Source organism: Pelobates fuscus, chromosome 7 (genome assembly GCF_036172605.1).
Source record: "Pelobates fuscus isolate aPelFus1 chromosome 7, aPelFus1.pri, whole genome shotgun sequence".
In the NCBI taxonomy this organism is placed as follows: Eukaryota; Metazoa; Chordata; class Amphibia; order Anura; family Pelobatidae; genus Pelobates; species Pelobates fuscus.
In genome coordinates, this window is record NC_086323.1 from 28,114,681 (window position 1) to 28,166,412 (window position 51,732).

Sequence of the window (51,732 nt, forward strand, 5' to 3'; positions counted from 1 at the left end):
TGATGTTCTCTCACGCCTGCAAGCATCCATCACCTTTACCCCAGATGGGCAGGTAGAAATGTTTACACCTCTGTCTGTATCAGACACTTCAGCCCTATGCTCTTTGCCTCTGATGCTGCATATAGAAAAGCCCCGTGAGGAGGCAGCAGAATTAAGGTCCAATTTCCCAGAGGAATTAAAAACACAGGTGCCCGCTAAGTTATGGTCCTCAGGCCCAGAGGACATAGGTCACCTAAATGTTCCCCCTGTGGTGGTAAAGCTTATTCCAGGAGCTAAGTTACCAAGAAAACCACAATATCCATTAAAACCAGCACAGTCTGCTGCAATTTCTGTCCACATCAAGGCACTCTTGGAGAAGGGTGCCCTTGTCAAATGTAAATCTGAATGCAACACCCCGTTATTCCCCGTGAAAAAGAAAACTCCAAAGGGTGAGCCAGAGAAGTACAGGATGGTTCAGGATCTCCGTGCTGTTAATGAAGCTACCGTCCTAGACACCCCTCTTGTACCAAATCCTCATACTCTGCTCTCCGGAGTCCCACCATCTGCAAAATTCTTCACAGTTATTGACCTGGCCAATGCCTTTTTCAGTGTCCCACTGGACCCATCCTGTCAATACCTGTTTGCTTTCACTCATGAAATGCAACAGTATACCTGGACTGTCATGCCCCAAGGGGCACAAAATTCTCCAAGTCAATTTGCTAAGGCCATGGGCACCATCCTTGACCCATGGCAAGCTGAGCACCCAGAAGTTGTCCTACTTCAGTATGTGGATGATCTACTGCTGTGTGGAGATGATATTCCCGCTACTGAAAGGTGTTCAATCAGTCTTCTTTCCTATCTGGCAGAACAGGGATGCAAAGCCTCACTCATCAAGCTACAATTCTGTCAATCTTCAGTGATCTTCCTTGGACATTGCCTATCTCAAGGTACCAGACATCTTACTCGGGACCGGGTAAGAGCTGTTCTGGACATTCCACCTCCAAGGACTTCAAAGTCTCTTCATGCCTTCCTAGGCCTCATTTCCTACTGCAGAGCATGGATCCCTGAAGCCTCTCTGCTTATGCAACCTCTCTATGATGCTCTTAAGTCTGACCCGTTCTGTCTCACCAATGAAGCCCTGGCCAATTTCGATGCTTTAAAACGGGCCATTGCCTCTGCTCCTGCCTTGGGCCTACCTGACTACTCCAAACCCTTCAAATTGTTTGTCTCTGAAAGACAAGGCCACGCAACAGGAGTGCTCACCCAAACTAATGACTTAAGAGGCCGCCAGAGGCCTATTGGATATTTCTCATGTCAACTGGACATTGTGGCCAGAGGGACTCCTTCCTGTCTCAGGGCTGTTTTTGCTGCGAGAGAACTCATAGAGAGGACCTCAGACCTAGTCCTTGGCCACCCTCTGGTTGTTTTGGCCCCTCATGACATCTCTGCCATCGTCAACCAAGTCCAGCTCAAGCACGTGTCTCCAGCCAGACACCTGCGCCTACAGTGTCATCTTCTTTTGCCTGACAACATTTCCATCCAAAGATGTCAAGTGCTTAATCCGTCCACTCTTCTTCCACTCCCTGAGGGGGGTATCTATTATGGATTTATCACGGATGAAACCTACATTCACCTGCTCTGTGGATGTATTAAGAAAGTCATGCATCCACATTTGACATTTTATGAAGGCGAAAAACCTCTCTGTGAAGGCCCAGATCACGCCTTCTGCACCATGTGGTACAAACCGAACATTACTCCTGAACCTTGCTATGAAGATGAGCTTTACCACCGGACCGATGTAAAGCTCACTGCACAAGACTTTTATTGCGACTCTGAAGGTAATAGCATGGTCTTGGTCCAACTACCTCAACAACTTAACTACCTCTACCGCCATTGGGATACCGCTATCCCACATATTCCTGTTACCAAGTTAAAGACAAAGTCATGGAATGACCTTGGGCCCATGGCAAAACTATGGGCCACCATGAATGAAGAACAGCTACAGGAAAACGGTATTGCCAAATACCCAACAACTGACCTTCTAGAAGCATGGCCACGCCATTTCCTGGAAAAGGAATTTCAAGACCTGGTCATAAAGAATGATTATGACCCAGAAACACCTCATGACTGTTTTGAACAGATGAAAATGGAAACAGTGCACTTACCAACTGTGCATGAGAACCCATTACCAGATCCGGATTTTACCCTGTTTGTGGACGGATCGAGATATGCCGATGAAGGAGGAACATATCACACAGGATATGCCGTAACCACAACAGATGAAGTCATTAAATCATCATCCTTACCGCCAGCAATGTCTGCGCAAGAAGCTGAATTACAGGCCCTGACTTCAGCATGCAAAATTTCCGAAGGAAAACGTGCCAACATCTATACAGATTCAAGATATGCTCTGGGTGTGGCACATGACTTCGGCCTAATTTGGAAGACTAGAGGATTTCTTACCACCGCCGGTACACCAGTCAAACACAGCACTGCAATCAAGGAGCTAATGGATGCCCTCCTACTTCCCGAAGAGGTGGCCGTTTTGAAAGTCAAGGCCCATGGGAAATTGGATACAGATGAAGCAAAGGGCAACCATTTGGCTGATCAAGCTGCTAAGTTAGCGGCCAGGGACTTGCAGGAAGTGGATGAAGAAGTGTCCGGACAAGAAGAAGAAGAAGAAGAAGTCCCTATTTTTGCTTTGCAAACTCTTCCTACTGATTTGCGAATCTTACAAGAACAACAAGCTGCAGTCACTCCTGAGGAAATCCAGAAGTGGAAAAAGAAAGGAGCTGTCCAAAAGGACGGAATATATTACAACAACTTCAAATTTTGTCTTCCCAGAAATTTATACCCAGCAGTGGTCCAATGGGCACATGGGCCTGCGCACCTGTCAAAAGAATTGATGGCCGCCCTCATACAGAAGTATTATGAAGCACCTGGAATCACAACATTGATCAATAGCTTTTGCAAGGCCTGTGTCATCTGTGCAAAATGCAATCCAGGAAGACCAATTAAGGTGCCCGCGAAACACCTGGCAAAGCCTATGTACCCCTTCCAGCGAATTCAAATTGACCACATCCAAATGCCCAAGAGTGGGCCCCATGAATATGCACTAGTAATAGTGGACATGTTCTCAGGCTGGCCAGAAGCCTACCCAGTGGCCAATATCACTGCAAAGACAACCGCAAAGCGCCTAATTACAGATATTGTATGCAGATTCGGACTCCCAGAAGTCATTGAGAGTGATCAAGGCCCAGCCTTTACAGCAACTGTGACTAAAGAAATTTGGACTGCTCTAGGGGTGACTCTGGCCTTCCATACCCCTTACCACCCACAAAGTAGTGGTAAAGTGGAGCGCATGAATGGCACTCTAAAAACCAGAATGTTAAAAATGTCACAAGAAACAAAGATGCCCTGGCCAGAAAGCCTACCAATAGCTCTATTCAGTGTTAGGCACACACCTAGAGGGAAGCATTCACTGTCCCCATATGAGGTTCTATTTGGGACAGCACCCAGACTAGGTTGTTATTATCCGCAGCAGTTACAGCTCCAATCAGATGTTTTAGTAGATTATGTAACTGAACTTGCAAGTGTTTTAAACAAAATACATGCCCAAGTTTTCTCTTCAATTCCAGATCCCGAATTGGATACAGGTTCCCATAACCTACTCCCCGGAGATTGGGTCCTGGTTAAGAAGTTTGTGCGGAAAAATACCCTAGAACCGAGATTTGACGGTCCATTCCAAGTTCTCCTGATTACCGCAACCTCCGTCAAATTGGCCGGTAGGCCAAATTGGGTCCACGCTTCCCACTGCAAGAAATCTCCTGCCCCAGAGGAAGCGAATATCGCACAAACATGTATCTCTGGTACATCTTCTCCTTAATTAGCCTTATGAAGGCCCAGCAAGTAGCCATTACCAAAGACATTAGTGGGTACACCTTCTGGTATAATTCATCATGCACCCAGGTGGCTACTTATACCTTTGACTATTGTGATATTGTAGAATGCCCATTTCCCACACCACAAATCCAGAGCATCTATAGAGATATCCCTCATTCGAAAGACCCATATGTTTGTGTAGTTGACAAGCAATGGGGGCACAATTGTGACCATTGGGGGGCGGCGGGGTGGAATGCCGGGCCTGCCTGGGGTTACAAACCAAAAAGTGCCGTATCTAAAGTAGATGATCATGGTAGATCCCTCCTCCAGAGAATGACTTTGAGAAAGCCTGGGGGGAGTACACCAATGAAATTAATCCTTAACATTGAGCGCCCAAGCCCAACAGATGCAGACCAGTATGTGATGGGAATGTATTGGAAAAAGGGTTCCTACCAAAAATTAGGGCATTTCTACCTTAAAGATATGTGCAACTCTTCTGAGTGGCAAGGGGCCACCCATATGGTCCCTAACCCATTAAAACCTCATATCCAGACCTTTCAAGACATGATGGCCATTGCTAACCCCACCTTTGAAGATACCATGGCCGCTGAAACAGGTTTTAATGATGTAAATTTATGGTTAGAATGGATGAAATATAATGCTAATAAGCATAATAGAACTGCATGTTACGTGTGTGGAGGTGCCCGGCCTCACCTGGGTACCGTACCTTTAATCCTACCTGTAGATATAGAAGAATGTATTTTAAGCCTTTTTGCCTATCACTATAATTTTAACAGGTCCATATGTATTGCATGGACAAAGGAGTATCCTCTCCTAGCCAACGATGTCAAACCCCCTGATGGTATTACCGTATATAAAGGTAATTACACTTGCTATGCCATGTACGATGGTATTGGTAAATTTGTAGGTAACTTTTCCAAAGGCTATTGTGCTACATACAGAACTGTCCCTGTACGTTTGCTGCAACATCACACTAGGTCACTAGGGGACATTTATTGGTTGTGTGGGGATTTACAGCTAAGATCCAGAATGGACACAGAATGGTGGGGAGAGTGTACTCTGACTAAGGCCATTATGCCTATACATATTATTTCTGATACACACCTCAACACCCATGAGTTCAGCCACACTAAGGTTAAACGTGACACCCCAGTGAAAGGAAGTTTTGATCCTCATGTATATATTGATGCCATTGGAGTGCCCAGGGGGGTGCCCAACGAGTTTAAAGCTAGGGATGAAGTTGCTGCAGGATTTGAATCAATTTTTACCATAGTTACCGCAAACAAGAATCTAAATTGGATAAATTACATTTATTATAATCAACAGCGTTTTGTCAATTACACCAGAGACGCCCTCCAGGGGTTGGCCGAACAGTTGCAGGCCACATCCCAAATGACTTTCCAGAATAGAATGGCCCTAGATATGATCTTAGCCGAAAAAGGAGGGGTTTGTAAGATTTTGCCCGACACTATGACATGTTGTACCTACATCCCAGAAAACACAGGCCCTAATGGTAAAGTCACACTAGCTATAGAAAAATTAAATGACCTGTCAGAAGAGTTAAAAAGGAATTCTGGGATAAAAGATCCCTGGGAAAGATGGTTTGGTTGGATGACAGGATGGCAAAAGGCTTTAATGCAGATTGGTATGGCTATACTAATTTTTCTTTTTATCTTTGCTCTTCTCTTTTGTTGTGTCCTCCCATGTCTGAGAAAATCCCTCATGAAGACTGTTGACCAAGCGGCACCCACTTTGACCCATCTCGAAGTTGATGACCAAGAATTCCAAGACATCAACTCACCCTGTCTGCCGCTGCAAACATTCCCTTTTGTTGATAAAGTGCAGGAATTCTAGGAAGGGACTAGCTCAGGGACAGCATCTGTCAGTGAATGGTAAAGGCCCCATGTGGAGAAGTGGTGGGTTAGCTGCCATGGGATACCCTTGGGTGTGAAGCGTTCGAGAGCCATACTGACGGATGGTTAGCCTATTAGGGTCAGATCTAGGGACAGCCTTGCACTTTGCATTAACATCTAGCTAGCAGCCACGGGGTTTCTGTGCCTTTGGGTTAACACGTCTTCTGATACTAACATAATAAAGTTTTATCTCTTAGAATCTAACATTTCATAGGGGGGACTGATGTGGAATTATTAAAAATCTTTATTGTACTTGTATTGAATTATTGTACTAACTCCATTTTAACTTTATACTGTGACTTCGTCCTCCATTTTGTCTTCCTAACCTGACTTCTTCAATCCTCCATTTTGTCCTCATGACTTAACTTGTTCATTTTAAAACTACATTACGTGACTGAACTTCTCAACCCAATTAATACAGTAGACAAAGACCGTGTTTCCTTCAAGGACAAGTACCAGGAGGTGCTGGCTACTCCTTAAGACTTGCCGGCTACTCCTTAAGAGCTTGTAAGATAGTACAGTTTGAAGGCCACAGAACACAGTAGTAATGAAATGTTCTATTCATAAGAGACCTTGCACCTGGACATAAAGCCTGATATCACTGACCGTGTAAAATGACGCTTAGGACCCCCTTGTCCCCCACCCGTGTCCAGAATAATCCCACCTCTGATGGGTGGGCACGGGACTAACCTCTTAATTTTACTAACCAATAGGTAAGACACTAACTCCGTCACTTAACAATTAATCCAATTGATGATGTTTATTTGCTGATATTCTAATAATCAATGATGACGCAAAATGCCTCTTAAAAGGGCCTGCGCGCCCGCTTTTTCTTCACTTGCCAATAAACTTTCTCGAAGTTATTTTAACCTGAACCTCGTGTGTCAGACTTAATTACTTCAGCGTATATACGCAATTTAACTTTATTGATTTGGACAGGAACAGATAGACTTTGAACATTTTGGTTTACTTTCAAAAAGTACCATAACATATGGAGCTATATGTTTGATACAGACTGTATATGGAGCTATATGTTTGATACAGACTGTATATGGAGCTATATGTTTGATACAGACTGTATATGGAGCTATATGTTTGATACAGACTGTATATGGAGCTATATGTTTGATACAGACCGTATATGGAGCTATATGTTTGATACAGACCGTATATGGAGCTATATGTTTGATACAGACTGTATATGGAGCTATATGTTTGATATAGACAGTATATGGAACATTATGTTTGATACAGACAGTATATGGAACAATATGTTTGATACAGACAGTATATGGAACATTATGTTTGATACAGACAGTATATGGAACATTATGTTTGATACAGACAGTATATGGAACATTATGTTTGATATAGACAGTATATGGAACATTATGTTTGATACAGACAGTATATGGAGAGATTCAGAGGGCATGCCATGGGAGGGAGCTGGTAGTCCCTCTTGCTGTAATCCCCTCTCCTGGCTGCTTATTGCGCTCTCTCCGTCCCCGGGTATTAGGACCGGAGCAGGACTCGCTCCCCTCGGAGACGTTCCCTAGCAACGCGTTCATTTTCCGCCCTCCTCCCTCCTCTGGTCGGACTGGGCTGGAGGCCGCACTCCCTCGGCGGGACTCGTACAGGCTGGAGCCCGAGGTCTGGCTTCCCACCCCGGCCTGGGGAGCAACACTCTGAACCGGGAGCTCGACTCCAGCTCCAGTCCGCGGCTCCATACTGCGGCTAGGCCTCGAGTGGCAGGGCCATAGCCAGTCCTCGTCACTGCTCACTGTGACCCTGGCTGAGGGTGATAGGAACCGGATCACAGACACTGCTAGCTGCCCATAGTTACCATGGTGAGTATAGTGATCAGAGAGCCCTGGCTGAGGGTGATAGGAACCGGGTCACAGACACTGCTAGCTGCCCATAGTTACCATGGTGAGTATAGTGATCAGAGAGCCCTGGCTGAGGGTGATAGGAACCGGGTCACAGACGCTGCTAGCTGCCCATAGTTACCATGGTGAGTATAGGGATCAGAGAGCCCTGGCTGAGGGTGATAGGAACCGGGTCACAGACACTGCTAGCTGCCCATAGTTACCATGGTGAGTATAGTGATCAGAGAGCCCTGGCTGAGGGTGATAGGAACCGGGTCACATACACTGCTAGCTGCCCATAGTTACCATGGTGAGTATAGTGATCAGAGAGCCCTGGCTGAGGGTGATAGGAACCGGGTCACATACACTGCTAGCTGCCCATAGTTACCATGGTGAGTATAGGGATCAGAGAGCCCTGGCTGAGGGTGATAGGAACCGGGTCACAGACACTGCTAGCTGCCCATAGTTACCATGGTGAGTATAGTGATCAGAGAGCCCTGGCTGAGGGTGATGGGAACCCGTACACTGACACACTGCTAGCTGCCCATAGTTATCATGGTGAGTATAGGGATCATCCTGGCCGAGGGTGACAGGAACCCGGACACTGATACGCTGCTTGCTGTCTATATTTAACATGGTGAGTACATGGATCAGAGAGCCCTGGCTGAGGATGACAGGAACCGAGGCACAAACACTGTTAGCTATGTATAGTTAACATGGTGAGTATAAGGATCAGAGAGAGCATATGCTTTGGTTGACAGGAGCCTGGTCACTGCTAGCTGCCTATAGGTAACATGGTGAGTATAGGGATCAGAGAGCCTGGCTGTCAGTAATAGGAACCTGGACACTGCTAGCTTCCCATAGTTAACATGGTGAGTATCGGGATCGGAGAGCCATGGCTGTGAGTGATAGGAACCTGGACACTAATACACTGCTAGCTGCCAATAGTTAACATCGTGAGTATAGGGATCAGAGAGAGCTATGGGTGACAAGAGCATGATCACTGCTGGCTGCCCATAGTTAAAGGGACACTATAATCACCAAAACAACTTTAGCTTAAAGGGACACTATAGGCACCCAGACCATTTCAGCTCATTGAAGTAGTCTGGGTGCACCGTCCCAGGTCCCTTAACCATGCAAATGTAATTATTGCAGTTTTTAATAAACTGCAATTATTACTTTTGAGGGTTAACTCCACCTCCAGTGGCTGTCTACTAAACAGACACTAGAGGTACTTCCAGATCGTTAGACCACTTTTGGTCGCCTAACTGACGCTGGACGTCCTCATGCTATGCATAAGGACATCCAGCTTTACCAAAAACCCCATGGGAAAGCATTATACAATGCTTTCGTATGAGCATATGCATTCGGTCTTTCCTGCCGGCTGGTGTCGGTGAGGGAGGAGAGGAGGCGGAGCCTTAACCAGTGCTGAGGAACATCAGTGCTGGAATAAGGGAAGTGACAGAAGCGTAATTTAAAGGATCATTATAGTGTCAGGAAAACAAACCCGTTTTCCGCTGGGCTGAAGGGGTTAAAACCGCTTCAGTTACTTACTTTATTCCAGCGCCTGGCTTCTCTGCGCTGGTGACATCTACTCCCCCGCCGACGTCAGCTCCCCGCACGCATTCAAACAGTCCATAGGAAAGCATTTCTCAATGCTTTCCTATGGACGTTCTGCACGCTGGATGCAGATTTGCGTCTAGCGTTGCAGAAGCGCCTCTAGCAGCTGTCAGGAAGACAGCCACTAAAGGTTGGATTAACCCCTAATGTAAACATAGCAGTTTCTCTGAAACTGTAATATTTACATCTGAAGAGTTAAAACCTGGGGGGAACTGGCACCCAGACCACTTCATGAAGCTGAAGTGGTCTGGGTGACTGTAGTGTCCCTTTAACCCCTTCTGCACCACAGGGGGGCTGGGAGTGCGACAGAGGGAGGAATTATAGGAAGCTATTTTATTTTCCTTGGGATCAAGTTTCCCTTTAATTAAGCCATTTTTCTGTATGGATCATGCCTCTGAAGCTCCTCTGCTCAATTCACTGGCATTTAGAAGTTATCACTTTTGTTTCTGTTTATGCAGTCCTAGCCACACTTCCCCTGGCTGTGACTGACATAACCTGCATGAAAAAACAGATAAAACCTAATTTAAAGGTTTTTACCTCCTGCTCTGTAAATTGAGCTTTAATTACACACAGGAGACTCCTGCACGGTCTAACAAGCTAATAGCAGTCAGGAGATAAGAAATTCTAAATTAAACAGAATTTGCAATAAAGGAAGTGTAAATATTAGATAAGTCTTTACAGGTATTACTGAATTTTACAGGCTTTAGTGAATTGAAAAAAATTGAGTCGTGAGACTGCAGGGGCATGATCTTAACAGCAAAACTGCTTCATTAAGCTAACAATGTTTGGGTGACTACAGTGTCCTTTTTATATGGTGAGTATGGGTGTCAGACAGAGCCCTGGTTCTGGGTGACATGGGGCCTTGTCGGCTCTGGCTGATATGAGCATGATTACTGCTAGCTGTCCATAGCCAACATGATGAGTATACGTATTAGAGTGCGCACTGGTTCTGGGTGACTGGAGGCCTGGTCATTGCTAGCTGCCCATAATTAACATGGTGGGTATAGGGACCAGAGAGAACCCTTGCTCTTGGTGACAGGAGTCTGGTCATTGCTAGCTGCCCATAATTAACATGGTGGGTATAGGGACCAGAGAGAACCCTTGCTCTTGGTGACAGGAGTCTGGTCATTGCTAGCTAATGCGGTGGTCAGCCAGTGATAGGAGGCAGTGGAAATGTTGAGCCATAAATATATTCAAGAGCATACAATCCAAGCCCCCAGAATGCCCTGTTAATGCATGTGTGTGTATGCCACCTTGCTGGGGTGTGGAAGTTTTAAATAATCTGTTTGTGTAAGGGGCTAACGCCATAGTTCAATCTGCTTGTCCTTCATGACGATCTACTTGTCCTCACAAAAAAGAAATTTCAATAGAAATTGTACAGTGCTGTGGAATTTGTTGGCACTTCATAAATAATAATAATTACAAAGTTTGAAGCCACTGACAAGAGCCCTGGACATTGAGAAGGCTATTTTCTAAAGTAAATGTTCTAAAATTAAATATACCGTAAATGGAAAAACTGAGGTAATAATAGCTGGTCAGGAAACATTCTCTAACTCTGCTATAGTCTCAACATAACATTCCCTCCAATATTGGGCTCGGTGTGAAAAATCATGTCTGTGCATGGTATTACAGAGACATATTCCCATCTAAATGGGGCAGTAAGGCAATACCTGTTAATGTAACTTCAAAATAAGGAATCCCTCAGGGCTCTAGTCACAGACACATTCGGGCTCCCATGAGCCCTTTTACTCAGTGATTAAACAAAAGTTAAAAAAACTGCCATGTATATAGATGCGGATTTTTTTTTACTCTGTTTACTCACTGAATGTTAATTTCACGCTGTGCCTGGATTTTATTACCAAATAATGTAATTCACTAAGAAGGCAGTCTTCCCTGTTGCTGCTCCGGTTTTTGCATTCAATGAGTTAGAGTGCATGCTGGGAATCTTGGTGGCGGTGCTCTGACTCACAAAAGAGGTCTGCCCTTGGCGGAGGTTCCCCACTGTGCCAGGCTCTCACCAATTCCCCCCCCCCCCCCCCCAAGGTTGTCCAATTATTTGTCTGCAGCAGGGCTAAAAAAAATCTTCCTGCCTAGGACTGCTAAATATTGTTACTGGGTTTTACTCCATTGTTGCTGCGTAAGCGCCTCTAGTGGCTGTCAGTGTAAACATACAAAACTCTGTTCTTTTACATTGAAGGACTTAACCCCTTAAGGACCAAACTTCTGGAATAAAAGGGAATCATGACATGTCACACATGTCATGTGTCCTTAAGGGGTTAAAGGGACACTATAGTCACCTGAACAACTTTTGCTTAATGAAGCAGTTTTAGTGTATGGAACATGCCCCTGCAGCCTCACTGCTCAATCCTCTGCCATTTAGGAGTTAAATCCCTTTGTTTATGAACCCTAGTCACACCTCCCTGCATGTGACTTGCACAGCCTTCCATAAACAATTCCTGTAAAGAGAGACATATTTAGGCTTTCTTTATTGCAAGTTCTGTTTAATTAAGATTTTCTTATCCCCTGCTATGTTAATAGCTTGCTAGACCCTGCAAGAGCCTCCTGTATGTGATTAAAGTTCAGTTTAGAGATTGAGATACAATTATTTAAGGTAAATTACATCTCTTTAACCCCTTAAGACCGCAGCCAAATGTACAAGTTGTGATCCAAAAAAACGTAAACAAAACCTGGCATTTGCGCTATATGTCTGTCCAACCATAATTCACCTCTTTCATATTAAATGCACCCCCCATTATTATATATCATTTTATTCAGGGGAAACGGGGCTTTCGTTTAACATCAAATATTTAGGTATGGAACATAATTTAATATGAAAAAAATATTTAAAAATGGGAGAAAATAAGAATTTTTTTAAATTTTTTTAGTTCTACGTGACATTCTAACTGTGAATGTCATAATACTGTTTGCTTTTACTGCAATACAATACACACATTTGTATTCAGCGATGTCTCGCGTGTAAAACAGTACCCCCTATGTTCAGGTTTTATGGTGTTTTGGGAAGTTACAGGGTCAAATATAGCGTGTTACATATTTCAGTTTTTTTACATTGAAATTCGCCAGATTGGTTACGTTGCCTTTGAGACCATATGGTAGCCCAGAAATAAGAATTACCCCCATGATGGCATACCATTTGCAAAAGTAGACAACCTAAGGTATTGCAAATTGAGTATGTCCAGTCTTTTTTAGCAGCCACTTGGTCACAAACACTGGCCAAAGTTAGTGTTAATATTTGAAAATGCAAAAAACTAATTTGAACGCAAATTTTGGCCAGTGTTTGTGACTAAGTGGCTACTAAAAAAACTGAACATACCCTATTTGCAATACCCTGGGTTGTCTACTATTGCAAATGGTATGCCATCATGGGGATAATTTTCATTCCTGGGCTACCATACGGTCTCAAAGGCAACCTGGCGAATTTTAATGTGAAAAAACTGAAACGCAAACCTTATATTTGACTCTGTAACTTTTGAAAACACCATAAAACCTGTACATGAGGGGTACTGTTATACTCAGGAGACTTCGCTGAACACAAATATTAGTGTTTCAAAACAGTAAAACGTATCACAACAATTATATCGTCAGTGTAAGTGCCATTTGTGTGTGAAAAATGCAAAAAATGTCACTGTCACTGACGATATCGTCGTTGTAATATATTTTACTGTTTTGAAACACTAATATTTGTGTTCAGCGAAGTCTTCCGAGTAAAACAGTACCCCCCATGTACAGGTTTCATGGTGTCTTGGAAAGTTACAGAGTTAAATATAGTGCTAGACAATGTAATTCCCTGAACTTTTGGCCTGGGTTGGCAGGCAGGTCCTGCAAATTGTAATTAATAAAATGACCTAATTATGTAAAATTATTACATAAATATATGCGTAGAATTATTATATATATATGTGTGTGTGTATATATATATGTGTGTATATATATGTATATAATTTTTTTTAATTATTTTTATTTATATATAGGTATATACATAGTGATATATACGTATATACTTATGTATATAGATATATATATTATTTCGTTCTACATGTATTTTGATATCAATATATATATATTAATTTTAAAATACAGTTAGAACGAAATTACGCATGTTTATATATTTTTTATCTATTTTTTTTTTATTATTTTTTTATTATTTTTTTATTTATTTTTTTAACGTATTTATATATTTATTTATTTTTTATTATATATAAATATATATATAATGAAAATTATATATATATTTAATCAATATCATTGTACGTGTATTTTGATATTAATATATATATATAATTATGTATATATTAATATTAAAATACACGTAGACAGTGTATGCATATTTATGTGTATGTGTGTATATGTGTGTATATATATAGTTAGATCATATATATAATAAATATATATATGATCTGAGTATATATAATTTATTTTTACACTGTTTTAACATTTTTAATTATTTTTTCAGGCAGCAGGGGGAGTACCTGTCATTACAGGCACTCCCCCTGCTGGCAATGCCTTGGACGGCTATGCCGTCCATGTGATCGCGGGGTCCTCGCAAGGACCTCGCGATCACATGGCCCTGCGCGGCTGAAGAGGACGCAGGGGGACTCCCTGGGCTCCCAGGTAAGTCCCCCATACCGCGATCGCCGGCGTGGGATCGCCGGCGACCGGGTAAGTACATAAGATCGCAGGACGTACTATGACGTCCTGCGGCTTTTAGAGCCACCAAAATAAGGACGTCATAGTACGTCCTGCGGTCTTAAGGGGTTAAGAGTGAAACCAGTTTTTTGTTTTCATGCAGGTGCTGTCAATCATAGCCAGGGGAGGTGTGGCTAGGGCTGCATAAACAGAAACAAAGTGATTTAACTCCTAAATGACCGTGAATTGAGCAGTGAAATTGCATGGGAATGATCTATACACTAAAACTGCTTTATTTAGCTAAAGTAATTTAGGTGACTATAGTGTTTCTTTAACCCCTTAAGGACCAAACTTCTGGAATAAAAGGGAATCATGACATGTCACACATGTCATGTGTCCTTAAGGGGTTAAAGGTTAAAACTACACCCAGACTACTTCATTGAGAAGACATAGTCAGGGTGACTTAAAGGACCACTATAGGCACCCACACCACTTCAGCTCAATAAAGTGGTCTGGGTGCCAGGTCCATCTAGTGTTCAGATAAACTACCCTGTTTACAATAGGGTTAATCCAGCCTCTAGTGGCTGTCTCATTGACAGCCGCTAGAGGTGCTTCCACGCTTCTCACTGTGAAAATCACAGTGAGAAGACGGAGACGTCCATAGGAAAGCATTGAAAAATGCTTTCCTATGGACTGATTGAATGCGCGCACGCCTCTTACCGCGCATGCGCATTGAGCGCTGATGTCGGAAAAGGGAGGAGATTTCCCCAGAGCCGAGGGAGCCAGGCGCTGGAGAAAGGTAAATGATTAACCCCTTCCTCCCCCTTCAGCCCGGTGGGAGTGGGACCCTGAGGGTGGGGGACACCTAAAATAAACCCTATAGTACCGGGAAAACGAGTTTGTTTTCCTGGCACTATAGTGGTACTTTAATTGTCCTGTTTGTATGGTTGGTGTTTTATACCTACTGAACTCCTCACCCCAGCTACTGCTTTAATAATGTTTCCCAGGGAAAATGTCACTATCACAGACATAACAGTTTCGCTTCAATTATTCAAGATCAGAAAATCCCAATATTCTGGAAATGGAGATAATGAAGGTGCATTGCAGAGTTTTATTTATTATATAAATAAAGCTAATTTTAAAACTAAAGAATGGTTTGCCAAGCAATCTATGCCATGTACATAATTTGGTTATCTGGTTATGTAAAACATTTTCCAGAAAGATTTCCTTTCGAACCCATTTAATTGTGATACATTGTATATTTCATAGATGACGTTTTCTTCACAGGAGGAATCTTCTCCTAATTCTTTACTGGACATTACCCTGCATTACCTGATCTCCCATCTTGAGAAGTTCTGCTGGGAGAGACAAGATGGCACTTACCGCTTGCAGGATGCTGCAGTGTTCCCCCAGGAAGTGGCAGATCGACTACTCCAGACCATGGCAACACAAAGTAAACATTAATTTGGAAGGTTTAATTATGGAATATAAATATACCCTGTAGATCACTTTAATAGATGTATGCGGCTGTTGTGTATAGCTGCTCTTGACATAAGATCTTGTCCAAAGAGAGAGACCACTTTTGATATATTTTATCTTTGTGACATAATGAAGAGACACAGACAATATATTTATTATACACAAAGGAACAGGCTTGTATCTAATACAAGGCAAATGATTGCCGGTACAAACAGGATCCATGACAAACCTTCACACACATTTGTTGACTACATTTCTGTGTTTCTCAGTTGGCCATTAGATTTCCTGGGGATGTAGATCAAAAATGTCCACACTACCAAAGTCAAAGAGTACTGGATTTGACTCCTATCATTTGTGTTCTTCAACAGAGCACAGGTAGAAATATCTTAGTTGGACAAGACCTACAATATATTCATATGCAAACTTGCAATTTGTTGTGTGTACGGAGGAGCCAGATTAAGTTCTTTTATACTTCACCAGACCCCTGTTGGGATTTAGCTATTTTTATTTATTTTTTACCCTCCTTAAACCCTCAGGTTTTAGGGTCACAAGGTTTCCATCTAATTTACACCATTTACTATAAAAACCCTGCATTTGTTTTTTTTGTTTGTTTGGAGGAAAGTTTTTTTTAAAGTACTTTATTTGCACTTTTTTCTCTTTACGTAAGACTTGCACTTTCTCCTCTCCAGGGCAGCTAAATGAGGTGACGGTAGGAATTTTCCGTGGTAACCAGCTACGCTTGAAACGGGCGTGTATCCGCAAGGCCAAGATCTCTGCTGCAGCTTTCCGACGGGCTTTCTGCCACCATAAGCTTGTTGAGCTGGATGCTACTGGGGTCAATGCGGACATCACCATTACTGATATCATAAGTGGCCTCAGTAGCAGTAAATGGATCAAGGAGAATCTCCAGTGCCTGATCCTAAATTCCCTTACTTTGTCTCTGGAGGACCCTTATGAGAGGTGCTTCAGTACTTTGTCTGGCCTCCGTGCTCTGAGCATCACCAATGTTTTGTTTTATAATGAGGATCTTGCCGATGTTGCTACCCTTCCAAGGTTGGAAAGCCTTGATATCTCGAACACCTCCGTGACCGACATTACAGCCCTTCTAGGCCTAAAGGATAGACTGAAATCGCTTACTATGCACCACCTGAAATGTCTAAAGATGACAACGACACAAGTCTTAGATGTCCTTAAAGAACTGGAGCACCTTAATCACCTTGATATATCTGATGACAAACAGTTCACTTCAGACATAGCGTGCCGTTTATTGGATCAGAAAGATACTCTGCTCAGAGTGGTTTCATTGGATGTCTCTGGAAGAAAGCATGTAACTGATAAAGCAGTGGAGGCATTCCTCAGGCACCGACCTCATGTACAGTTTGTCGGCTTATTGGCCACAGAAGCTGGCTATTCAGAGCTTCTCTCTGGAGAAGGAAGTGTTAAGGTGTGCCTTGCTGTTTTATTTCCAGACATTTTCTTTTACTAGTAATTTTAAAGTGGTTTGGAGCTGTGCATTATTCCATCAGCCAACAAGTAACCAGTTTATTCTAGTTATTGCATGTGTTATCTAAAATAAGTCATTTAACATAGATTTGTTAAAGTGAGCCTATTATCTATAAATGCATGGTTGACAAAATCTGTTTTATGTCGGGAACAGAATTTCATCTGTACATTGTTATCTGAAGCTGTCCTTGTATGTATGTATGTAAGATAATGTATTGTGGGAGCAGACTTGTGCATGTGGTTGAAACTTGCTTAAAGCATGATAGATTACAACTGTGTGATGATCAAACACAAATATTGACTGAAAGCTTATGCTAGAGATTTGTTAACGGGGCTAAAAGCATATATTACGTTGTATTCTTTCAAGTATACCCACACTGTGCAGCACTGACCAAGGAAGCACCTCCAGTGTCTGTCTCTATGACTGCCAATGGAGGTGTTCCTAGGCAGAAATGTAAACACTGCCTTTTCTCTGAAAAGACAGTGCTTACATTAAAAAGCCTGCAGGGACAGGCAGTAGACACCAGTACAGCTACATCTGCTTGACTGCACCTAGAGGTGTTAACAGGCAGCAATGTAACGCTGCCTTTTTTTGCTCAGCCTGCAGGGACTAATGACACCACAACCACTACATTAAGCTGTACTGGTTCTGGTGACTAGAGGGTCCCTTTAAATGTATTTTAACGATTCATCAAGTGACATGACAATCCAGTTTAGTCCAGGCACAGCCATGGCGAACATTACATTGGATATGGAGAAACAGAAAAATTGCGTTGGTTTCTCCTCTGTCTTTCTAACTATTTTAACTGATAGTTTTAGAGGGCAGATACTTTAACAATGACAGACAGACCGGGCGCCAAGATGGAGACGCTCAGTTTCAGCATGGTGGTTCATACAGTGGTTGTTATTGTGAGTTTATACAGTGGTTGTTATTGTGAGTTTATACAGTGGTTGTTATTGTGAGTTTATACAGTGGTTGTTATTGTGAGTTTATACAGTGGTTGTTATTGTGAGTTTATACAGTGGTTGTTACTGTGAGTTTATACAGTGGTTGTTATTGTGAGTTTATAAGAACAGTCGCTGATGTTGTGTGTTTAAAACAATGATAGTTAAGAAGGAAAGAATCCCCACTCATCTAATATACATTTAAAACAATGATAGACACAGAACTAAGATGGAGGAGCTTACTTTCCAGATAGAGGTACATACAGTGTTGTGTATTTGTATAGTTAATATAATTTTGCAGATCTCAAATACAAATACATATTTGTTAAATATTGGCATAAATAAAGACAATGTTAAAATCCTGAGAAGTGAGCACTCCCATATTTGCATCCCCATTATGTGACATCAGTCTCAAGCTCCAGTTTTTATAATATGTTGTTGTTCATTTAGGTATCGGGGGAAGCCAATCAGACACAGATTGCAGAGGCGCTGCGTCGATACAGCGAACGCTCCTTCTTTGTTCGAGAAGCTCTTTTCCATCTCTTTAGTCTGACGCATGTCATGGAAAAAGCCAACCCAGAGATGCTGAAGGTATTATAAACTTTAGGACAGTAACACATAATCTTGTGAGGTGTGCTTATTTCCCATAATGCTTTGCCAGCTAAACAACTGCATCTTGGGAAATCTTACTATGTCATTGAATAACCTTCATTGCCTCATGGCCATTATTATATTTGTTTATATATGTTTAATAGCAAGCAGTATCTGATATGTGTTATGTTTACTTACTATTACAGTTGGTGGTGACTGGAATGCGAAACCACCCCACCAATTTGCCAGTACAGCTTGCTGCCAGTGCCTGCGTGTTTAATCTGACTAAACAGGACCTAGCAGCCGGGATGCCTGTGAAACTCTTGGCCGATGTCACTCATTTACTGTTAGAAGCAATGAAACATTTTCCCAACCATCAACAGGTATGTCTCTTAACAACAGATAATCCATCCTTTTATAGTCTCAAACCCAAAATCCCAGGAGCAGTCTGTTGGTGGAATTGTTGTTTTTATATAACAGGGATGAACACTATTATAGTTTTATTAAAACGGCACAATCTCCTTTTTCTAAATAGTGTTCCTGATGGAATGTAGAATGAAAATGGCAGATGGAATCAGGAATAAAATTGGAGATGTAATGAGGGAAGAGAGTTCTGTCCTGAAAAGGGAGATTGAATGGGGAAGGTGGAATAATAAAGAGATGTGGTGAGGAGGGGAAATAAAAGAAGAATGAAAATGATAGCAGGAAGGGGGAATTAAAATGGGGAGAATGTATAAAGGGTTGGGTGTATAAAGAATGAATTGGCAGGACAGAGAAAGTGAAAAGGGTAATTAAAGTAATGAATATTGGGGAAGAGGGCATAGGGATATAGGAGAGAGAGAAATGGAAGTGGTTTGGAAATAAAAAATGAGACTTGGAAATAAATAAAGTGAGGCTGGAATAAGTAGAAAGGGTGGAGTGAGAGCCGAGTGAGGTGGAATAGTGGAACGTAATGCAATAAAGGTAACAATATGTAGTGATCAGTGGTGTATATGATTCACTAGGCATGTGTGTCCATGTAATCAGAGTAAATTTGTGATGTCAAAGCAAAGGTGTCTGTCATAGCAAAGGTGTCTGTCCAGGTCTGTTATCTTTGCAATGGCAACATAATGTACAGCTGTGCCACCAGTGTCGATTAGTGAATTTGTTTTGTTTGCGTGGAAGGTTCACTTGCGGTTTCTGATTGTGTAGTAGAATGAGGCAAGTGTATTTTCTGAAAGTGGCTCTGCCACCTCTAACTTTCCTTTATCCTATTGTGTCCTCTTCTGTTCCTCTTTCAGAAACTTTTCTTAATTTCTGAGCTATTCCAATCAGCATCTTCTCATAGAATTACATTGAATCAATGCATATCTCTGGGGAAAGTTCAGTGTCTCCATGCAGAGGGTGGAGACACTGAACCTCAGTGCTGCACATTGTGTAGCACTGACCCAGGAAGCACCTCTAATAGCCATCTGAGTGACTGCCATTGGAGGTGCCCTAGGGAGCAATGTAAGCACTGCCTTATCCTTGAAAATATGTTTACAGCAAAAAAAACTGCATGGGCAGGCTATACTCACCAGAACAACTACATTAAGCTGTAGCTCTCTGGTGACTATAGTGTCCCTTTAAGGCAATTGTCAAGATTGTCAAGCGTATGAAAAATAAAGCAACAGCACCACTTTAACGGTTCACATTTCTTAGTTAAAACAAAAAAACAACCTTTTTTTAATTTGTCACGTGACTGACCGACTAGACGTTTATTAAGTATTGTCAGAGTCCCACTAAGGTGGATTTACATAATCACTGTTGCAAATGGCGACCATGTGACCAGCATAGTTGGTCTTCTGTACAATTATTTACGTCTATGCCTATCTGAACCTAATTTTCAAAGATTTTGTTCCGTATCTGATAAGTGTGCTTAAAGTTGTTCCATTAGTAGGCCACTGCCCACTATTCAGGTGTATACTTTTGAAAACTTTTTAAAACTGGGGCTATGTCTTTTGTTTTATAGTTATATCCCTCTCAGGTTAACTGTTGGACATTGCTTTATACCTTTGATGGTTTGCTCTTTTTTAGAGCTTTTGATTCATCATCTGATTTGGCGTAATTCCATTAGCTGTCTATTCTTAGTAAATATGTTTACTATTGCCTGCACTGAGACTTTAAAGCAGGGGTAAAAATATGGATCTTGGCCTTCTTTATGTTTGTTTTTTTTAATGTGTTTAATTTTTTCTTTTGTGACTATGAATTTACATTTTTATGTGGGAGATTTTAACAGTTTGATATAATAAAGATGATTAATTATTACTTCTTGTTGTGCTAGCGTGTGTGCTATAACTAGCCTGCTTCTGTCCTTGTCTTGAGTTCTGTACCACCTATGCAAAGCATTAAGCAAATAGAGAATAGGTAAGAGGGGCAGGTTTTAAACTGTAAAATATTACTTTTTAAAAATAATAAAAAAAAATGTTTATCTTAGTTGCAGAAAAATTGTCTACTTTCCCTGTGCAGTGACCGAATCCTACAGGACGTTCCATTTAACAGGTGGGTAATAAAATCTGCTACATACATTTTAAACTACATTAATCCATTTCATTCCTCGGTTGTAATAATTTGTGAGGTTTTAGACGTGCAAGAATATGTAGAGGATGACGGCACACAAAAAGAAACACTTGCATCAACAACACCCTATGGATTTTATTATTATATCACACCCCCTACCTGATTGCAAACCATGTCTGCAAGGCTAGACATTTCTGATGAAAGTGTCAATAACAACATTACATACAAACATATATTGTCCTTGTCATTAATTTGACCTATACCCGTGTTACTACTGTACCTGTTGGAATGTATAGAAATCAGTGATCTCTCATCCCCTGAAAAATGCTCAGTGTTTGATTCTCATCAATTGGTGTCTGGTCTACCACCATTCCTTGAAGATCTTGGCACCGATCAGAAACTGGTCTTTCAGACATTTCACAGAATGCAAGCATGTACTTCACATGGTTGTGATGACTATGATTTGTTATTGTTATTCGTACTTTCATTCTCTAGTTAGAGCACTTCACACGGGGATCATTTTCTCTTCTTATAAGAATAAATTTATTTTACTCCCTTCTACCTTTTACTTTGGTGTTTCCCTCTTGTGCCTTTTTACATTTTCTTTCTATTGATTTCATTTTCTTTCTATTAATGTTACCCATTTTCTGTACTCTGTAGTTATAAACACCCCATGTTGTTGAGACATCTGATGTGTATAAGAGCATAGCTTTTGTTTGTGTTCTTTTCAGGTTTGATGCTGCAAAGCTAGTCATGCAGTGGTTATGTAATCATGAAGATCAGAACATGCAGCGGATGGCTGTGGCAATTATTTCAATCCTGGCTGCAAAGGTCTGAGTTCATCTTTTTTTCTTTTAATCTGACTTCGTGAGTTTAACTCTCATTACCCAAAGGGGATCATTGCTACAAGCATTACATTGGAATTGTCACTTAAGATGGAAGAGACTAGTTATTAAAGTGTGAGAAAGTATGAAACATCCCTCCGCCGCATTTCTAGTTGTGGGTGCATTCATCACCCCTGTGGTACTCTGGGTACTGGTTTGCACTCAGTCACGTTTTTGGAGTGTGCCAAACCAGCACAAGTGCAAGACATATAGTATCTTTACTATGACTGGGCCAGCACAGCCGGGCATAAGATGTGAGCAAAAACAATAACAAAAATAATAAAACAACTCATAACTAACTTTTAGTTAACTATTTTTGTGGTTCCCAACTCAGTCTTCAAGTTACACCAGTGGTTACTATTTTGTCAGTATTCCCATTGGAACATAATTTCGAAATAACTCATTTATGGGCTGTTATTGTGCCTTAAAGACTGGGTTGGGCACTTTTCCATTACAAAGTTAATATGGAAAGGTCATGTCCAAAGAGATGTGATTTGTTTTTCCCCATAAAAGACACTTTTTTATTTGGAATGCTTACCATTGACATCTAAGTTGTGACCTGTGATGCACACTAGCTCAGTCATACTTGAAGTGTTTTTCTTGTTTTTGTTTTTTTGTGTGTGTGATGAGAACTACATGTTTGTGTTTGCCACCAAGACCAAGCTGATTTATGCACGGTAATGCATTGTATAATGCACTCCTTGGACTGGAGATGGAAGACTTAAAAAGTAATACAATTGAAGAGAATAATTATAGTGGTAATACATTGGCTGCTGCACATAGAAAAGGCCTAGAATCAACCAATACCCTCACACAAGCTTTCGATGTACACAGGAGATATTAGTAGCTCAACATGATAGCGCCCCGTGGCCTCACTTCTCCAATTCCAGGCTGTAAAGAGGTCAGACACTCGATGTTCAAAGACCTTTACAATCACTTTGCAATCCCAGTGATCAGGTCACTGTCCCAAGAGAGTCCAAGATAACAGAGATTCCTCCCCCCCCCCCCCCCCCCCCAAGGTTGTGAACAGTGCTCAGGGTCTACACCTATTTGGCCCAGAGGGAGAACAATGAGCCGCAACACCACCCGTGGTCTGCATGACCTCAGGTGAAGTGAACTGGGAGCGTTGCTGTATACGTTGCCAAAATTGATCACAAATGATTGCAAATTGAATGTTGCTTCCCACCTTCATAAGTTACCTTCTGTTGTTACAATAAAATTGTAATTACAATTATTCAACCTCAATTGAAAATCAGGTTCATTGTTGAAATTTACAGACTTATAGACTCATGAACAAAGCAAACAAAAGCAGATGAAATAGCTTAACACAATGAATACTTAAAGTGGTTTTCCCAAATTCAACTAAAAATGCAACTTATAGTGACTTCTACAGTCTCAAAATTATTCAAGTCCTTCATATTAAGCATCTTTAGTACTTAGTAGTGCACCCTTTTGCTGTTATGACCTGCTGCAAATGAGATTCATAGCCAGACATCAGCTTCTGGCAGAGTTCATTAGTACGCGCTTTGCTGTGCTCACTTAAATCTCTGTGCCTGTTGCCACCAAATCTTGGTGCAGTTTTTTTGCAGTCACTTGAGGGTTTTTCACAACCTACCTTCTCAGAAATCTGGTAGCAGCCATTGATAGCTTCCTTTTTTAGCCCCATCCAGGTAGTGTAACCACTGTTCCTTCAACTTCCAACGGTGTCGCTAAGAACATTCAGTGTCTTTTTTTTTTTTTTGTATCCTGTTCCTTGTTTGTGAAGGGCGATCTTAATTTTGTGGACCATTCTTTTGACTTAGCCGTATTTCTAACATGCAGTCAAACATGACACTCAACAAACCCCTAGCCACTTCCGGTATTTCAAGTGTTCTTGCTTAAGCACACCTGGTGAAACTAATGAAGCCCTTGATCAGTTGCATCAGGTGTGCTTGAGACAACACATGTTTTGCATATTTGTGCTGTTGTGAGGGATTTTATTCAGGGGGTTTAATAATTGTGAGACTGGAGAAGTCATTATAAGTTGCATTTTCAGTTTAATTTGGGGAAACCACCTGAAGCATTCATTGTGTTGAGCTATTTCAATTGCTTTTTAGTGGGGGTTGAATAATTTTGATTACAACTGTATATGGAGCTGAGGCCATCTTAGAATACAGTGTTCTCAAGTTGAGATGATGTTTCACGAATCAGAGCATTCCTGGTGGGGACAGGGATAACCCCCACCATCCCAGGGGGGTGGGGCGTAGAGCATGGTGAATCACTAGCTGGGATCCACAACTCAGCCAATCTCCTGCTTCTCCTCCCCACTTGTTACATCAGTTGGACTAGGCTGCAGTCGCACAGGTTTATATCTTCTCACAAATAATTGTGATTCCGGGCAGATCTGCTTATCAAGAGGCACCAGACGCTGTTACAGGGTGGACACTTCAAGCTAATTTTGGCAAGAGATTAGCAATATAACCGAGGAGCTACTGTGAGGTGCATCCACCCAGTTCGGCAGTCAGGCCCTGTCCCTTGAAGTGTGTGTTTTTACAAGACAGACTGTTTAAAGGGACACTATAGTCACCAAAACAACTTTAGCTTAATTAAGCAATTTTGGTGTATAGATAATGCCCTTTCAGTCTCACTGCTCAATCCTCTGACATTTAGGAGTCAAATCACTTTGTTTATACATCCCTATTCACACCACCTTGCATGTGACTTACACAGGCTTCCTAAACACTTCCTGTAAAGAGTCGTCTAATGTTTACACTTCCTTCACTTCCTTTACTGCAAATTCAGTTTAATTAATAATTTCTTATCTCCTGCTCTGTTAATAACTTGCTAAACCTTGCAGGAGACGCTTGTATGTAATTAAAGTTCAATTTACAGAGCAGTATTAAAAACCTTTAAAGTAAGGTATGTCTGAATGTATTATTTTTTTCATGCAGGCTGTCGCGGTCACAGCCAGGGGAGGTTTTGGCTAGGGCTGCATAAACAGAAGCAAAAGTGATTTAAAGGAACACTATAGGGACAGGAACACAAACATGTATTCCTGACCCTAGTGTGTGAAAACCGCCATCTGGCCCCCCTACCTAAATATAGTAAAATCTTACTTGTATTCAAGTCTGTAGCTGCTGCCTCTGCCCCTGAACTGCCTCTGTCTGCTGACAACACCAGAAGTGGTGGTCTGAGCCAATCACAATGCTTCCACATAGGATTGGCTGACAATGTCAAGGAGGTAGATCAGGGGCAGAGCCAGCACAAATCAAACACAGCCCTGGCCAATCAGCATCTCCTCATAGAGATGAATTAAATCAATGCATCTCTATGAGGAAAGTTTAGTGTATGTATGCAGAGGGCGGAGACACTGAATGGCAGTGCTGCACACTAGGAAGGACTGCTCCATAAAGCACCTCTTGCAGCCATCTAAGGAGTGGCCAGTGAAGTTATCACTAGGCTGTAATATAAACACTGCATTTTCTCTGAAAAGACAGTGTTTACAGCAAAAAGCCTGAAAGGAATGATTCTTCCCATCAGAACAAATTCAATAAGCTGTAGTTGTTCTAGTGACTATAGTGTCCCTTTAACTCCTAAATGGCAGTGAATTGAGCAGTGAGACTGCAGGGGCCTGATCTATACACCAAAACTGCTTCGTTAAATTAAAGTTGTTTTGGTGATTATAGTGCTCATTTAAAACTTTTAATGTAACACTTCATAGCTAATGTTACAATTAGGGAAGTAATAGTATCTGCTTGTGCATGCCTGTTATGACTAACAAATTGAAAAAAGAAAAAGCAGAAACAATACAACCAAAGACGTTGTTCCTCTTTCTTTCTTTTTTTCTGCTTTTTTCCCAACATTATGCTGACTAACAGCATATAAAACCTGAGACCTGGAAATTCTCACTGCAAACACTATGTTATCTAGACTTGAATCAAAACCACAAACCAAGCAACAAAAAGTCCATAGTGAATTAGAAAGTCACAGGCCAGCGGACATGGAGCTTAAGTGTTTTTTAATCATTCATACAATGCCTTTTAGAAACTGGGAAGTGTATGTGTTTTATCTTATTTGTAGCATATGTAAATATTGTGGATGCTCCCTGAGGTTCAAGCGTTGTCTGTGCTAGTCTAAAACAACCATATTCACAAGTGAGCATAATCTGTCTTTTCTCGCATGGCATTCTCTCTGCTTTTACACCCAGGACACCGAGATATGGCATAATATCTCATGTCAAAAGGGTGAGGCAGGATTCCTCTTAAAGGGACACTATTGTCACCAAAACAACTTTAGCCTAATTGAGCAGTTTTGGTATAGATCATGCCCCTGCAGTCTCACTGCTCAATTCTCTGCCATTTAGTTTCTGCCAAATTTGTTTCTGTTTATGCAGTCCTAAGCACACCTACCCTGACTGTTACTGACACAGCCTGCATGAAAACATAATGGATTTATTTTCAATCAGATGTATCTTACTTTAAACGTTTGTATCTCTTGCTCTGTTACCTGAACTTTAATTACAGACAGGAGAATCCTGCAGGATCTAGCAAGCTATTAACAGAGCTGAATATAAGAAACTCTAAATTAAACAGAAGGTGACTCTCTACAGGAAGTGTTTTGGAAGTCTGTATAAAGTCACATGAAGGGTGGTGTGGCTATGGCTGCATCGACAACGTGATTTATCTCCTAAATAGCAGATAATTGAACAGGAAGACTGTGGGGGCATGATCTATACACCAAACAGCTCCACAAGCTAAAGTTGTTTTGGTGACTATAGTGCCACAAGTGCAAACCTACCTTATATTGTCGTGATCCCTTTAACCCCTTAATGACCAAACTTCTGGAATAAAAGGGAATCATGACGTGTCACACACGTCATGTGTCCTTAAGGGGTTAAATTCCATTATTGCATTTCAATTTGTAACTTTAAGTTTTGGGAAAAATCTTTTTGACATCTGAAAATAATGTAGCTTGTGTTTCATTTTGGTTCTACACTACTACATTATGAGCGAAGCATTGATATAATGTTCTTACAGTAATTCACATGTGTTTTTTTTTTTTTTTACAGCTTTCTACTGAACAGACTGCTCAGCTAGGGACTGAACTTTTCATTGTTCGGGTATGAATCTCCTTGATCATTTTATTTTACAGTGGAAGATATGTTTTAACAATAATTGGTTTAAAGGGTTGATAAATCCTTAATGTAAATAGTAGCAAAAGGAGGCATGGTGCATGCACATCAACTTCTGCACTGCTCGGACAATATTCTTTATAGAAAAGCTGGGACACAAATCAACCTGACAGCTGTAAGGGCGAAACTTTAAAAAAAGGGCGCCTTTAAAAAAAATGTGCCAGTTTCTGTTGAAATCTCTTTTTTAAAGTGTGAAAGAGGAGACAGTTTGTTAACCTACTTTACTTTAGCTTTATAGATTTGGAATGTTTCTTTAAGTCTATTTTAAAAAAAACTCGAATAGTCCAGCACAGCCATTAATCAGTATTATTATTTTTTTTATTTGGTGTTCACATCAGGTAACATTTGAACCTGATGCGCCTGATGTGGGCGCAAATAAAGATACACCATTGATTACAAAACACGATGGAATGTTCGTCTTTTCTACAATTCTTCTGTGTATCGGCGGAACCATCCATGACCCCTTTTATAGAATGAATGCGCTCCTTTTTTACACTGTCTCTAGCTTAGGTTTAGCGAGGATTACAAAGGGCATGAAACTGTAACATTAAATGCAGGTTTTGATAGTTGGTTGGGTTTTCTTTTAGAGGTGGGGGTTGTGATTGCCCGTCTTCAATATTATTAAATAAAGCTGTAATTTCAGTTTTTAAAAATGTGCCCAGTAAAACATCTAAAAGAAAACTGCAGGTTTAGGGTACCCCACCTTTTTGAATGCTGTGACACGTGAACTTATATTCCAGACACCTCACTAATTTCCTTTAAATGTTTATAATAACAATGATATTAATTATTTCCCAGCAACTGCTACAGATTGTGAGACAGAAAACCAACCAGAGCTTGGTGGACACGACCCTGAAGTTCACGCTGAGTGCCTTGTGGAACCTTACAGACGAATCGCCAACCACCTGCAGACACTTTATAGAGAATCAAGGCCTGGAACTCTTCATGAAAGTTCTTGAGGTGAAGCCCGATCTGTCCTATAACATAAATAAATTCATAGTTTCTGTTTCCATTTGTACAACCCAATGCAGCCCATGTTACCATCCCTGCTGTGCAGCTGGAACGGAACCTGCTGGGCGACTGATCTAGACACATGTTTAGAATTCTGTAGTACCAAAGCGTACAGTAAAATTATATTATTCAGAAGGTGTATAAACACCACATGTTAATGGAATATTTACTACTACAAAGAGAAATACAATGCTTCCCATTGGGATTCCTGCCAAATCCTATCTTTCCCAAATCTATCCATAAAGAGAAAGAGAGACGCATGGGAATACAGCACCTGAAAATAAACAAAATAAGTGCAATAGAGTATTGATAAATAATTGGATGCAATGCTATTGTACTACTTATTGCAGGAAATCTGAAAGGGACATGTAATGGCTAGAGTAATCACTCATCACATTTCCTTGCGTACTTCCCGTTTGAGAATCAACATTTAATTAAAGCCCATCAAACTTTTAAAATATCCTTCAATATCTGCTTCAAAGAAATTCCAATACGGGTGTTTGATAACATTTCTATCTTTATGAAAAACTGGTGATGGTGCTGATTTAACTTAAAATGCAGTCACCATTGTCTTGTATGTTATTTCTAATGTACAGCCCTGACATTTACGTTTGCCGACTGTCTTTCTGGTGCAGTTCTCCAAATCACCATCAATTACTATAAAAATATAATATTCTCCTTATACTATTTTCTTGCTTTAAAATGAACTCGTAAGGGGGCGTGGCCTGACTGGGAAGCAGTGCAGTCGCATGAAACGAGAGCTCCCAGGCCTCAGGCAAATTACTTGCTAAAATCGGGGGCAAACTCGACAAACCTGACCCCCCACTCACCACTTCTTACTCTGCGAACAATGGCGAACAAGGGGATACCACACATGCCCGGAAAAAACGCAGGAATGACCGAGCTGAGACCTGGGGCCTATACTAAGCAGGGCAACGGAGAGGCGGCCGCTCTCCAAACCCATAACCGCAAGCAACACCCGCAGCAAACGACTACCCCCCCCCCCCCCTTTGGACCGGTGGGGGTTATCCCGGTCCCAAACGCCTCGACTGGCAAGACCCAGAGGACACTACCAGCACCAAACTTGCAAGCAGTCCCCGATACCAAAATGGCGGACAAGCAACCTCGTGGACAAACTGGGCCTCCATTACGGAGCCCCAACACACTCGACTCCCTTAATACCCGCCTAGACAAGCTGTTTGAGGCCTTCTGGGCTAAGATTGCGGCCCGACATAAAGCAAAGCGACTCCAGCTATTAGTGAGCGGGGGTGCGGGGGGCCAACATGGCGACTCGGACCGGAGTGGGACCAGGCTGCCCTCGGGCGAAGCCGTGCAACCACAGCCCAAGACACTCCACACCAGCCCATCTGGGCCCAGGGCCACCAGGGGATCAACCCTAGTGCATCGGCCACTCAGGCGGAGACCCATCCGCCGTAGGCGGCACACCACCAACCCCAGGATCTCCAGACCTACCCCGAAAGGGAAGGACTCGGCCTTCAATAGCCCCCGAGTCCGCGGCCACAAGGTGCCGGCCCTGCAACGGGCCCGGAGCGGGAGGGCACCACTGATTAGCTCCCTTCCGACCGCCAAACTCTACGCTACCCCACGCAAGCTCCAGAGGGCACGGCAACACGCATCTGTGGCAAAAGCTCTACCAGCGCGCAAGACACTGAGCCCAGCGAAGCCATCGGCAACACAGAGGGGAAAACTGCCAAGATACAGACCCCAGCCCTACATCGAACTCTACATGCCATGGAGAGCCGGATCCCTGACTACAGACCAGCACAACCTCCTACCTGGGACTTACACTGGTAACAACCTACCCTCCCTAATCTACGACTGGACGCACCAGGGCAGGAGAGCAGAGCAGAGCAACGGGAACCAGGCAAAAGACCGCTGAGCAGCATTGGTTGACTGTGACTGGCATTACCACACATTCTGTAAAGCAGAGCCTGTGTCTCCTTTCTTTTCTCCTTTTTATTTTTATCATTTGCTTTTTAATTACTTCTCCACCTCTGCTGATTTCACTGCATATACGCAGGGACCCCTATACACCCAAGATAGCAAGCATACAGTAAGGTACAATGGGGACCCATGCTGGCATGCTCCACGTTCATGACTGCACCCAGCAGCTCTCTAGCTCTGCTGTTATTTTAATTTTAATTTTATATGTGTTAGTTCAAGGGCCCATCCAACATGAGACCTAACCGGACTTAAGCTAGCTAGCAACACATAATGATAAATATAGTCAGCACCAGGCTAACTCAGCGTGTTCTAGTTTCTTTTGTTCTAATGTTATATGCTCATTCAATTTAGACCTGCCTAAACTACCTGTCATGACCGACATTTACTTAACTTGCAAACTAATGTAACAATAGTATATCATTTTCTTCTGGGTCTTCACCCTCAGTCCGTAACCTGCGAGTAAAACTTGTTAATCTTTTTTTTTTTTTAGACAATCTTTATTTTCGTTTTATATTTGACATACATCAAGAGGGTGATACAAGTGTACATTTATCAATAGTCATTGAAAACAGGTTAATTGGATGAAAAAGTTAACATCGGTTTAGTAACATCAGAGTCTACTATTCATTCGTTATATATGCACAGTAACATCAAAAGAAGGTAAAACTTGTAACAGGGATTGCTTCCTACCAAATATGGGTGACAGCAATTGTACAGGGAAACGGGAACTCGGGGCGTCTCTACCAGAGGGGGCGCTTTAGGGGCTATCCCCCGCTAGCGGGTAGGACGTTCCGAGGGCGAGATGAGGAGGTCAGTACCGCAGGAGGGTTGCACGGTTATCAAGTTGCTTATACCCTGTGAGATGGATTTTTCAGTCAGTTGGTAAGTGAGAACCGTCTTGTTTGTCAAGTTATTGCTATCATCCTGTCTGAGGTTGGTACGTGTGGGTATACTATGTCGGTAGTTCCGGTCTCTTAGGTCCGTTTTTCGGGTATCTGGTCATGTCTGGGAGCAAGACGCACGTCTGGATTTGTGCGGGCGGCACTCAGGCATTGGACCTGTGCATTGTAGGCATTGACGTTGTCAGTGTCCGGTCATCTCAAGGCCTTACAAGTATGTAGCGGTAGGTATGGGGTACGGTGGAGGTTGGAACATATGAACACAGGGGGCGTCCATTGAGGGAGGGCGTTTATGAGGTAGGGTTAGTCCTTACTCAGTCGACTGGTTAATTGTCCATTGTTCGGTCAGGGGGGGCATGACAGGGAAGGAGGGGGAGGGAGGAGAGGGGGGGGGAGGGGGTGGAGGCCTCCGGCTTCCCGCTCCATCCATCATAAGGTACCACAACCATGGCGCCCAGGTACGATCACATTTCTCTAGCCTCCCATAAAGCGCTGCCGTGAGTGATTCCATATGGTGTATTTCTCCCACCTTGTCCAGCCACTGCCAGAGGGTAGGCGCATCCTTCTGTTTCCACCTAGTTGGGATTATTGCCGCTGCCGCGGACAACAGGTGTTTGAGTAGTGATTTTTTGTATGCGGAGATGGACATGTCTGTGTGGTGAAGGAGCATAGCGAGGGGTTGGAGAGGAACGGTAATATCCGTTATGAGACGGATGGTCTCCCTGATCTCTGACCAGAAGGGAGTGATATCAGGGCAACTCCACCAGATATGTATAAAAGAGCCATCGGGGGCCCCGCACCTCCAGCATTCGTTTGGTATACTCGGGTCTATACGGTGTATGATGTCCGGGGTTCTATACCAGTGTGTGAGGATTTTAAAGCTAGTCTCCTGAAGCTTAGAGCTGATGGAGCATTTGTGAGTCAGTATTAGGATCTTGTCCCATTCCTGCTCTGTGAGCGTGGACCCTGTCTCTGATTCCCATCTCGCGATGTACCTCGGATGGGGCTGATGTTCGCCGTTGAGCAGGGTCGCATATAGCTGCGAGACCCCCCTTTCGGGATGGGTTTGTGCTATACAAAGGGATTCGAACTGCGTAGGCGGTCTGGTCAGGCAATGTTTATTAGGGAAGGTCGTGTAGTAAGCTCGGATTTGGGCGTAGTGAAAGTGATCAACTCCAGTTGGTGTCTTGTCCCCCAGTATATCGGTGAGAGGTCTGAGGTGGGTACCCCGCAGCAACTGCCGAAAGCTGAGCCAGCCAGTGTCTGTGAAAGCGCGTAAGTCTGAAGGCGTGAGTCCCCCTCCCACCCGTGGGTTATGTGTGATGGGTGTAAGGGGGCCGTCGGTGGTGGTGAGTTGGTGCGGGAACCGTAACTTACACCAGACTCGCAGTGTGGCGTCGGTCAGGGGATTACCTGTTCGTAGCGCTGTTAGAGTGAGTGAACTGAGCCACAGGCGGGAGGGGAGTGTTCCTCCCGTCTGCGTCCGCTCCATGGGGACCCACAGTTTGGCCGTGGGACATGCGTGCCAGTCAACAACCCTGAGTAAGTGTGCCGCATGATAGTATCCCCGTAGAGATGGGAGTCCCGCGCCTCCTTTACTTTTAGGGCGCTCTAGGAGCTTCCTGCTTATTCTGCTTGCCTTACCGTTCCAGACAAACTGCCGTATCGCTGTGTCTAGTGTTTGGAAGAATGACCTGGGTATCGTAATGGGGATGGCTTGAAACAGGTACAGGAGGCGCGGGAGTACATTCATCTTCACGGCATTAATTCGGCCAAACCAAGAGACGTAGAGGCCTTTCCAGCGATGAAGATCCGCCTGAAGGACTGAGAGGATGGAAAGAAAGTTTAACCGGAACAGGAGTGTTAGGTCACTGGGCAACCAGACGCCGAGATACTTGAGTTTCGTATCACACCAGGAAAAGCGAAACTGCGACTTTAAGTGCGCGACTCTCTCGGCGGCGAGTGAGATCGGCAAGGCTTCCGATTTGCTGAGATTTAGCTTGAGATTAGAGATCTCACCGAAGATTCGGAAGGCCCGGAGGAGATTAGGGAAGGAGACCGTGGGGTTATCTAGAAAAAACAGCATATCGTCGGCGTAGGCGGCAACTTTATGTTCTGAGTGGTGGTGCCTATACCCGGTGATACCCCCGTCCCGTCTGACCGCCTCTAGGAAGGGTTCTAGAGTGAGGGCAAACAGGAGGGGGGACAGGGGGCAGCCCTGCCTGGTACCGTTCCGAATGGCGAAGGGGGCTGAGAGACCGCCGTTGATCCGAATGCGGGCCGTCGGGTTTGTGTACAGGGCGAGGATCCACGAGCGTATGTGGGGGCCAAACCTCATGTGGCTGAGGGTGGCTTCGAGGTACTGCCAGTCGACCCGGTCAAAGGCCTTCTCCGCGTCTGTGGAGACCAGGATTAGGCTACTATTTGTCGATCTAGCAGAGTGGACCATGTGTAGGGCTCGGATGGTGTTGTCTCGAGCCTCCCGTCCCTGAATGAACCCCACCTGGTCGGGGTGGACCAGAGTGGGGAGGACGCGGGCGAGTCTCACGGCTATGGTTTTTGCGAAGAGCTTAAGATCGGCATTGAGGAGCGAGATCGGTCTATAGCTCCCACATTCAGTGGGGTCTTTCCCCTCTTTAGGTATGACCGTGACCGTGGCGCGGAGGGTGTCCGTCGGGAACCGCCCACCGTCCAGCAAGGAGTTGAGACCCTGTAACAGATGTGGTAACAGTATGTCTTTGAACTTTCGCAGGTATGAGACCGTCAAACCGTCGGGGCCCGGTGCTTTATTCGACTTAGAGCTTTTTAGTGCGGCGGCGAGTTCCTCCCCCGTCAGAGGCTGTTCTAGCTCCCCGGCTAGTTCCTCCGGGAGCGTTCGGCCTATGTGTTCTGTGAGGAAGGCATTTATTTTGTGCAGGTGCTGGGGTTTATCTGAGCGTCGTGTTGTGGTATCTAGATTATATAGCTCCTCATAGAAAAGCCTAAACGTGTGCAAGATATCCGACGGTGTCCTTCTCAGTGTCCCATCCTTCCCTTTAATCTGGTGGATATGGTGTTGTCTCCGTTTCTGCTGCAGTGTGCGGGCTAGTGTCCTACCGCATTTGTCAGAAAACTCATAAAAGTGTCTGTGGGATTTGCGTATGGTTTGAAGTAAGTTCTGGGATAACAGGTCTCTAAGCTGCCTACGTGTGTCTGTGAGGCGTCGGTAGGTTTCGTCCGTCTGGTCGCTTTTATGTGTCGTCTCTAAGGTAGCTATTTCGCGTAGCAGCTCCTGCGTTCTGGCTGAGCGCTCTTTTTTCCGCCGGGAGCACAGTTTAATCATGTGTCCCCGTATTACGCATTTATGTGCCTCCCAGACCGTGAGGGGTGCAGTGTCTGGCCTAACATTGTCTTGGAAGTATTGGGTCAGAGTCTGGGTTATTTGTAAAACTTGTTAATCTTATTCCTTATTTACCGGTGTACCACAAGATTGCAAATCACATTATAAGCATAACTGTACCTTATCCTGTTACTCGAAGTTCAATGCATAATTAACCTAGCATGTCATAGTATACTAAAACAAAAATGTGCAAGATATATATAAGCCATGTTGATGTGACGTAGAGCTTGTTACAGCTATTGTGGCTATGCAAGCACTGTTGTAACCCATATGCACAACAACAACAAAAAATTAAAAAAAAAAAAAAAAAAATGAACTCGTAAAACAGCAATTCGTTATATTTTAATGTATAGAACTCATGCTTTATTGCTTACTTTCTCGTTACAGACGTTTCCTACCGAGTCCTCCATTCAGCAAAAGGTTCTAGGGCTGTTGGTAAGTCTGATTGTTTTGAATTGCCCCATTTTAACTGTTTGTTAATGTCAGTGCATTGTTATTTCAAATGCTGCATATAGTCACACCTTTTAGATGATATATCATATATAATGCCAAAACAGCACATTACAATTCTGTAAGATACATTTGAAATTCCAGTATTTACTGCAAACTCCCAGGCTGAGCAGCTTTTGCAATGGGCTCTCACCAAATCAGGAAGGGATTCCCCTCACTTAACTTTCTATAGCACTACAGAACTTATCCCATAAACACTGCTTAGTTGTGAGAGTTGTAGTTCATTTACCAGTCTTCTACTAAAATTAAAATCTAAACTACAGCTCACAGAAACCTAAAGGGGCAATATAGGCACCCAGACCGGGTCCGTTGCGGAGTTGCACTCTGCTATCCGATGGACATCCTTTCACTTTGCTTGAGGATGTTTAAAATCTTCTATGTTCAATGTTCTAACATCTTCTGTTGATTCAGTGCTTTTCTATGGGGAAATTTCAAAGCACGCTTAGCACTAGGTCCAACAATCACCAAATATATAATGCGTTAAAAGATTGTAAAAACATATATATTTTTTTTTATTTTTTTTTCTAATATTCACATTTCCTAGAGCTGAACTGCAGCTACAGACAAATACTCCCCTGGTCAGGATGAGGCTCCCACAATTCAAAAGCACCTTATTTTGCGCTATGGGGGTCCCCTTTCCTGCAGTAGTTTATGGAATATATAGGTTATACTTCAGGGCAGTTCCACTCCTCACATAGGATAATTAGAACTGCTCTACAAACTGAAAGTAGCCATTTTATTTTACGCAGAATTTATTTGACATTGTTGTGCAGTATTTGCCAGAACTGCCAAACATGCATGGATGCAGCCATGGAACAATCCATCACTGTGCAGGGTACAAGCTGACCGAAAATTGACACCACAAAGGAGTAAATAAAAACTCATCCTTTGTTGTTTTGGAGCCTGGGACCTACTACAAATTACTGCAGGTTTAAGGCACTCTGCAAAATATTTTTTTTTTGCAATTTAGCAAAGTTCCTGTGGTTCTTAGACTGATGCTTTAACCATTTTTTATAATACAATATTGGGTCTTGGAAGTCAGGCATTATTCTTTATGAAAGTTAATGGAAGTTCTAGGTGTTTTTTTACGTTTTTTTGTTAGAACCATTGGTCTATTTTATCTTGGCTACTTTGTCTCATGTAAATGCCAATTGTCAAAAGTGCAAAGCTTCTATTTCCAGTATAGGTACCCAACTGCAAGATTGCTTCTGGATGATCTCTCGATTGATTGTGCCGATTTTAATATTGTATTTCAAAATGAAATGTCCCACTCAAGGGGCATGTAAAACAACATAACCATAACCACAACAGTTCACTGTATTCATTATATTGCCAAGAGTCAGTAAGCGCTTCTCATCGGTGCCCACAATATCTGCAGACCACACCCAACACTCTCTTAGGCAATCACAATTCCAGGTTAGAATTAAATTGTCATTGATAATGTGCCATTACCAATACACCTGAGTAGAGGTGCCATGGAGACCCCCAGTTATTGTTACAGAGCTTGTAAGTGGATGACATTTGGGACTCTAGGCAGTATAATTACTACAGTAAGCTCTAGACATTCCATGCTTCCTAAAGGTTTTCCGGTACCAGTTTGTGATAACGACATTGGTCCTTTAGGGTTTTAAATCATTAGTACTTGTAATATTGTTGGTTGCTGCTATGTTGCTCTAAGCTGCTCCTCATGCCTGTGATAATTCTCCTGCTCATTGCAGAACAACATTGCAGAGGTGAAAGAGCTGCATTCTGAACTCATGTGGAAGGATTTCATTGACCAGATCAGCAAGCTGCTGCATAGTGTGGAGGTAGAAGTCAGTTACTTTGCAGCTGGAATTATTGCACACCTTGTATCTCGGGGAGAAGAGACATGGACCCTGGGTTCTGAGCTAAGGAACACATTACTGGAACAGCTGGTTAGTATTATGTGCCCTGGCAGTGGCTGTCACATGCTCAGAATGACAGTATGACCACTCCCAGTCATAACCACCACACACTAGGGTTTTCTTTTTATTCATTGTGTATGTGTATATATGTGTATATATGTGTGTGTGTGTGTGTGTGTGTGTTTTTCTTTTGCTGCATTTCAATTACAATCTTTATGTTCCCTTAAAATTAATTCCCCAAACAGTAAGTTGTAGTGAAATGAACACTGTCTGCATTTTGATATTTAAATATCTGTTTTTCCAACACTCCTGTTTCTCCTTGCATTTTGCATTATACCAGTCTGCCCCCATTAGCTTATTGTAAAGTGATTCAGTGATGAAATTTCCATATTTATTTAGCGCTACTATATATCTCCTGTATGGTTAGTCCACGGACAATCTGTTTGAAGCAGCCTTTCCATTCATGTCCCATGTGGTTAATTTATGGAAATCCTTTGTAAAAAGCCTGCCACTGCCAATTGATCTATTTTGTTATTGCACTTCTTGTTTGTTGTGATTATCCGTATGTAATAGGATTGTGTATGGTTTTCAGCAATCAGCGATCCTAAGCTGGCCAACACCGGAATGTGAAATGGTGGCCTATAGGTAAGACCTGTATCTATTGATCTCAATTTATTGGCAGTGATACCTAATAACATTTTGTTGAGCAGCAGAAGAGTACGATACAGTTCAGAATATTTGCACAAAATATAATAAGACTTTTAATCAATACTTTGAATTAAAATCTAAATGCAATTTTAATTTTGATTGACAAGGAAAGGTAAGGCAGAGTCCATGGAAAGAAGTACGTGTGAAGAGACGGAGTTATATTAGTAAATCATCGGTGAGGGAGAAGTGCAATAGATATAGAGGCCTTTCCACGACATGAGGGTTTTACAAGAAGAACCTTATTATGCTGTTATTTGTTAACTAGATTTATTTAATTTTTTTTCATTGAATTGTTTTGTATGGGGTGATCATGTAGGATTCCCAAAATTTCAACAGTTTTTGAGAGAAATGTTTTTTATTTTGTAGTGTTACTTTAGGCACCAAAACAACTTTAGCTTAATGGAGCAGTGTTGACGTATAGATCATGCCCCTGCAGTCTCACTGCTCACTTCTCTGCCATTTAGGAGTGAAATCACCATTGTGTCTATTTCTGCAACCCTAGTCATCTCTCCCTAGTCATCTCTGGGACTCACATAGCCTCCATTATGAAACATTTTTCAATTTTCAGGCAGATCTAACAGCAAATTGTGTTTAATTTACAAGTTATCTCCTGCTTTGCTAATTAAACTTAAATAACACACAGGAGGCTGCTGTAGGCTCTAAAAGGCTATTAACACAGCAGGAATTACAAATTTCTAGATTAAACACATTATGCAATAAAAGAAGCTTACATATTTAAAGTTTTCTTGGGAAGTATTACGGAGGTTTTTTTTTTTGGTTTTTTTGCCTCCTCTTGAATTTATTAGCACCAGCACTGATACTTCCAAAAATCGATATGTTATTCCGTTAAAGTAGTGTAATTGATACAGTGCAACATGTTGAAGTTCTATTTAAGTGTAAACTGAATTGACCTGTATTGTGCCTCTTTCTCTGCAGGTCCTTTAACCCTTTCTTTCCACTCCTCGCGTGCTTTGCCACACCTGGTGTGCAGCTCTGGGCAGTGTGGGCCATGCAGCATGTGTGCAGCAAAAACCGTATGTATTTCTTAGAAAAAGCCCCTAAAGCATTAGTATGTGTTTCAAAAAGCTTAATGCACTAATTAGTTAAAGGGGCACAAATATGCAGGAAGTGACCTTCCATTGTTTTAATGCAGTAAAAAGATATACAAAACAAAATAATAACCGGTAAAGAAAATGTCTTAAATTTTCCAATATAGCACAGGCTGGCCTTTTAAGATCAGGCAGAAGCTGCTTGTGGTCTGTTATTTTTTTATTACTTTATAAACCCTTCTGCATCATCACATGCTATACGGTTATTCACACAAGTTAGAATTCAAAGTGAATTTAAGGCTAAAGTTGTCACTCTGCAAGCAAAGCTAGACTTTTATTTTTCCAGTTCCACTATTGTGACCTTCACTTTGAATTCTCACTTTAGTATACTGTATAACCGTTATTTTGTTTGTCCATAGTCCAGTTTACAGATCGAGGGGAGAGTAAATGTCTTCATTTGACACCATTGATCGAGGGAGTTATCTTCTTGGAAAACGCCTGTTTTTGCCCCTCTTTCCCAACCTGCAGTTACCTTCCTTTTCTCTAGAAATACAGCTGACATGATGTCATGATTTGGGTTTCTCAGAGTTGTTTTCGTCTTTTAGCAAGTTAACGCTTGAACCACAACTCCCGGGAAAACCCCTGCTCTGCCCCAAAAAACACTGCTTCTGAAATAATCTCATCATTGTTAAAGGAAGTTAAACTTCTTGTCGGTTTGTTAAATGCTTAATATATAAGCTGGATGGACGGGGGCTTGCAGAAAATGCAATCGCTCTCAGCCAATGAAATAAGCCCTGCACTGCCTTCTGGTTGGGTTAGGGGGGAGATGGGGAGTTACTTTCATTTTTAAATCCATAGACCACACATAAGAAAAAGGAGGATGTTGTTGCCACGCAGCTATATATTAAAGGAACACTTTAGTCACCTAAATTACTTTAGCTAAATAAAGCAGTTTTAGTGTACAGATCATTCCCCTGCAATTTCACTGCTCAATTCACTGTCATTTAGGAGTTAAATCACTTTGTTTCTGTTTATGCAGCCCTAGCCACACCTCCCCTGGCTATGATTGACAGAGCCTGCATGAAAACTGGTTTCACTTTCAAACAGATGTAATTTAAAAAATTGAACTTTAATCACATTCAGGAGGCTCTTGCAGGGTCTAGCAAGCTATTAACATAGCAGGGGATAAGAAAATCTTAATTAAACAGAACTTGCAATAAAGAAAGCCTAAATAGGGCTCTCTTTACAGGAAGTGTTTATGGAAGGCTGTGCAAGTCACATGCAGGGAGGTGTGACTAGGGTTCATAAACAAAGGGATTTAACTCCTAAATGGCAGAGGATTGAGCAGTGAGGCTGCAGAGGCATGTTCTATACACCAAAACTGCTTCATTAAGCTAAAGTTCAGGTGACTATAGTGTCCCTTTAAAAACAGTATCTAGTTATCTAATTCAAGAGATGCAGACTTCTTTTTATTTTAATCACCACTCTGTCTCCAGCTGTGCGGTACTGTAATATGCTGATTGAAGAAGGAGGCCTTGTGAAGTTGCACCTCATCAGAGACCACATGTGTGCTGATAACAACGTTCGGCGGATCACTGCTGCCATCCTGGATAACCTAGATGTGCATCTAACACGGCATGGCAACACACCATGTCCTAAGCCATCATTCGCCAAGTAACTTGCCTCAACTCGTATATGTGGATTGAAGGGTTTTGTGCTTTCTATTGACAAGACATTGGAGTGGCTGCAGCTGGTGAAGAAAGCTGAAATTAAGGAAGGAATTTTATGTTCCCGCTTGCCCCACCTGCAGTCATACACATGGATTGGTGATTGCGCATGCGAATGTCTCATTTTAACATGATCTTGTTATCAAGCTGGCACTGCCAAATGTTATACCTTCGCCCCTGTTTTTCATGCTAGTTTTTCTTCTTCGCCCATTACATACCATTGTTTTCTCTACAGTTTGCTGATTTATCTAAGCCCTCTTTTCATAAGCAGATAGGCATACAAAGTACAGTTTATGATGCTATGCCATATGACTGAGTATGCTGCTTCTTCGCAGCTATTTGAGCTTCTGTACAAATCATTCCGTGCTATTTGCCTCCAGCTTATGCTTTTGGTTATTACCTCTAACCTCTCGAGTCAGATCCTTATGACACCATTGGCATCAGTCAATGCTTGAATATACATATAAGCAATTTGTAGTGTCTGAGACATAAATGCACTTGCCAGAACTTCATACTAATAAAGGGACACTTATTTTTATTTTTTTTTTAAAAGGGGGGGGTTAAGCAATCTACAAAAATACAAACTGTAGTTCTGTATTTAGATCAGTACAGCCTTGAAAAGGCATCTTCTTCTGTAGATGTCCCTCTTGACCGAAAAAAACATGGCAAACTTGTACGTATATAGTCTGAATCGTTAGATCATAGTGGTTCTGGATGTTAAATGCATTTTAAAGTCTCAGCATTTTTGGTTTTATCATGACAACATTTCTATGTGACAGTCTATGTTCCTTAACAGATTATCCTGCCGTGCCTTCCTGTTAATACTCGCTACTGTTCCGAGACTTTACTGAACTACAATACTGATGGCTAATCATAATTTGCAGCAGATGTAATTTAACTATATTTCCCAATAAATGATGGCCATGCCTTCATGGAAACATGGCTTAGAAAATCTGCAATGCTAATGTAAGCCATTACTGCACTCAGAACCTGCTCCCAGTTAAAATGTTAATTTACATTTCGCTTCCCATATTAATCAGTGTATAAGACAAACCCATGTCCAGCCACCAGTCTTCCTGCCAACTGGCTTATTATGTGCCTAGTTCAGTGGCAGTCAGAAGGAGGATTCCCAGCTCCAATTGTGTTTTTCCAGTCATCTCTGGTCTATTTAAACCTAATGTCCTAACTAGAAAACCATTCTTTAAGTTTCCAAAGGCATCAAATAATAAGCCAATTTGAAAAATAGGTCCTGATGCATTACAGCAGGTTGTGGAGTATTTGGGACGAGAGAGAGAATTGTTTTATGCAAAATTAATTTTAACTGAGGAAAGGTCTCCTGGTTAGTGCAGCAGATAATGAGGTGATGGATTTGTTAGCTTATATTTTCAGCTAGGCCCCTAAAGGGTTCTAAGGCAGGTAAGTGTACAGAATGTGCTGAAATATGTGAAAATGATTTATCCTATCTTAGACAATCTTTCTTGTTGCTGTATTTGCATTTAATTGTAAAACTGTGTTCTAGAAAAATATATAGACCCTGTATTTATAATTTTTAAGATTGCAGCTGTTAATCCTTCATTTGACCCATTGTTGTTCTGGGTAGACTTGTAATCTACACCACTCATCTGATGTGTGAGATGGCTTCTAAAACCTCCTTACCACCAATCTTTTCAAATGATGTTATGGCAGTGATTACAATGCTATGCAAAATTGCTTGGAGAGGTAAAAAACAAAGATATTAATAATGTCAAAGAAATTTACTTTTATATTACAGGAATAATACATTTAAATGCTTATTTGCAAATGTGGGAACTGTGGTCAAGTAATGACCAAATTGAAAAATCAAAGCCAGAATACAGAGCTGGGGATGTTCACTTGTGTCATTTTTCCAGCACTAATTATTTTAGCCTATATTTTTCAATTCCGTCATGAATTCCCATTGAAAGATGCAGTTTTTATGTTAAATTCCACCAAAGTTAAATTTTAACTCCATTATATGTTGTGTATTTATATATATGTGTGTACTTTTTATTACACAACCCATGCACTTTAATAAAAAAAATAAAAAATTGTAATAGGTAAAATAATTTAAAATCTATATATAAAAGCCATGAGAAACTTGTTCAATGTGTTACAGAAAATCATATGGAAGTGATAGAAGCATATGTTGCTGGAAAACAATTTGAAAGTAAGTCAGCAGCTGGTTACCACGGTGACTGCTACACGTTTAGCACATTACCCCCTCCCCATTTTATCTATACTTCTCTAACTGCCCCAATGTATTATAATTCCTTGTATGCTTTCCACAAAACATCTGCCCAGTGTATAAGAGAAGTAATGGAACGGACAATGATTGCTAGTATGTTTCCATTGGCCACTAATATTCAAAGCTGTAATACATGTATTGGGAGAAAATGCCACAAATTAATTTCTCTGTGTCTAATCTGGGTTAGTGAACAAACGGATGAATATGTCTGCTCTTTAAATGACTACAACTTCAGTACGTGGAACTGAAATGGAATAAACCACTAATATCCCAAATGGTGATATGTCATTTTATATGAAGTGTTCCAGCAGCTGATGTCCCCTCGATTCTTCTTTGGAGCACATTGCTGTGTTTGTGTTTCAGCGGACGTCCGCTCGATTGATCTTTGGAGCACATTGCCGTGTTCGTGTTTCGGCGGACGTCCGCTTGATTCTTCTTTGGAGCACATTGCTGTGTTCGTGTTTCAGCGGACGTCCGCTCAATTCTTCTTTGGAGCGTATTGGTGTGTTAATGTGTTAACACATGTGTGTTAATGTTTCTCGAATCTCACATGCACCTCATTCCACATTTAATTAATGCCAATGGATTATTTTAACAAAACTGTTCTACATTAATTTTTAGAATCATAGGAAATTGCACAATGTCCTGGTGGTTTAATGTAAATGTGGCACAATGTCCTGGTGGTTTAATTAATGTGAATTTGGTACTACTACTCAAATCCTCTCTGCCACATTTATTAAGTCTTATACAAATCAAGAACCTGCAATAACTGATCCATGCACACAAGTACCCCCAATATTTTTAAAAAAAAAAAAGTCATAGACAAGAATCTAAATTAATCTTTCAGATTTTAATAAAAAATTCAGCAACGTTAATATTGACAATGCTGCTTGTTCTAATTCGATAAAGCTTTCTTTTAAAACGTTTTGCTTATGTCCCCGTTCTCAGTTTTGTTTTGTTTTTTGAGGGGGAATGCACAGTATCAACCATATTTGTGTATGGATTTTTTAGAGCCCTTCCAAGTTTACAAATACCGTTTTTACATTTGTTCACGGATGGAAATTGACAAAATCACGATCCAGGCCTATTTAAGTCATTAACGTAATGTACTCTCAATGGGTGACTTAAATAATTCCTGGAGCCGAATGTTCTCAATTAAGCTGAGTTATGTTACATCATGCGGTGGAACTGCAGAAAGGTATGTATTAGATGTGACTGTGATCGATTTTATATTTAGAGCAGATATGATAATCCTGTTTGTCTGGATAAACTGTATTTGTTTAACCCCTTAAGGACACATGACGTGTGACATGTCATAATTCCCTTTTATTCCATAAATTGGTCCTTAACCCCTTAAGGACCAAACTTCTGGAATAAAAGGGAATCATGACGTGTCACACACGTCATGTGTCCTTAAGGGGTTAAGGGGTTAATAACAAGCCATATAGTATTCTATTCTATTAACACTCAAAACATTTCTAGAATTTGACCCAGCGTTACCTAGATCAGGGTAATCTTACGTACAAGTTTTTGTTTTTGTACAGTTCTTGGCCATGACAACACTGTACTAAATTCTACTGCTATAGGGAAAAATGACTGTTGAAATAAATAAAATCTGTATATGTAACTATGGCCTATATTCTGTAAGTTTTAACAACGTTACATTTGTATGATTGTATGAAAGACAAGCTTTTTCCATTTGAATTGTGTCAATTGTAGCGATGTTCATTTTTAGAATGTAAGGTTATCACCAGAAACCTGTATTCATGTTAATGACATTTTTGATTAGTTTTTTTGCCTTTCCTTTGTAGAACCAACTGACGGCTAAGAGCCGTTTCCTAAACAATGTGTGGTGGTGAACTGACAGTAGACCTTTATATTTAGACCAAAATCCCTACCTTCGGTGTTTCTTTAAAGGGACACTATAGTCACCTGAACAACTTTAGCTTAATGAAGCAGTTTTGGTGTATAGAACATGCCCCTGCAGCCTCACTGCTCAATCCTCTGCCATTTAGGAGTTGAATCCCTTTGTTTATGAACCCTAGTCACACCCCCTGCATGTGACTTGCACAGCCTTCCATAAACACTTCCTGTAAAGAGAGCCCTATTTAGGCTTTCTTTATTGCAAGGTCTGTTTAATTAAGATTTTCTTATCCCCTGCTATGTTAATAGCTTGCTAGACCCTGCAAGAGCCTCCTGTATGTGATTAAAGTTCAATTGAGAGATTGAGATACAATTATTTAAGGTAAATTACATCTGTTTGAAAGTGAAACCATTTTTTTTTTTCATGCAGGCTCTGTCAATCATAGCCAGGGGAGGTGTGGCTAGGGCTGCATAAACAGAAACAAAGTGATTTAACTCCTAAATGACAGTGAATTGAGCAGTGAAATTGCAGGGAAATGATCTATACAGTAAAACTGCTTTATTTAGCTAAAGTAATTTAAGTGACTATAGTGTTCCTTTAAACTTGATTGCCTTGGCATCAAATGTGCAAGTCTATTGTCTGTTCACCTGACATTGTTTAGTTAGCACATTGCTCACAGTTTGATGGTGAAATGAAAGAGATGAAATGAAAGAGAAAGAGGGGGAGGGGGGTTAATGCTTGCCAATTGTCTGTTAGACTTGGCTTAACACAAGTAAACATGCACAATAAAAATACAATGTATAGTTTCAGTGGGACAATATCTGATCTGCTACTTATTCAGGTGTCTACTGTAGATTCATTTCAGCTGTTGATGGCAAAAATGATGCGTATGAGTGAGGTAAAGGAAGCTACCCATTAATGTCATTAAAGGTTCACTGTTTCTGTCCAAATTCGTAGAAACCAAATTAGCTGCAAAAATCAGTTACCCTCCTAGGAAGCATTGTACATTCTTTCAGAAAATTGGCTTTTAATCCCTTGCAGAAATTAAAGAGCAATTTGTTTAAAAGAATAGTCAAAACACATTGCATTGTGGGCCCATTGACAGTTACTTATAGGATATATAGTGCATATTTGAGATATTTATCAAACATGGATTCTTTCAATGTGCATTGACATCCATTTTAAATCCTACCATTTTTGGGTGGTGGGTAGCTTAGCAACACCTTCATAAATTGTAACTTATATTTCAAATCCGAATAGGACTTAATATTAAACCATTTACAGTGCCAATCTAGAACACTACACATTGTCATTCTAAATTCACCTCTTCTCCTATGATCACACAAACCTTGGCCCAAAACATGTTAATTTTAAATCCTTCTGAATGAGGTTAAGGAAAATTATGTATACGTCTCTGTTTAGTCATGCTTCAATATTAATCAGTGCTGTGTGTGGATTCTGTGTTATGGTCTTACAGGATAGCACTTCATTCCCTGCCCCCATCAGTGTACATAGTGATAGGTACCCAGGAAAACATGGTGGCTCTCAAGCCTAAACAAAAATACTAAATACTGATAGTCACCCAGCTTAGAACTAATGTCCTCCTTCCGTGAGATCTTGCTGCGTATACAGAAAGGAGGTTGTGTTCTCATCATGTATTGTTGATATATTTTGTTTCATCATAAGTATCTATGGATACACATGCCAAAATTCACCAACATCATTATTTAACAAGGGGTAGAATTATGGGATTTTAAACAATGGCTTAAATTACGCGGGCAGTTATTCTCAGTCTCAGTAGATGCAGCTGGAACACTTGAAGATTTTTATTTTTTTTTAAATGCTGTATTGTAGTGAAAACCGAATAAACACTAGAAATTACAGGAATAACCCAAATTTTAAATGAACAATAGAACCTGGTTAGTGGTCGGACTTCTTTATAGAATTTTTATTTTTTTATTAAAAGGTCAGGGCGCAAAAAAAACTACCTTCAACACACCTTGTCTGGCCTTGGTTAGTACTTAGATGGAGGATGGGAACAGAAAGTGTTTTGGTTTTTTTAAAGGGACACTATAGTCACCAGAACAAATACAGCTTATTGAATTTGTTCTGGTGAGTAGAATCATTACCTTCCGTTTTTTTGCTGTAAACACTTTCTTTTCAGAGAAAATGCAGTGTTTATATTACATCCTAGTGATCACTTCACTGGCCACTCCTCAGATGGCTGTTAGAGATCCTTCCTGGGTCATGGCTGCCTAAAATGCATCCAAATATTCAGTATCTCCTCCCTCTGCATGCAGACACTGAACTTTCCTCATAGAGATTCATTGATCCAATTCATCTATATGAGGAGATGCTGATTGGCCACGGCTGTGTTTGAATCATGCTGGCTCTGCCCCTGATCTGCCTCTTTGTCAGTCTCAGCCAATTCTATGGGGAAGCATTGTGATTGTATCAGGCCACCACTTCTGATGATGTCAGAGGAAGTTCACAAGCAGAGGCAGCAGCTTTAGACGTGAATACAAGTAAGATTTTACTATCTTTAGGGAGGTAAAGGGGGCTAGATAGTGGTTTTAACACTATAGGGTCAGGAATACATGTTTCCTTTAACCCCTTAAGGACCAAACTTTTGGAATAAAAGGGAATCATGACATGTCATGTGTCCTTAAGGGGTTAATGTTTAGTTGGTAAGACCGCTCTGTGATTAGTGTATCAGCTGCATTATGTTTAAAGGGACACAAACGTGTATTCCTCACCCTGTAGCGTTAAAAAACACTATATAGATGGCCAGCTCCCTCTTGCCCCTCTTTAATAGGGTTACCTTTTTTCCTGCATTGTACAGGTCTGCTGGCGCTGGCTCCGCCTCTTTGGCAGAGTTGACAATCTTAGCCAATCCAATGCTTTCTCACACAAAAGCTTTGGGAGGCAATTGCGCATGCTGGACAGAACAATCAGCATATCCTTCTACAGATGCATTGAATCAATGCATTTCTATGGGGAAAGTTCTACGTCTTCATGCAGAACAGGAGACGCTGGATGTCAGTGCTAAGGACCTTAGTGTCCTCAGGGGCAATTTCTCTAAAAAGGCAGTGTATACTTGAAAATGCCTGCAGGGACATACTATACTCACCAAAACAACTACATTAAGCTGTGGTTGATTTTCTCACCGTTAAGGTTTAGGGCTGTTTTTACACTTGTGCAGTGTTTGTGTTTAGCTGTAACTTTACTCTGACTCATTTACTATACCCACACATATTATATACAGTTTTTCTTGCCATTAAATGGTCTTTCTAAAGATACCATTATTTTCATCATATCATATAATTTATTATAAAAATATGATGAAAATATTTTTTTAAAAACACACCTTTTCTAACTTTGACCCCCAAACTCTGTCACGCATCTACAACCGCCAAAAAACACCCACGCTAAATAGTTTAAAAATGTTATACAACTAAGAGAAGTGTACAGGCATTCTTCCATCAAATAGGGGCTGGATATCTGGGTAACCCACTCCTGGTACCTCAAAATAATATATACAACAACAAATGATACCGCACTCTATAATATAAAGTAATGATGTAAAGCAAATACTTGCAAATATAAATTTATTAAATATGTAGAGATAATAAATATCTAAAAAATATTTATAATGAAAAATGTATCTACAATCGCACCATGAACACCTTAATAGTAGTAAATATACTAAACAATTCACAATAAGACCCAAATAAAATCCGAAAATGACAATTTGGGAACGTGCCAAAAGGCACTAAATGATAGAGAGCCCTCTATCTGCTGTACAAAATATACACAAGAGTCCATCAGCAGAACAGTGTTGAAAACAAATGTGTAAAAAAGGGAATATGTCCAAAAAATATGAAAAAAAGACAAGAAAAAAAGAAAATATTTACAGTCCAAGTGTGTACACACTGATGGTTGTATATAGATGTTTCTCCAATGCTTAATGGTTAGATCTCACCACTATTTGAAGTCAGAAATTCTCTCAATCACGATTTAGTTGAATCCATGGATAAAGGATTGTTTCCGGTCTGTGGCAAAATGAAGGAACATCCATTCAGTCCTCCTGTATCTGCTAGATGAGGCAGAGGGTCTCACTGTGTCATCGGTGGGGTGCTGGGCGGGCTGCGCGCTCGGAATCCAATGATCCCTTCGATGGCCCTGTCGGAAGTAAGTGTGAGGTGCTTTTTATGTCTATACGGCGCGCCCGCCCTCTCTCGCTAATATGACGTCACATGTTGCTCGGCATGGATGTGCTCCGTAGAACGGAGCCCTTAGAATAACTTTATTGATATATTTACATATTTACAAACCTACACCTTGTCCCAATTCTATTGACAAATACCAAGAAAACTCTAAACACATTAATAAAATGAAAATAAAAACAAAGGTGATAGTGTATAGTATATTTGTATGTAGTTAATTGCTGAAAGGGAAAATATGCTATGCAAATTATATATATCTCCCTTTTGCAGTTGGATGATACGGCCGTGGTCTGCTCCATACTACCTTTAAAGAGACTTAGTCCCTTTATTATATCCTCTATTACATTTCCATAGCTGCGTGATTTCCCTGTTTTAGAAGGTATTTATAACCCCGAATTTTTTTTTATATATGCAGCTTACGTGTAATATTAAATTGTCCTGGGACTCTAATACCAAGAAAGCGAAAAATTGATTTGTTACTGATAATCTTATTTCAAGAGAGTACAAGAATATACAACGTATAATTTAACGTACGGGAATATCTACTTCTTAGGGCAAGACATATGAGAAAAGACGTATGAAAGAACAATTGTTGGTGACTGATGTCGAATTATTAAAAAAATATTTTGAAAGAAACCTCCCTGGCGGTATTCCCGAGCGTGACTCGGGGTTAATTTTCGCTGCCAGAAGCGGTAACCCCGAGTCACGCTCGGGGTAGATAAGATTTACTTACCTCCGCCGCGATCCGCTTCGGGAGGACTGCCTCACAGCCCAGGCAGCCCTCCCACGGCAAATCAGGCCCCCGGGGGCCATGTGATCGCTCTCAAAGAGCGATCACATGGCCCTCTATAGCTGGCTGTGGATCTGCCAGCAGGGGGACTGTTTGAAATATCAGACAGTCCCCCTGCTGGTGGGAAGTATAAAAAAAATAAAAAAAGACAAGTGTAAAAATAAATTAAATATATTTTTATATATATATATATATATAATATGTATATATATTATATATATAATAGATGTACATATATATTATATATAAATACGTATAATTAAAAGAATAAATAAATAAAATAATAAAATAAATAAATAAAATATTGAAACAAAATTTAATATAAATTATATATGCATATGTAATTTCATTCTAACTGTATTTTGTTATTAATATATATATATATCGGTAACAAAATACACTTAGAATGACATTCTATATATATCTATATATATATAAAATACAAATAAGCGCAAATATATATATATATATAGATAAATACATATAATTACATAAAAGATTACATTAGTATACACGTAGAATTTAAATACCTATAAATGCATATATATTAAAATTCTACATGTATATTTAAATAATCTTTTAACGTAATTATGTGATTTGATTAATTAAAATTTGATTGACATGCCTGACATGGGGGCGGAACTGGGCGGGTAATTCAAATGCAAAAAAATGGTACCGCTTTTGGTACAAAATTCCTGACATAATCATACCGCCAGGGAGGTTAAGCATTGGAGAAACATCTATATACAACCATCAGTGTGTACACACTTGGACTGTAAATATTTTCTTTTTTTCTTTTTTCCTTGTCTTTTTTTCTTCTTTTTTTCATATTTTTGGACATATTCCCTTTTTTTACACATTTGTTTTCAACACTGTTCTGCTGATGGACTCTTGTGTATATTTTGTACAGCAGATAGAGGGCTCTCTATCATTTAGTGCCTTTTGGCACGTTCCCAAATTGTCATTTTCGGATTTTATTGGGGTCTTATTGTGAATTGTTTAGTATATTTACTACTATTAAGGTGTTCATGGTGAGATTGTAGATACATTTTTCATTATAAATATTTTTTAGATATTTATTATCTCTACATATTTAATAAATTTATATTTGCAAGTATTTGCTTTACATCATTACTTTATATTATAGAGTGCGGTATCATTTGTTGTTGTAGTTTAAAAATGTTGTCCTGAGTTTAGAAATATCCAATGTTAACATGTTCTTAGCTTTTTTTTGGAAAGTTATAGGGCAATAAGTACATTTTTACAAAATTGATAAAAGGAATGGAGCATTTTAGTTACGAAGAAAGGTTTAAAAAAATGTAATCTCTTTAGTATGGAAAAACGGCGCCTCAGAGGGGATATGATTATTATATTATTATTTATATAGCGCCAACAAATTCCGCAGAGCTTTACAGTGGGTGGACAAGCAAACATGTAGTTGTAACCAGACAAGTTGGACACACAGGAACAGAGGGGTTGAGGGCCCTGCTCAGTGAGCTTACATGCTAGAGGGAGTGGGGTAAAGTGACACAAAAGGTAAGGATCGTATTAGACTAATAACAGTTGCAAGAGAGAAATCAGTCGGGAGCTATTAACAGTTTAATTGATATGCTTTTATGAAGAAGTGGGTTTTTAATGATTTTTTGAAGGAGTGGAGACTGGGTGAGCATATAACGGAGGAGGGAAGTGACGGTGCAGCCCTGGAGAAGTGAAATTGAGCCCTATATCTTATAGGAAGCCAATGTAGGGACTGACAGAAGGGTGAGGCGTGGGAGGTGCTGGCGGACAGGAAGATGAGTCTCGCCGCCGCATTCATTATGGACTGTAACGGTGCAAGTTGGGAGCGCATAAGACCACTGAGAAGCAGATTACAGTAGTCAAGGTGAGAAAGGACAGTGGAATGGACCAGCACCTTAGTTGCATCTGGCGTTAAGTAGGGTCGGATAATGATAACATTATACAAATATATTCAGGGCCAGTACAAACTATTATCTGGAAATCTATTCATAAACAAGGCTATACATAGGACACGAGGTCACACATTTAGCCTGGAAGAAAGGAGATTTCATCTAAGGCAAAGGAAAGGTTTTTTTTTTTTAAAGTAATAACTAGAAGGATATGGAATTCTCTACCTGAAGAGGTGGTTTTGTCCGAGTCCATACAGATGTTTAAACTGAAATTGGATAAATACTTCCAAAAACATAACCTACAGGGATATAATTTCCAATTAGTGGGGTAATAGCTGCTTGATCCAAGGAGACATCTGACTGCCATTTTGGGGTCAAGAAGGAATTTTTTCCTAGTTTGTTGCAAAATTGAAAGCGCTTCAGACTGGGTTTTTTGCCTGTTTGTGGATCAACAGCAAAAACATATGTTGGAAGGCTGAACTTGATGGACACAAGTCCCTTTTCAACTATGTAA

At 41.0% G+C, this 51,732-nt stretch overlaps 1 protein-coding gene across 1 annotated transcript; it reads left to right on the forward strand.

Annotated features, from left to right (window-relative positions):
• The first annotated feature begins 8,001 nt into the window (after window positions 1–8,001).
• On the forward strand, window positions 8,002–42,858 carry ZYG11B (zyg-11 family member B, cell cycle regulator). Its single transcript, XM_063427837.1, has 14 exons — window positions 8,002–8,134; window positions 15,212–15,377; window positions 16,093–16,847; window positions 18,302–18,442; window positions 18,649–18,825; window positions 20,898–20,962; window positions 21,712–21,811; window positions 26,912–26,962; window positions 27,833–27,994; window positions 34,676–34,723; window positions 36,517–36,714; window positions 37,277–37,329; window positions 38,329–38,426; window positions 39,938–42,858. The coding sequence occupies exons 1-14, from the start codon at window positions 8,132–8,134 to the stop codon at window positions 40,117–40,119; spliced, it is 2,199 nt and encodes a 732-aa protein (XP_063283907.1). The 5' UTR covers window positions 8,002–8,131; the 3' UTR covers window positions 40,120–42,858.
• The last annotated feature ends 8,874 nt before the right edge of the window (window positions 42,859–51,732 follow it).

Coding starts and splice junctions, on each gene's coding strand:
- ZYG11B (XM_063427837.1), top strand. Junction 21,812..26,911: donor TTTCAATCCTGGCTGCAAAG/GTCTGAGTTCAT, acceptor TTTTTTTTACAG/CTTTCTACTGAACAGACTGC. Junction 38,427..39,937: donor GCATGTGTGCAGCAAAAACC/GTATGTATTTCT, acceptor CTCTGTCTCCAG/CTGTGCGGTACTGTAATATG.